This window comes from Hypanus sabinus, chromosome 25, assembly GCF_030144855.1.
Source record: "Hypanus sabinus isolate sHypSab1 chromosome 25, sHypSab1.hap1, whole genome shotgun sequence".
NCBI classification, from domain to species: domain Eukaryota; kingdom Metazoa; phylum Chordata; class Chondrichthyes; order Myliobatiformes; family Dasyatidae; genus Hypanus; species Hypanus sabinus.
In genome coordinates, this window is record NC_082730.1 from 20,167,726 (window position 1) to 20,239,814 (window position 72,089).

At 38.0% G+C, this 72,089-nt stretch overlaps 1 protein-coding gene across 1 annotated transcript; it reads right to left on the bottom strand.

Moving 5' to 3' along the window:
- Positions 1–929: 929 nt before the first annotated feature.
- Positions 930–28,964, bottom strand: LOC132381078 (lamina-associated polypeptide 2-like). The gene is made up of 7 exons (XM_059950263.1): positions 28,699–28,964; positions 16,653–16,773; positions 15,547–15,672; positions 8,070–8,105; positions 6,712–6,791; positions 5,043–5,101; positions 930–4,892 (listed from the first exon to the last, which is right to left on the bottom strand). The coding sequence occupies exons 1-7, from the start codon at positions 28,921–28,923 to the stop codon at positions 4,562–4,564; spliced, it is 978 nt and encodes a 325-aa protein (XP_059806246.1). The 5' UTR covers positions 28,924–28,964; the 3' UTR covers positions 930–4,561.
- Positions 28,965–72,089: the final 43,125 nt, after the last annotated feature.

Below are 72,089 nucleotides of genomic sequence, written 5' to 3' on the forward strand. Positions count from 1 at the left end.
AATTGTTCAGGGCCTTAGTAGGTAAGGTACTGTTGGAAAGAATGAAGCAGGATGGCAAGGAAGTCTCTTCAGCTTTCTGAGGTGGCTACACAGATGGGTGATAAAAGTAGCATGTGGCAGGCTGGCCTTTATTAGTCAAGGAATCGAGTTCAAGAGTTGGGAAGCTATGTTGAACCTTTATAAAACTCTAGTTAGACCACATATGGAATATTACATCACATATGGAATATTACATTCAGTTTTGGTTGACCCATTATAAAAAGAATAGAGAGGCTTTGGAGAGAGTGCAGAACATTTTCTGGGTTGCAGTAGATGTGCCATAAGGAAAGATTGGGCAAACTTAGGTTTTTTTTTTCTGTAGCAGCAGAAGCTGAGGGGAGATCTGATAGTTGGTTTAAGATTATGAAAGGCATAAATAACATAGACAGCCAGTATTCTCAATGCGTTTACAGTGACATGGGGCAAGTTCATGAGGAACTGTGTGGGCAATTAAAAAAAATATTAACATAGATGGCAGTGGGTGTCTAAAATGCACTGCCTGGGGTGGTTTTGGAGGAAAATGCAAAATATGTTTAAGAAGCTCTTAGATAGACACATGAATGCCCGGGTAAAGAAATGATAGAGAACTTTGTACAGACAGGATTAGTTTAGTTGGGCATTTGATTACTAATTTAGCTAGTTCAGCAAAACATTGAGGGCCAAAGAGCCTGGTCCTGTGCTGTACTGTTCTGTGTTCCAGAATAATCAAAATCAATGGAGAGCAAGAAATTGTAGCTTATTTTGGTATATTGAGGAGTTATGCATGGGAGAGTATATTCTATTGAATATGAATACTGGTGTGAAGTTAATTCTTAAATGTTGATTTACGTATCAATGCCCTAGCCCCGTCTAAGACACGAGATCATACACCCAACCACACAGAGTGAAGATGCAATTTAAATATACAAATTTTATTTAAATTTAGATAAGAAACTTTAATAAGGCACATTCAAAATAGAGCTGGTGTTACATTAAGTTTCCAATTCCACATTTTAGAAAAAAATGCCACCATTTGAAAGCAGTGCAAAACATTTGAAATGTAACCTGCTAGTCAAACAGATGAAACAAGCTGCTATTTTACAGATCCTACTTATGGGCTGAAGTTTAGTAAAACAGACCCAACCCCGAAAACAAGTGCAGCTCTCTACATGATTATCCATGGTACTGTTCACAAGCCATTCAAAGTTAATCGGAAACTAGCAACAATTCTAGAAAGTAACATGAACAGAATAATGTTGTGTTTGGTAACATTTCAAACATGGATGAATGTTGCACATATCAACATGATGAATGCAAAATATCCAAAGGCACATTATGTAACAGGAATTCCCCACCCATTGTTAAGTACTTAAATCCCCATTTTTCAAACTGCTGCTGCCCATGTCAGTGTAAATAAGTTTCCAAACCTGAAAAATCATTGAAAACTATCAGTTGTTAATCTCCAACAGGATATAGTTCATTCTTGGATGCGCATGCAAGCTTTTAAGTACAAATTCTTTGTAATCACTTAAAAATTTGGAGATTTTGCAGGTCAGTTATACCACAGCATTGTAGATGAAAGCAGAGTACAATATGTCTCTGCCTTAGATTTGAGAACAATCTGTATGCAGATTGTAAGGTTTCTGCTCCGATGGTTTAATGAATTAAAACAGACAGATGTGAGGAGTTTTTAAGACTGAATGTGTATGAACTTGGTAGATCATCCCTTTAGAAATAGAAAATAGACTACCCTTATTCTTACTGAGATCTAATACTGTTGAGGACTCTTTATATTTTTTCCTCATTTTCCCACATAAAATATTATGACAGCTCACATGAATTAAAATTGATCTGGGTAATTAAAAAAAAAAGCCAATTTCAAAGGACCTTGTTTCCAGTAGTTGACTAGCACTTTCTTTCTGAATTGGCTGCAAAATCTAAATAAGCCATAGTTAAAACTACGTTATAATTAAAAATTGAGCAGTATTAACACATACTGTAAAGAAAAACAAATTCATGCAAATCACAAAAGGATGTGAAGTAAAGAATAGAGATTTTAGGATTAACAATGAAGTTGCCAATCCTCTATCATATAAAGCTGTATCCAAAGTTCAATGTGCATTATTTATATAATGTGTCATTAACATGAGTTGTAACAGTTGTCCCATTTTGAGGGGAATTTTTTTGAAAAACAAAGAAACCCTTCAAAATTGTTGTTCTGAAAGCACTTCCTAAAAAAAGACAGGTTTTAGTTCATTTTAAAATCAATTTTTAAAATAGAACTTGGAACTAGAAATTGGAAATATGAAGTTTGACCACTTTACAAAAGATGCACATGCAGTCATGAATGTTAAATTTATTTAAGCTGGTAAATATCAGCTTAACTTGTGGATAAAAGTTGTTCATCAATATTAGCAAAAAGTTATTTGGCAGGAAGGAAACCCTGAAAAACAGGAATTTTAAAAATTGAAGCAGGAAGCCCCAATGAGTACTGTATCATCAAACACTCTTCAAAAATGAAAATGCATTGTTTTGAATTTCACATTTTGCACTTAATAGACATGCAAAGAACCAATATGTGTTAAGGAGATCATGAAAATTTATACAAGGCAAAATGTACATGAATACTTTGGAGAGAACAGTTCTGGTAAACCTTACATCCCTATGCTGCATATGACTATGCACCATGACTAGAAACCCCAAAGAAAAATACCTCTTAAACCCAGTGCCCTCAACATTCATGCTACTTGGCAATGCGCAACACTCTGGAGAACAAAAGATCAAGACATCAGGCTGACTAATGCCTTATTCATTAATATTTTTACAGCTTTAGGAGTTTAAAGATTCTCAGGTCTTACACAGTTTCACAGAAGGGGAACTACTTTTTCTGTGATAGAAGTCTCATATTGGAAACTATCTTCTCTACAAGACCGTCCAACTTGAGATCGGCTCTGTACTTCCGATATAACTTCAGATTTTAACTGAAAGCAAAGTCCTGTAATTAAACCCATAACATAGAATTTGTTTATTTTCAAAGCATATACAACTCACTCTTTATGACAAGTGGAGTTTCTTAAAAAAATATATCATCGGTCAAGGATAAAGGTGGTGAATACTTATTTTTTCCAGTGTCCTGACACACCTTAACTGGAAGTTTAATGGAAAAATTGGTGAGAACTGGTTGAATGGTCTTATATTGTGCTGTGAATTTCTACAATTCAGATACCCAAGTATCTATCACTATATAGCCTTTTTTGGAAAGGGGCACAAATAGGCGGGCAACAATTATGTTCTCACTGACCTGGTACAGTGCTTAAGTCAATAAAGTATTTAGTAACATCTCTTGCTTATTTCTTATTTTCAGTCACCTACATTAACATTAATCAATCCTGATACTACAAGGATAAAAGTAGTTTGTTATATTTATTCCAGAAAGTTACTAAAATAGAGATCAACAGCTCAAGAGATAGACAATATTCTGTTTATCAACTGATAACAGTCAAGCAAGAGAGGCAGAAAACTTGTAAAATAAAAGCACATCCTAAGTTGGGATTTCAGTATTTTTTTTAAAAAAAGGAACTGCTATAAACAAATTGCTTTTACTATGTTAAATGGTTATTAAATGAAAGACATGTAAAAATATATACACTTGACTAATAATAATTTTCAATTAAACCATGCAATAAACAAGTTGTGAAGAGTTAAATTAAAAACTGCAATGGTTTTGATATTTATAAATGTATTAGCAGTCAAGGTCTGTCTGATCAAACAGCTTTAATATCCCTGTTAAGAGATTCACATACATAAATTTAATAAATCTCTGAAAGAGCGTGAAGTTTTGATAATTTAACCCACTTATATAAAAAGTGAACTACTTGGCCTTAAGAATACATAAGCTGGTACGAAGCTACAAATAGAAGTGCCATTCCTATGTGTCATGCCTGCAATGAAACACATGCAATATTCAAAATAAAAACATTCTAACTTCAGATTTTCCTGTCCAAAAAAAAAACCCACAGAATGACCAAAACAGGAAGTCAGTGGATGCAAATAAATGGCACAGATTGGATATTATAATTTGAAAGGAATCCTTTAACAATGAACTTGATAAACATAAAACTAATATCTCTACTTCAAGGAGAGTACTGACATTGTAACTTAATCCATCACCTAGGTACTTCAATAACTTTAGTGTCACATTAATTAGATGACCTGCCAGACACTATAGAACACATTAAATTCATCTAGTCATTTCTTTCTCAAATTTAGTTCGAACAAATTAGACAAGCCTTCTGTTTCCACCCATTACAAATTCAATTGCTTCATCATTGTTTAGTAAAGGGAAATGGGCCTGTGGGGTGACTGTGTACAGGGGCCTGTATTTGAGGCTTTTTGTACAAAAGTACGGGCATTTAATGTGCTGGTTAACATGGTAGGGCCCTCAGTTACTTTTAAAGCAGCAAAACTCAAAAAGGCTTCACTACTTTAAACCGCCTAATTCAGAGACTATCGCCATTCTCCACGTACATCTCCTCCATATTCTTCATGCTTCACTGTTTGGTTTTAATTCAGCATCCCCATGACCTGGCTGAGGTTCTTGGTTGCTAGCTTGCTCCAGGAAAGATGCGAAAGGATTCTCCTGATTACTTTCCATTGCTTGATAGACGAGAAAAAGGATTAGCAACACAACGATGAACAGGAGGATCCGCAGCCACATTGGCACAAGGCGCTGCACTGGGATGTTCTCACTTGCACCGGAGAAGTTGCTTTTCTCCTTGTAGGCGCTTCTCATTGCAGCCCGCGTCACCAGATCATCAAAATTATATTGAATTGGTCGCCCTGCTGCTCCTTTGATTGGTCGGCGCCGCATTGCACTGTGCATAGAAACAAGAGGATGGCTAACTTCATTACAGGAGTTATTTCTAGTACTCTGCTCACTCACCACCCACGCCCAATCTACTCCCCAACATCCATCATTTTAAATTTAATAGGTATTGGGATAATTAGGCTGATGAGTTTCTTACCTGATTCCTGCTGGAGTGCTTATTTCATCCGGAAACACTGGAGTCAACACATCTGCTTCCTTTGCATGAAAGAATAAATTATTTTAAAATATCAATTTGATAGTCTGATTTCTTTTTTTTAAAAAACACGTAGACACAATAGCCTTGGCTGAAATTGCAAAAAAATATAAACTTCTATTCTGAAATTTACAAATTAGTAATACCACTTTACACCAAATGAATGCAAATCAAGAATTCCATTTGTAAAACTTTCTCCAAAATATACATTTATAAGCCACCACTGCAGAAACAGTTTTACTAAAAAGATACAATAATTCAGTTCAAATCAGTCATTATTTATTAATAGAATTGACAGTATCATGCATAGGACAAAAGAAAATGATTCCACATAGAAAGACGACATTCAAGAAGCTCAACTTTATCAGATACACAAGTAAAGTTTCAGAACAAGTTTATCCTGCTGTCCACTTTTTTTTAAGACAAGTTTCTCTTAAGGTGCAGCCTACTGTAGTGCCACAAACCAATGATAAACAAACTTATGCCAAATCTTCAGTACATATAACCTATTCTATTAGGGGAATACAACAGCTTTATAAACAAAGCTGACATTTATGAGTATTGGACACTGAATGGCAACTAGTATTTGGAAGTGAAGCTAAAGATTTTTAGCTCTTTATTAGCCCAAAGACAGAATCTAATTAGCATTCCAGCTGAATTCTATTTCTACATCTTCTGATCTTGCTGTTCACAAAAAGGAATGCATGTTTACCTTTGTAAATTTAACAAATTTGATGATTAACACAATTCATCTGTGTGCTAAATAAACCTATGCTTGCAAGTTTAGACCAGAGAAATAATAATTACTAAATTGCAGATCACTAGCCACTGTCAAGAGAAGGATTTGATAGCCATTTGCAACAAATGCAAGCATATTTTATGTTTGCTACTTTCAATTAATTTTCAACTACTTATATTAACCGATATAAGTAGTCGTCCAAGTTGCCCTTTAAAGATTAGTAATTAAAATATTAAGTATGCTGTTACTTTTAAGGATAGCATATTACAAAAATTGCAGTGAATTATTTCAGATTAATAATATAAAGAGAATGTGGTAAGAGCTTAACATTCATTCTGATGTTGATTAATGGGGAAGGAGCTATTTATAAATTGTCAGTTACTTGCCCTGTGGATACCGAATATAGCTAGGAACTTCCTTTGCTTGTCAACACAAGAGCCATAACATATACTAGTACATAGTAGTCATTTCCAGAGGCAACAAAGCCAAAAGGAAAGAAACTCAAATTTTCTGCCCCCTTCTTTACCCATGGTTCAACTGAGTAACTTCTACTTGCCACTTTCTATTCATCCTATAATTTGTCCCTTCACTTTGGACAATAATCATGTTGCAATTCAAATTGTTAAAAAAAGGTTTGTGAAAATGCATATAACATTTTATATTATATAGGCAAGTAATCAAAATAAGGTATTTAGCAAGAGGAAAAGAATACACACATTTCAGAAGTTTGCAAAATGTATTTTTCTCTGCTTCCATTCACATGCTTTCTTCATGTAAATGGTCAGTTTTAGAAACTTAAAGAGACAACACTGAGTAGAAAGCATTCATTGAAGAGATGATCATAAGTAACATTATTGAACCAAACATAATTACCTGAATTTGTCTTGATTTGCTTGTACTACTTGCATCAGTGACAGAGACTTTTGATGTACTGGATGTGCGATATGAAGTACCTAAAGATAGATATAATTAATCTAAAGCACACCTTCTTAAAATGTGAATAAAAGCAGAATGTAACTGGTAAATCATACTGTATCAGCTATACCATTCTGAATTTCAATCTTACTTTTTGATGAAAGAAGTGCTTACACTGTACTTATGAAGTCACTTCTAATGCACCTGTACTGAAAGTATAAACAGAAGTACACTAACGGCTGCATTTTGAAGCGTAAGATCAAAGAATACTCAAGACTATTAAATGGTTCCCTAGAAAAATATGATGGACTCTTGACTCCAACTACTTCATTATAATCTTGCACTTTATTGTTTACCTGCACTGCACCTGCTGCACTTTTTTTTGCATTGTTATTGCTTTACCATGTTCTACCTTAATGCACTATGCAATAATTTAATTTGTATAAACAACAAGCTTTTCACAATCTCAGTATGTGACAATAATACACCAATTCACAACATTAAGGGAACAATTTCAGTGTCTTCTTTTAGATAACTAGAGGAAAAAGTTACCTCACATTTTAAAAAAAGATTAAATGGCTTCAATATAACAATGAAAAGTAGACTTAAGGGAATAGCTGCATGCTAAAATACTTAACCATACATTATGATCATATTGACATTATGATCATGATGACATGAAGCAGCTGCATAAAAAGTTGGCAGCAATTAGGTGGTATTGGGTATTAAGTACAACTTGATAGTACATCACCTAAATTACTTGAAGCACTGCCAAAATGAATCTGATTGTAAAATATCAATTTTTGAAATAATATCTAGGTAAATAAAATGTTATATAATTTACTGCATTTATCAAAATTAGGGTCTAAATTTGCATTGTTCTCCAGAAAAAGCCAAAGAAATTCATTATCTCAATTTCAAAACCTAGAACAAAAAGTTTAGCCAGCTTTTTACATCAAACAGTAATAAACATCAATTATTTGCCGTTCTTGGGTTCTCCATACACAAAGCTTTTCTCATACTCTGTGCATAGCCTAGGGTACGAAAACAGCTTTTTAAATACAACAGCAGGAGTGCAATTTTATTCTCTCCCACCCCCACACAATTCTCTTTTGGGGATGTGGGTGTCGATACTTGAAATATACTGTGCAGAATACTTTCCTCGGACCTCAACTGTTGCTGCTCATCTCTATGCTTTTTTTAAATTAAGGGGTAATCTGCCAAAGTTAGCAGAATAGCTGGTCTTTAAATTGGCAATAATATTAAGGCAAGAAAATATCTGACTTGCCCAAGCATAATGTCTAGCTACAACTTACCAATTTTGCTCTGTGTGGAGCTCGCAGGAGGAAAATCTGCAATAGAAATATAATTCTATAAAATGTACAATTTTATTCAAACATGTTGCTAGGCTGAAGCATACCAATACTTACATAACTTCTGCTTTTCAATTCTGTCCCTTCAGCAATCTATGCATTCACCCTTCCCTGCTTTAATTTTATTAATGTATTTATAATTCTGATTACTTTGTTCTATTTAGACTCTCAACTACAGAGCTGCATGGAACCTCCTTATTTTTACTACAATATACAGTTTCAAGAAAATGTTTGTGAACCCTTTGTAATTATCTGGTTTTCTGCATTAATTACTCATAAAACATGGTCTGATCTTCATCCAAGTCACAATAATACACAAACCCAATCTGTCAAATCTAATAACGCAGAAACAACTGTACTTTTCATGTCCTTATTGAACACATTGTTTAATCATTCACAGTCCAGGTTGGAAAAAGCATGTAAACACTTGTATTTAATAACTAGTAAAAGTCCTTTAGCAGCAATAACCTCCACCAAACGTTTCCTGTAGCTGCTGATCAGATTTGCACAACAATAAGGAGGAATTTTAGACCATCCCTCTCTACAAAACTGTTTTAGTTTATCGATATTTCTGGGATAACTTGCATGAACAGCCCTCTTCAGGTCGTGCCATTGCATCTCAATTGGGTTAAGGTCTGGACTCTAACTTGGCCATTCCAAAACACAAGTTTACTTCTTTAAACCATTCTGTTGTTGATTTACTCTTCAGTTTCGGATCATTATCTTGTTGCATCATCCAACTTCTATTAAGTTTCAGGTGACTGCACGCTACCCTGACATTCTCCTGTAAATGTCTTAATACAATTTTGAATTGTTCCTTCAATGGTTGTAAGCTGTCCAGGCCCTGAGGCAGCAAAACAGCCCCAAACCATGATGAGGTTTTGGTGTTGGTCTGCAGTGCCCTATTACCTCCAAACATAGTAGTGTGCATTTCTGTCAAAAAGTTCAACTTTTGTCTTGTCCATCCACAGAACACTGTCCCAAAAGCACTGTGGAGCATCCAGGTGGTCTTTGCAAATTTGAGATGTACAGCAATGTTTTATTTGGAGAGCAGTATTTTCCTCTATGGAACACCATTCATGTTCAGTGTTTTTCTTATAGTGGACACATGAACAGACTTTAGCAAGTTCTAGAGATTTCTGTACGTCTTTTGCTGTTACTCTTGGTTTCTTTTTCACCTTCTTCTGAATTTCCTTCACTTGTAGACAATTTCTTTTATTGTGGACTGATGAACACTCAGGTTTTTAAAGAAGTGCTTTTGTAGCCTTTTCCAGCTTCACACATCTCTACAATTCTTCTTCTAAAGGTCCTCTGAAAGTTTTTTTTGATCGAGGCATGGTGAACATAAACAGATCTTTCTTAAGAGCAGGCTCTGTCAGTAACGATTGTATGTGTCTTTTTTTTAAAATATAGGGCAGGGCATCTCTACAACCCACAACTGAATCTCATCTCATCAATTGGAACACCTGACTCCAAATAGCTTTTGCAGAAGGCATTACCCCAGAGATTCACACACTTCTTTTAATTCTAGACTGTGATTGTTTAAATGGTGTACTCCGTATTGATGGGGAGTAGTACAATTGTTTATGTGTTATTAGTTTAGGCAGATGGTGCTCGTCTATTATTGTGACGATGAAGATCAGACCACATCTTATAAGCAATGAATACAGTAAACCAGTTTTCTTGCAACTATACCTCTTGCACTTAATTCAAATTCAATTTGCCAAGTGATCAACATTCCAATATGTATTTCTATATTTTGTAATTTATTTGTAGGTACAACACAGAACAGGCCCTTCCAGTCCATTAAGTCACACTGCCCAGCAAACCATTTACTTAACACTAGCCTGCGACTGGGAGGAAACTGGAGCACCTGGAAAAAATCCAGCGGTTATGGAGAGAATGTACAAACTCCTTACAAATGGCGCTGGAATTGTACTCTGAACTCTGACATCGTGAGCTGTAATAGTATCACTTTAAATTGCTTCACTACTGCGGCACCCCAAAACAATCTTCCCTGACAGGAAATCTAACCCAGGCTGTCCTAGCCATTTGACATTACCTTTAAAACAGTTTATTCTATTAAATAATGTCATTCAATGAGTCGAATGGCTTAATTATGCTCTTAGACCATAAGACATAGGAGTAGCATTAGGCTATTTGCCATTTCATCAGGACATATCAATTTGCCTCTCAACCCCATTCTCCTGCCTTCTCCCTGTAGCATCTCATGCCCCGACTAATCAAGAAGCTACCACACTCTTGCTTAAGTACACACAATGTCCTGGCCTCCACAGCCAATTATGGCAATGAATTCCATAAATTGATCAACATCTGGCTAAAGAAATTCCCCCTGATCTCTTTTCTGAAGTGATGTCCCACTATTCTGAGGCTGTGTCCCCTTGTCCTAGACTCCCCTACCTTAGGAAACATTCTCACCACATACACTCTATATAAGCATTTCAATATGCAATAGGTTTAAATGAGATTCCCCCCCCATTCTTCTAAATTCCAGTGAGTACAGACCCAGAGACGTCAATTGCTCCTCGTACAGTAAGCCTTTTATTCCTATAATCATTCTCATGAATCTCCTCTGAACATTCTCCAATGTAAACAAATTGTTTAAGTGGCATAAAATTGCTCACAATACTCCAAATGAGGCCTCACCAGTGTTTTATAAAGTCTCAACATTACATCCTCGCTTTCATATCCTAGTCCTCTCGAAATGAATGCTAACATTGCATTTGGTTTCATCACCAACCTGCAAATTAACTTTTAGGGAATCCTGAATGAGGACTGCCAAGTCCCTTTGCACCTTGGATTTTTGAATTTTCTTCCCATTTAGAAAATAGTCAATGCCTTTTCTCCTTCTATCAAAGTGCACGACCATGCACTTCCCAACACTGTATTCCATTTTCCACTTATTTGCCCATTCTGCAGTCTCCCTGCTTCCTCAACACTAACTGCCTCTTGATTATCTACGTATCGTTTGCAAACTTGGCCACAAAGCCATCAATTCTGACACCCAAATCATTGACACACAATGTAAAAAGTGGTGCCAACATAGATTCTGGCAGAACACCACTGGTCACAGGCAGCCAATCAGAAAAAGCTCCCTTTGTTCCCACTCTCTGCTTCCTACCAATCAGCCAATGCTCCATCCATACTCGCATCTTTCTTGTAATACCATGAGCTCTTATGCTGTTAAGCAGCCTCATGTGCAGCACCTTGTCAAAGGTTTTGTGGCTTATTATAGTGCACTGTTGTTTTACTTTAAGCTAAAACCCGAGACTTGGCAATAAATATTACTGAAATGACATTGGTATTTTAAATAGACATATTTAAGAACTAAAACTCATTTTTACAACATCAGCAATCAAAATCAACATGCATGATCTCTATGCAAATAGTTAAAAACATTTTCCAGGTTAAACAGGTAATACAAGGAAAATACTAAAAAAAGTAGTTCAAAACAACAAGAATTGCAAAAGCTCCAAAGTCTACTTTTGTGCTTTTAATTAAACTTCAGCATGCTTTACAATAGTCTACTTAAGAATAAAAACATGGTACTGCCTGAGTTGCTGAAGCTGCACCAGCATATTGTATATGTATCGTAAGGATTAAGATGTGTAGACACTGTACAGTTACCCAAACAGAACACAGCCTTGAGGACCTAGTGGCCCTTTACACAGTTTTTGTTCATGTTTTACTAATTCACAGGTATTATTGGCCATTAATGCTTAGATTTAACAGTTATTTGCATCTGAAATAGGTTTTATGATTGGTACTTATATATGCAAATGATGGGAGTCACAAGTCTTCTAAGTTTCTATTGAATAAAATTGTATAATTGTATCTGTATAAAAATTAAGTGTAAGTTATCGGAATCCAATTAATTGGCAATGAAACTGGCAAATCAAAAACTTTAGGCTGCAGAGATTACCTGGTACAGCAGATTCTTCTATTGTTCCTCATCTTTGATGATAAAAGTTCAATTTTACTCCAGACTTTGTGAAACTGAGGCATCTTTCTCCCTTAAGTTTGGGGGGGGGGGGGGAGGGGAGAAAGGACCTGTGGTATGTCAAATACCAGGTGAAGGGGTAGTCTTTGGGGTACTGCAGGCTTGTGACTTTGCTTGAGTGCTCGCTGGTGGTTACCCATGCTTTTTTTTTGCTGGTGGGGGAGGGGTGATCATAGCTTTGCTGCTGCTTATGCGTGGAGAAGGGGGTTAACTGGAGGACTTTGGGGTTTTAACATTTAACTATCATTCATTCTTTGGGGGCACTCCGTCTTTGTGGATGGTTGCAAAGAAAAAGCATTTCAGGATGTATATTGTATACATTTCTGACATTAAATGTATCTTTGAAACACCAAAGTTACTCTGCCCAAACTTTATCGTACTATACAATGAATATTTGCACAACAGGATTACCTCTAGGCAAAATACAAATAAGGAAGGTAAACCTGAATTTTAATCTACAGACTTTGGCATGAGCATAAGTTAATCATCACTTTATTTATTAAAACAACTATAAAATACATCTCTAAATAAAGCAGCGCTTCATATAACCAATATATACAAATTATGTTTATAAAGCACTTTTAACATAAATCATCCCAAGGATTTTATAGGAGCATTATCAATTAACATTTAACTGAAACCAAAGGAAATACCATAACAGACGCAGCAGCTTAGTCAGAACTAGATATTGAGGAGTATCTAATATTGTGAAATTAAAAGCAGTATTTGAGAAAAGAATGCTCAAGGTTGGCCCCAGGCACCTCAAATAATAAAAAGGTGGAGAATTAAATTCAGTAATGATCAAGAGTCCAGATACCTTGAAGGTGCTGAAGGAGATTATAAAGAGGGAGGGATACTGTTTATGAATATCTCCATGACTATATAAGATTAAGAATTTTACAATTGAGATTGTGTAACTAGCAGCCAATGCTGTTTAAAAAAAAATGGGTTGGGCAAATCAGATTTAACACAGAGATGCAAATAATAGTATCTGAAGCAACAAACAATCTAGAACCAGAGTTTCAAGTGAATCCATTGACAATTTGTTTCTCCATCACAGATGCTGCTCAATTACGTGAATTTATTATCCAAAGCGCATACTTCAATTTAATATGACAAAGTAATGCAAAGTCTGGATAGTTCAAAGAGTTTCAAGGGTCTAAAAATCACTGGATAGTACATGACAGTAACTTTAGTAGATCCAGACTTTAAGACTGTAAGCAAGTTGTTTAACAATGTAGAAACAGCGAGAAGAAAGTTCAATAAAAATTAAATATTTCTATTAAATTAACATAAACTCTATGGAAATATGGGTTTACTGAGATGCCTCATGGACACACTGATTTATTGTTTTTATTTTAAATTTGAATTAGAGGAACAAATTCCAAAATGGGCAGAGGCTACCTCTAAACTCAAATTTACAAACATCCAAAATGTTTAGTGTGAGGCCATCATGTGTGTTACAAATTCAAGCCTGTTACAAAAACTGGAGTTCAAGTTTATTGTCAATCAATTATGTAAGCAATTTAAAAAAATTACTGGAGTTGACCGTATTACACTGTATTTGCATGAATTTCTATCACTTTGTAATTGAAACAGGGCACTGCAGCTTTTCACTTATGTGTTTCATCAACCCCTATAGTAGAGGACTGAAGAATTCTGTTTGAAACAAAAACAATTCATTTTATGGAATTTAAGTTTTTCTGACAATTCCACTATTTATTGCCATTCCTAAAGATTATTAGGAAGGTTATAGTACTGCAGTTTCACAAGCCTGTATACAATCGTTAAAGCAGCTGTACATCAATTCTCCCTTATTAGGAGGGCTCTTGACCTAGTCTGAATATCATGGGTTCAAGCTACATTCAAGTATCTAAGCTGACACTTCAGAGCCTTACAGAGGAGAGTGCTGCTTGCAGCTTAGCCTCCAAGAAAACATAACTCATTCAGCATTGTAGTAACATTTACAAACTGCCTTGAAAATGCCAAGTATACACTCAGTGCCTGCTCATTAATGCATATATCTAATCAGCCAATAATGTGGCAGAAACTCAATGCAGCAAAACATGCAGATATGGTCAAGAGGCTCAGTTGTATTCAGACCAAACATCAGAATGGGGAAGAAATGTGATCCGAGTGACTTTGACTGTGGAATGATTGTTGATGCCAGATGGGGTGATTCAGATAATTCTGATCTCCTGTGACTTTTAAGCATAACAGTCTCTAGAATATACAGAGAACGGTGCAAAAAATGAAAAACATCCAGTGAGCAGCAGTACTGTGGGCAAAAATGCACTGCAAAATGACAGGTCAGAAGAGAATGGCCAAGGCGTTCAAGCTGACAGTAACTCAAATAACCATGCATTACAACAGTAGTGTGCAGAAAAGCATCTCTGTTTGCATAACACATTAAACCTTGACATGGATGGGTTATAGTAGCAGAAGACCACATTAGGCTCCTTTCCTGTACCCAATAAAGTGGCCGAGTATATATGCTTTAAAAAACTTAAAAGCAACATGAGGAACAATGTCCCTAAGAACGAGTTATTAAATTATAGACCACCTGTGTAACAAATATCAATTTTACTGATATACTTGAAAGGTGATATGAATCTTCAGCAGGAGTTAAAGGACAAAATTTGTCACCAAGTGCAGGTGTAGGAGTTATGCATTCTGTGCTGTGCACTTATTATGTGTATTGTGGTAACTAGTCACATTAGTGAGGGTGTGGTAAAAAATGAAGGGATAAGTTTTGTATTTTGTATATGTGTGGCAGACTAGCTTGGGGCCAGTGGAGGTCATATCTTTCCTGACCACTTAATTTCAATTCAAGATTGTATGTTTGCTAATTGCTAATAAGGGATCCAAATAAGGAATTCGACTTTTGCTGCAATCATTTCATTGGAGCGGAGGGCAAATCATGCATGAATAACTACATCTGGGGGTCACAGGCTGGTAGCAATTATTTTGATTTTGGATTAATTTTCACTGCTGCAGCAGGTAAGATCAAAAAAGTATTCAATGAGCAATAGCTCATTTCCACAGATTCTGCTCCTTTTAACAGTGATACAAGTGTCAAATTAGAAAAAAATGTTTACTAACCTTTCCATCTTAGATGCTGTTTGATCTGCTGTGCATTGCCAGACTTTCTACATTTTATCTGGTTTTCCAACTGAGAGCACACAGCGGTGATCAAAAATAAAATATAACCAGAAAGTGGCAGAAATACACAATCCAGCAACCTGGGAAGCATCCATGGAAAGGGAGGAACATACAGTATTTAAATTACAATGAAGAAAGGCCAACCACACCCCTCCAGTGATGCTTTAAGACCTACTGAGTACTGTAAACAGGAAATGCAAAAACTATTGATTGCCAGTAAAAATAAACATGATTTACCTTCTTCCTCTTCACTGTCTGAGTATTGGTCAATGTCACCTGTTCCATTTTGCTTAGGTGGGGACACAGCTGGACGCTGTCCCATCAACTTCATGAGCTTCTTCTCATAAACTATCCTAGTAGATGCTACACGGATATAGAAAAGGCAATGAATACAGATCAAACACGAGGAAATCTGCAGATGCAGATACTCTGTAAAATGACTGTTCAAGAAAATACCTAGTTTACTATCTGGAAGAATGGTAGTAAATAAGTGAAAATTCAAAGAAAGTGACAAACTAGTTGATTTTGATTGCCTTTTCAGGTGAAATTTCATTAACCTGGGAAGTACAGGATTAAATTTTACTTTGTCTGAATTTTGAAATAGTCATGCACAGAAAACAGTAACAATTTGCATTTACATAGATTTCCAATATAATAAAACATTCTAAAGGTGAGTACCAAGTTGTAATTAGACAAACTTTACAAATTTGAAGAAAAAAAAAAGTTGGGCAAGTGACTAATACTTAATCAAGTGGGTTTTAGGCAGGAGCTCTGAATAAGTAGTGAATGGATGGTCCAAGTGTTGGTAACGTGGTGGGGATGGGGGTAAAATACCAAAGCCTAGGATGTACACAACAAAAGGAATGACTGATAATGTTAAAAATCACAAAATTAGAAGAAATTAACAAGCATTTGAAGGACAAATCATTGCGAACGTGCAGGGTACAGGCAAGATGAAAGTATAATAAAATTCTAACAAACTGCTGCCCAATTTAATCAGAATTCTTGATGCTTTGGTGTTTGGCTCATTTTTTCCCCCCATATTGCCCTTAAATTCACTGGGTCCCGATTCCCTGCTAGCTTCAGATCATCAGGGCCTCATTCCCCACAATCCCTTTAAACTTCTGTGGTTCAGTAAAAAAAATTATAATGCTGTGCAACACTCAATGCAAACCATAGGTGTGTCAATGTGTTAATAGGAGCAATATTCAAGAGGCTGGAAAATCTGCCTGTAGTAACACCAAAATCCCCAGCTTGCTGAATTATCATAGCTTTATTATACAATGTGCACCTAAATGGAGAAGATGGATGTGTTAAGAAAATATTTTCAATTTTATGCTTACCCACAATTGGACCAGGTGTAACCCCATGTTTCACAAGTTGCTCTTTCAACTCTTCATCGCTCAGCTGCATGACATTCATATTCGTATAATTAATTGTACTCTTCGTCAATTTGGAAAGTTCCTTTGTTAAAAAGAAAACAAAGGACAAATAGAGAGTTTATTATTACTTGCAAAGGCTGATGCAATTTAAAGTCTTTAAATAACCCAGAATGAAACCTTTTTGTCATCATGATTTGAAATAAGAGCCATCTTACATACAAAAGAACTTTTTTTAAGTTATATAAATCAGTGGCACAATCATCTTGTTTATCATGAAATGACTGCTGATGCAAAAAAAAAATCAATTAAATGTAACCCCCTGGGTCACCTCAGGCTCGCTCACATCAGCTGGTGTGGATGCTGCGTGATGTCCCCGCCTCGCCCAAAAACACAGTACACCATATGCGATTAAATGAGTACAATTTATAAAGGTTACTATAACTAAGTGATTAATAATGATACAGTATACATGAAGAGAAAAAATAAAGAAAAGGCGCCAAACTTATCAAAGTCCAAACCACTTCATGCACAACCGTTGGAGCTCAATTTCTGAAGTCTTCTGGCCACCATTCAATCCCCTCCGAACTCCTTGACTCGCAGCTCAGGACCCTCCGAGTGGTCAACCAAGCACATCTAGCTTCATCCCCCCTCCTCGGAGTACCTCCCGGCCTCGGACCCCCGCTTGGGGTCCGATCCTCGCCCAGTTTACAGCATTGCGTCCTCCCTCTCGACCCCCTCGCGCCGATCTGCCCAAAAGCCCGTCAACAAAAGCTTACAGACTCAGAAGAAAGAACATTAATCTCCATTTGGTTTACAAAGGAATACCATTTTCGTTATCAGTAAATTTTAACCCAAACCAGCTTCCAGCACTCTCTCGCAACAAAGAAACATTCCTGTTTTTAACAAAACAAAGAAACCCTTTCCCAACAGTAACAAAGAAAAAAGAAACCCCCTTACATAAACAAAAACACACAGTATTCCACTTACTCGCATTCTACTCAATAATGAAGATATTATATTAAAAATATTTTCACTAGACTATTCTTGTGTGAGGAACAGATTCAGGGAGATAGAAATTAAATCATAATAGTGATGGAAATCAGATTAGGGTCACTTATAGGGATGAAAAAGATAACCAGTTTTAAGCACACCTGTGATCTGCAACCTTAAATCTAGTCTCATGATTTGGATTCTCATACTAAAATGTCCATTTTGGTTAATATCTAGGAAAAGTAGTAGATGAAAAGAACTGAAGTGCTAACCAACTGTTGCTGCAAAACCAGAACAATTACCTTGCCACTCACCTCTACTTGGAAGGTTCATTTAAATGAGGCCGTTGCCTCCAGTAGTCTGTCAGAGGATCCAAAACTTTCAAATTGAACATAGCATGAAGTTCACTATTTAGTCCTCAGAGCCTTCCTCCAGGACCAAAAAATCCTTCCCAAGCTGTAGAACTATTCAATTTTATAGCTGTGGTCTAACCAAAGCTTTCTATGGCTGGAACATGTGGTACTTAGTCCTCTAGATAAAGGCTGGCATTTCAATTGAAATGGCATCTGTCCACAAGTCCCTAAAAGGACTGCAAGGAGTACCAAGAAGATCATAGGACTTTCTCTTCCACCCATTAGAGCTATTTATCAGGAACATTGTGTACACAAGGCCCTTGGCATTGTCAATGATCCTTCCCACCTGTCCAACAAGCTTTTTGATTCCATATCATCAGGCAGGAGGTACTGTAGCCTGAGGACAAGAACTGTTAGAATGGGAAACAGCTTCTTCCCCCAGGCCACAAGACTACTGAACTCCCTGCCACCACCCAGATCTCCACGTATGAAGCGCCAGTAGTGTTATACTTTTCATATTTTAAACTTGTATTTGCCCCTTATTATGTGGTAATATTACCTTACGTGTTATGTATGTGAGTTATATGTACTGTGCTGTGCACCTTAGTACAGGGGAACATTGTCTTGTCTTATTTGGAGGTATACATGTGTACGTTTGAATGACTAACTTGAACATTTTAAAGTCCTCATTTGTTATATCAGTTTCTTCTCATGAAGTAAACACATCTTCAGTTTCTTTAGGCCTCCACTAATCTCAGCACGAAGATTTAGATAGTTCTTTTTTTTTAATCTGAGGTGAATCATTGCAGTTACTCATACCAAAAATCAATTTGTCAAATATACTCAACGTTTCTGTAAAATATGATCCTTCAAATTCTGGCGAGTAACTGGAAATGAAATGTCGCAATCCAAAGTATTTTATAAAATACAAGTTGAGATTCCGCCCCCCTCCCCCCCCAAATTCTTTGTACGACATGATACAAGTTTGACAGGTCAATTATCACCATCACCTGCTACTTTCTTGCTGATTTCCTGACCAATAACATGCTCAATTCCATAACGAGTTTCTTCAAGTGGGCTTTAACACATCAAGAATTCCATAATCAATATCGACAGACATTCCCCTAATCTGCATTTAACCACCCCTTCAAAGAAAAATCAAAACAATTGTTTCTTAGACATGATCTTTTTACAATTATTAGATTCTCTCTGATCAAGTGGAAAATTTAACTACGTTAATTACACACGAGTAACTTCCCTTTTAGTTTAACTAGTCTATGATTTCCCCAATGCTCCTCTCTCACTTCTCTTAATTAGGATAATTGCACACACTCCCTATCAAAAGGAACCATTAAATTAAGAGAAATTAGGACATGTACAATGCCCCTGCCAACAAGAGAACCAAAACCATCTGACACTGTGTGCTTGCTGCTCATTAGTGTCATTATATTACTCAATATTGTCATGCAAAGTTTGCTTCACCAAAGGAAAGTTCTACACTGATGAAAAGTAATCATTCAATATCATAGTTTTGATATCCAAAAAGTACAACATTGCTAATACAGAATGATGTAGCACAAACAGCCATTCGTGTCTACATTGACAATGTTGCCATGTACACATGATCTGTATCCCTCTATCCCTTGTCTGTATATACATATAGATGCCTCTTAATCATTGCTATTGTATCTTTTTCTACTACCCTAGCACCTCCCAGGCATTTGTCACTATAATTAGACCTCCCCTCCACCTTAAACCTACACCCTTTAGCATTTGACATAGCTATCTGAAAAAAAGCTTCTAACCTATCAATGTCTCTCAATTTTATAAACTTCTATCAGGTTGCTCTCTAGTCTCAAACATGCCTGAGAAAACATGTTTGTCCAACTTTTTCCTTATGGTTTACTCTCTAATCCAGTCAACATCTCAGTGATCTCTACTGTAGCATTTTCAAAGCCTTCACATCTTTGCAGTTGTATGGCAATTACAACTGGACACATTACTCCAAATGTGGCCCAACTAAAGCTCCCACACTGTCTGCAAGGAGTTAATATGTCTATGAGTGGAACAGATTAAATATTGTGTTCAATCACAAAACTTATGGGGTAACTTAGGAAACAGGTGTTAGGATACCACTGACATGTACAAGGGGGTAAACATTTGTTCTTAGTAGGCACCAATGGTGTATACAAGTAACACCAAGTAAAGCACATTATGGAGGTATCCTTGGAATGTGGAAGAAACTATTTTTGTCCTAATAGGTTCCTATCCAGTTTCTTTCCTGAAGAATTCAGCTGCACATGAAGATGAATTTCGAAGCACCATACAAGCACCGCATAAAACCTGCTTCATTTAATTCAAAGTAAGAATCAGGTCAGAAATAAATGTCAGAAGTTATTCTGCTGCATTGGAATGTGAAATGCATTTGGATTCAGCCTTACCAGCAAATGCTGTTCAGGAGGTAAACGCAAAGACAAGACTGTAATTGAGACCTTTTTAAAACAATGATCACAATATAGTCTAGTTTCATTCCAAGGCTACAGACAAGATACAGTGGATACCCAGAATTCTAAACCTTGCTTATTGCCCTAGTTATTAACAATAGTTGTGGTATTTGTTATGGTCTTATCCCAAACTAAGAGTAGAACAATGAAAACTGGAAAGAGCTATGCAACGAGTTGGACAGGATAAAAAGGAAGAAAGCAAAGGTGAAGCAGAACACGTCAGGAGGGGGAAATCCATTATTTACAAGGTGAGCACAATCAGAAAAAATTCATGCCCTTGCTACTGAGTTAATGCACTGAGACTATTTAGACATTCTGCTTTTCCTCACCATCATAAAAACAGAAATCTATAGCATGTTACCCTTCGGCTCACAATGTTGTGCCAACCATGTAACCTACTTTAGAAATTGTCTAGAATTTCTCCACCGCAGAGCCCTCTTTTTCTAAGCTCCATGTACCTATCTGTCTCTTCAAAGACCCCATTTTATCTGCCTCTACCACCTTCACTGGCAGTGCATTCCACGAATTCACCACTGTGTGGAAAAACTTAACTCTGACATCCACCTTGTACCTATTTCCAAGCACCTTAAAACTATGCCTCCTCATGTTAACTTTTTTAGCCCTCATCTTATACACCTCTATCAGGACACCCCTCATCCTCCGTCACTCCGAAGAGAAAAAGGCCAAGTTCACTCAACCTATATTCACAAGGCATGCTCTCCAATCCAGGCAACATCCTTGTAAGCCTCCTCTGCACTCTCTATAGTATCCACATCCTTCCTGTAATGAGGTAACCAGAATGGAATACAGTACTCCAAGTGGGGTCTATCTAAAGTCTTATATAGCTGCAACATTTCTGAACTCAATCCCACAGCTGATGAGGGCCAACACACCATATGCCTTCTTAACAACACTGTCAACCTGCACAGTATCTTTGAATGTTCTATGGACATAGACCCCTAAGATCTTGCTGATCCTCCACACACCCAAGAGTCTTACCATTAATATTATATTCTGTCTTCAAATTTGACCTACTGAAATGAATCACTTCACAGTCATCTGGGTTGAACTCCATATGCCACTTCTCAGCCCAGTTCTGCATTCTATCAATGTTGTGCTGTAATCTTTGACAACCCTAATAATTTAGTTGTATTCATTATCATTATGCACAATGTCATATGATATAGGTTTTCAAAGCACATTTACTATCAAAGACTATATGAATTATACAACCTTGAGATTTGTTTACTTCTAGGCAGTCGCTAAGCAAGAAACTCAAAAGAGCTCAATTAAAAAACACCCTAATATGCACAAAGAAGGGGAAAAAAACCAACACAAATCATGGAAACAGAAGTGAGCAGCAACAATAGCAGCATACTGAAACATATTAGCAGGGCAAACCACTGCAAAGGTGATCAGGTTTATTCATTTCCATAGATACTACCCAATTTGCTGAGCTCCTTCTGCATTTTGTTCATTGCAATGGATAGGAATTGGTTTGAAATATCCTAATGTCATAACAATACCTTAATCCAAATTAAAGAAATGGGTACTATTTTACTGGACCGGTAATCTGGAAAGATTTATTTAACTCCCAACAAGGCAGCTGGAAATTTGAATTCAAGAAATAAAATATATCTGCAAAACCAAAGTATTGTTGCATCAATAAAGCTGATTAAAAAAACTAGTAGATCATAAAAACTTCAATAATGTCAAACACAATCTCAAACACAGAAGTAAATATATAAGAGGCTTGAGAGCCAAGTACATTGCTGAGAAATTGTCTGACAAATTACTGTACATACTCTAATCAACAGCTTTTGGTGAGCTGGGAAGTTTGTAGTCTCTTGAGGGCTAGATCTATGGCATTCAAGACTAGCCACCCAGGACTATACAAGAAAACCAGTTACGACTAAGGGCTACCACAAGAGCAATTTACAATCCGTACAGATTATGGTTTTAACATCTCTACCTCACTGACAATCAATGCTGGTGCACCTCAGGGATATGTGCTTAGCCCACTGCTTTATTCTCTCTACACCCATGACTATGGCTAGGCTCACCTTAAATGCAATCTATACATTTGCTGACAACACAATATCACTGGCAGAATTTCAGATGGTGATGAGAAGGTGTACAGGAGCGAGATATACCAGCTAATTGAGTGGTTAATAAAACCAAAGGAATGATTGTGTTCTTCTGAAGGAGCAAGACAAGCGGGCACAGACACACAATCACACACCCCCCACCCCCCCACCAAAAGGTGGAAAGAATGAGCAATTTCAATAGGTGTGTCAATATCTGAGGATCTAACCTGGTCCCAACATATCAATCCAGCTATAAAAGCAGGGTTAATTCACAACGGTTATAATTCATCGGGAGTTTGAAGAGATTTGGTATGTTTTAGATGTACTGTGGAGAGCATTCTAACTGGCTGCATCATTGCTTGGTATGGGGAGGCTACTACACAGGACTGAAATAAGCTGGAGAATTGTAAATTTAGCTCCATTGTGGGCACTAGCCTCCGCAGTATCCAAGACACCCCCCCCCCCCAAATACCATCACCCAGTACATACCTTGTTCTCATTTTTACTACAGGAAGGAGGTACAGAAGCCTGAAGATACACTCAACAATTCAAGAACAGCTTCTTCCCCTCTCATCTGATTTGTGAAATGGACAGTGAACCCATGAACACTAACTCACTATATTTTGTTTACACACATACACACAGTAATTCAGTTCTTCCCCCCCATTATATATTGCATTGTAATGCTGCCGCAAAACAACAAATTTCACGACATATGCCTGTGATATTAAACCATACTCTGATTTTGATTCAGCTGTATTGTTTTCAGCACAGATCACTATAATTATTATGACTGGGAATACAGACTTCTTTGCCCAGCCTCCCAACCTATAGTCCAGAGACAAAGGGAAAATTAATATTTTAACGAATAACCTGTTCTTATACTATTGAAATAAAGTTAAAGTCTGTCCTGAGCCATATAGGCTCATCAGGCCGGTGCTTATGCTGGTTTCCGTGGTGTGAAATGACAGAGTATGAGACTACCCTACCTCCCCCCCGAAAGGATGCCAGTCTATCGTTTTCAGCTGGGTGGACTGCAGCAATGTGTGGTTAAGTGCCTTGCTCAAGGACACAACATGCTGTCTCAGCTGGGGCTCGAACTCACGACATTCAGATCACTAGCCCAACTCCTTAACCACTTGGCCACATGCCACACACTATTGGAATAATTGCTTATTTATTTCAGCAATATGTTGGGATGCCACTGAACCTTCTGTAACTAACAACTTAATATGCATTTTGTTATTCTTTTCCCTTGTATTACCTCAATGCACTGTTGTAATGAAGTGATCTACATGAACGGCAGGCAAACAGCTTTTCACTGTACTTTGGAATACGTGACATTTAAATCACCAAGTTAAATCACGTCATACTACAAAGAATGAAGAAAACAGGGAGCTATCAGGATCAGAATTACTAAGAATATTGCCATCAAGAATATTCAGCCAGATCACCCAGCTGAACCAGATAATTTCTATCAATAGAAGTTCCTATTCTTTCTTCTTCTCTACTGTTTGGTAAAATACTGTTACTTGAACTGGGTTTCTCAAGCAATCAGCATTCATCTTGGGAATTTTAGGTTTTTTTGGGGAATTAGTAAACCACAGCCAAATCAAATCCTTTTCTAACTATAAACTACATATTTGCATGTCCTTCAGCAATCATTTAGCAAATCAGGAATTATAGACAATTATGATGCTATCAACTAATTCATTGCAAAGTAAAGTTTGAAATCAAGATCTTCCTTGAATATAGATTTGGGGAAAAAAAATCATTACATCACATTTTTAACACAATTAAAACAAACACTGAAAACCGAAGTAATCAACCCTTCTATTGATTTTTGTAAATGGTGAACTGTGCATTAGATTAATGGAATTCCCCCGATAGTACAGATGGTGATCACACACTGTAGCAAACAGTAAGGAACACAAAGAGAAAACCTACAGGGCTGGAAACCCACGAAACACATACAAAATGCTGTAGGATCTCAGCAGGCCAGGCAGCATCTACGGAAAAAGAGTACAGCTGACATTTTGGGCTGAGACCCTCAAAGATCTCTACCCCAAAACATTGACTGTACTCTTTTGCACAGATGCTGCCCAGTCTGCTGAGCTCCTCCAACGTTTTGTGTGTTGTAACAATAAGGAACAATTTGAATTCCCGATTTACTGTATTCCAATTAGCCAAGTGTTTCCAGCAGAATTAAAAAAGGACGAAGAAAAGCCAAAATGTGAAGCCAGAAGTACGATAGAAATAAGAGAAAGTTTAACAAATTAAAAAAAACTTGTACATAAACTTATCTTTACTATAAGGCTAACTTGAAATATAACATTGAGCTAATCCATCCATACCCAGCCCTCAAAACAAATACAAACAAACATGAACAAGACCATTCATCAAAATTCATCAAGATATGAAAGCGCTGTATTTCAGTACTGTATTATTCCTTTAAAACGTCATGCCCAGCATACCCTCCTGGGGTTGTATCTTTCACATGCTCATTGCTCTTTTGGAAGATGTTCCTTACTCAAGCAAATAAACCTACTGAAACCTAGAAACATGTTTTGAATTCCGAAATAGAGAGAGAAAGAACAATGAATTAAAGGTTAGCATTGGGACATTGTCAAATGGGAATAGATCTACAGATTCTGAGCAGCTGTAATGCTTAAAAGGAAGTGGGCAGCTGCTGCAATTAAGGCACTTCAATAATAGTGAATATAACAAAAGGCGAGTGGAAACCAGAGGGGCTAGATTGCAAAAGTGGACCAAAACAATAAACATGAGGAGGCCATTTAGTATGAATCAGCATCAAAATCAGTATAACATCATGAATGAACTGGCCTGTCTAGTGCTACTTTGCCTAATGTACGCAAGTTGTGTGTAAAGTCCTCTCCACCAATAAGCACATCTACACAGAGCACTGACACACATCGATCTAAGACTCCTGCCACCCAGGCCATACTCTCTTCTCACTGTTGCTGTCAAGAAGGGGCAGGAGCCTCAAGAACCATACCGTCAGGTTCAAAAACAGTTATTCCCTCTCAACCTTCAGGTTCATCAACCAGTTGGGATAGCTTCACTCACTGCATCACTGAACCGTGCCCACAACCTACGTATTCACTTTCAAGGACTCATCATCTCATATTCTCAATATTTATTCTTATTTGTTAATTATTTATTTTATTTTCTTTAAATTTCCGTAGTTTGCTCTCTTTTGCATATTGGTTGTTTGTCCATCCTGTTGAGTTCCGTCTTTCATTGATTCTATTGTGTTGCTTGGATTTATTGTGTATGCTTGCAAGGAAACGAATCACAAGGTTATATATGGTGACCTTTAGGTATCTTGATAATTTACTTTGAACTTTGAAAAGAGCAAATAGTCCACTTCAACTTTAGTGCCAGGCCTGAAATCAGTGCTGAGGAAGTGAAATTGATAGCACTGGCTGAAGTCATTTTAAATGAATCTTGCACCATATAAAGTTACCACTCAAACTTCTGAGTGTTAACTTATTCTCCTGCTATCTTGATTAGATTTTAAGAAAAGCGGCTAAAATCTAATCCATTGCATTTTTAAGATTTCCTGCAATGCTACTTCTGATGTGGCTTTGAGCATTGCAGGGCATGTCTAAACAGAAGTATTTTTTCAAGTAAGTTACCAAGAAGATTGATGAAGGAAGTGGATGTTGTCTACATGGACTTCAGCAAGGCCTTGACAAAGACCCACATGGGAGGCTGGTCCAGAAGGGCAAGTTGCCTGCCATTCAGCATGAAGTAGTCAATTAGATTCAACATTAACTTAACAGAAGAAGCTAGAGTGGTCGCAGATAGTTGTGGTTCTGACTGGAGGCCTGTGACTACTGCCAGGCCGCAGGGATTGCTGCTGGGTCCATAGTAGTTTATTATCTATATTAATGATTTAGATAACGTGGTAAAAATGTATAAATGGATCATTACTGATGATACCAAGGAAGGCTATTAAAGGATGTAGAGTGATTATGACAAGCTGGGAAAATGGGTTGAAAAAAAACAGCAGATGGAATTTAATGTAGACAATTGAGAGCTATTGCACTTGTGGATAAGCCAGGGCAAGACTTGCACAGTGAATGGTAGGGCTCACAATAGAATACGAGGACCTGGGAATACAGATCCATAATTCCTTGAAAGTGGCATCACAGGTAGACATGGTTGCAAAGAGAGCTTTTGGCACATTTCCCTTCATAAATCAGAGCACTGCATACAGGAGTTGAGATGTTATATTGATGCTGTATAAAACACAGGTGAGGCTAAATTTGGAGTATGTTGTGCATTTCTGGGCACCTACTTACAGAAAGTACATCAATAAGCTTGAAAGAGTGCAGGCAAAATTTACAAGGATGTTACCAGGGCTTGAGGACCCAAATTACAGTTACTTATGGGTTAGAACTTTATTCACTGAAGCATAGGGGAAAAAGGGAGATTTTATAGAAGCATACAAAATTATAGAGGGATACAGATAGGGTGAATGCATGCAGGCTTTTCCCGCTCAGATTGGGAGAGACTAATACTGAAGGTCATCGGTTAGGGTGAAAGGTAAAATATTTAAGGGGAAACTGAGGGTGGTGAGTGTGGAATGAGCTGCCAGAGGACATGGTAGATTCAGGTTCAATTGTAACATGCAAGGGAAGTTTGTATAGGTAAATAAATCAGAGAGGTGTGAAGTCAATGATCTGGGTGCAGGTAGATGGGACTAGGCAGAAGACCAGGCTGGCATGGACCAGATAGGCCATAGGGTCTGTTTCTGTGCTGTAATGTTCTACGAGCCATTCCAAAACCCCTCCTTCTGCCCATTATCCACATCCAGACCCACCAAATCTGGATATGATATATAGCAAACCATGAGAGTTCTTTTCAAAGAAGTATGATCAGTGATTAAGGAACAGAACTTTGCAGGAATTGGGGTGTCATGTTGCAGTTATGCAAAACATTGTTTGGGGTGTTCTTGTTTGCAGTTCTGGTTCCCATGCTACAGAAGAATGTGGCGGCACTGCAAAGACTGTAGTACAGATGGCATTAAAATTTTATGATTGCAGGTCACTGACTGAAAATATTAATTCTATTTCTCTTTTCAGAGATGTAGCCTGACAGCGAGCAGTTTTTTAACTTTCAGTTCTGACTTCTTGCATCCAAAATTATTTTTCAGTTTTCAATTAAAAGTTAATTATTGGGATACCACATTGTGGGGTCGGGGGACGGGGGGGGGGGGTGGTTGCGGGATCAAAGGAGAGAGACACACACAGAGACACAGCAGATGAAAATGTATATTAAAGAAATCAGATCTTAGAAAAATGAGACAAAAGCAAAACGCTGGATACATTCCGCAAACCAGGCAGCATCTGTGGAATGAGAAACTGAGATAATATCAATTCAGTTCTTTTCACAGGTGCTGCCTAGCCTACTAAGTGTTTCCAGTATTTTTCGTTGTTTGTTGGTTAACAGCGAAATACACAAGTTTGATCAAATAAGATCACATACCTTCAAAAATAAAAGCCACAACATTGTCATCAGTGTTAGGTGTGTGTGTATATATATATAGAAAGCAATACGATTATTGCGGGAAATTGCTGATGTAATCACAACAGCAGGTTAAAAAAAATCTCTAATCCGCTTCGCTTAGTAACGGCCATTTTGTAGCTTTAATGTCAATGAAGCTTTGTCAGTTTAAAACACTCGATTAATGATTTCAAGTGTACTGCGATGTTTCCCAACATGTGTTCCCTTGCTTTATATAAAAAAATCTTACTTTGAAATAAGTATTTATGAATGTATTTGTGCGGGAATTTGAAAAGCCGGGTGACTGAATAGAAACCAAATTATGCCAGTATTGAACTACACAAAGGGCAGAAGATACACCGGGAACCAATACACAAGGCACATATTTCACCGGATCAAAAGAAATGTACACAACTAATAGCAAATGCAACCAAAATCTAGAAGAAAAAAAAGTCAGTCTCATAATCCAACTGAAAAATACTGACAACTATCGCCACATTCAAATACGGAAACATGCAGACACCGATTTCCCTAAACTCACTGTGCTTTTAACTTCTGAAGAATCCTCCTCGTCGCTGGAAAAATCCGCCCTCAATTCTGACTTATTCTTAGAAGTAATGTGTTTTAAATAGAGCTGAACGTAAACCTCTTTCTTCTGCTCCCTTCGCGGTAAAGGTACGTTATGAGCAATTAATTCACTCTTCAGTCTGCCTTTAGTTAACTGATTCGGATCCCGATTTTCCCAGGTATCCGACATATTCAGCATAGGCGCCAAATCGTTCTTTTATTATTGAATTAAGCTTAGACACTAACCAAAGAAACAGCATTAAAATATCCCTCGGCACACACGCATGTGTGAAATACAAACGATATGAAAACAAGTTCAAGACTGATTGGACGCGATTAAAACAAGAAACTCATTGGTCAGTCTCTTATTAACCGGTTCGACGCCAAGAAAGTTTCAAATCGCACAACCTTAGCACTTGTGTTTTACAAATAGCCACATTCTCTCCAAAATTTCTCACCAATATATATGCAAGGGTTCAAAGACCAAATGGTCAGGCGACGAGAAAGCATTGACATGATACTGTATTGCAGTTTGGATGATTTAATCACCGCAGCCACGATAGCAACATAGTCCTAGAGAAATACAGTACTTAAACAGGCCCTTCGGCCCAACTGGTCGAAGCCGACCAAGGCGTCGACTTCAGCTAGTTCCATTTGCGCGCATTTGACCCATGCCCCTCAAATGGCTTTTAAAAGTCATTATTGCACGTTCTCTGGCAGCTTGGTTCCATATGTGCACCACCCAATGTACAATATTTGCGCCTCTGGTTTCGGGTTACCCTTCCCTCGGAAAAAGACTGTGCATTCAGCCCATCTACAATTTTACACACGTCTAAGACGGCTAACCCCGTCTCTTCATTCCGGGTTATTAAGACCCAGCCTAACTAACGTCTCCATACAACTTGGACCAGAGTTCTGGCAACATTTTTCATAAATCTGCACTGGTTCCACCTTCATGATGCCTTTTTGGATTCAGAATGAGCTTGCCCACAGAAAGCAGAGAGTAGTAGCAAAAGAAAAGTATTCTGCTGGGAGGATGGAGACCCCAGGGATCTGTCCTGGGATTGTGCTGTTTGTGATTTTTATAAACGACTGGGACAAAGAAATAGAAGGGTGGGTTAAGTTTGTAGACGACACGGAGCTCGTATGTGTTGTGGATTGTGTAGAAGGTTGTAGTAGTTTACAGTGGGATTGACAGGATACAGAGGTGTTCTGGGAAACAACTGACGGAGTTCAGCCTGGAGTTGAGTTGAGACTTCTCCCCAGAGTGGAAGTGGCTAATACAAGGGGGCATAACGTTTAAAGTGTAATGAGGAAAGTGTATTATGGGGCGGGGGTTGGAAAAGGTTGCTAAGGTTGGAAAATTAAAAAAAAACACAGCAAAAAGTGGTAGAGCAATAGGGTGCAGGGACAAATACATTAGAGCATTTAAGAGACTCTTAGATAGTACAGCACTCAATTCTTCTTTCAGCTGTGTGCCTATGTGGAGGGAAGTGTTAGATTGATCCTGGATAGGTTAAAGGATTGGCACAACACTGAGGGCTGAAAAGTCTGTATTGTGTTGTACTATGTAACTAAAACAGGGTAATCAAAACTATAGACAATACTCCAAGGTATAGCCTCACAGGCAATGCCTTAATTGTTGAAGGCCGATGTGAGAAACACCTTCACTACCAGAGCTACTTGTGATGCTTCCTTCAGTGAACTGTACGTGCACTTCTAGGTCCCTCTGTTCACACACTCCGTCGGGTGCTACTATTCACTGTACAAGACTTGCCCTGCTTTGTCTTCCCAAAATATAACATTTAATCCATGTAAAAGTGATGTTATTTGCTTGTCCACTGACCAAACTTATCAGGATTCCCCTGAAATTTTTGATAACTTTCCTCACTGTCTCCACGAAATCATCTATTTTAGTATCATCTGCAAACCTACTAACCACACCTTATACATCTCATCCAATCTTTTGAAATATAAATAAGTAACAAAGGTCCAAGCACCAGTCAAAGGCATAGGCCTCCAGTCCAAAAAACCTTTTACTATTACCCTCTGCTATCTTTCATCAAGCCAGTTATGCTTCCAATTAGCCAACTCTGTCTAGATCACTTGGAATTCTAATCTTCTTGATTAACCTTCTATTCAGATCCTTGTCAAAGGCCTTGCTAAAGTCAAGCTTGCTCTCATTCATTTCCTTCTTGGTTACTTCTTTGAAGAAACCTATTAGATTTGTCATGATCTCCCCAGACATGTATCTGGATACGGATAAATTGGTCAGGAATATTCTATTAAGACTATAAGACATAGGAGCAGAATTAGGCCATTTGGCCCATCAAATCAGCTCTGCCATTCCATCATGGCTGATCAATTATCCCTCTCAACTCCTTTTCCTGTTTTTTCCATGTAACCCTTGACACTCTAACCTAGAGCCTATTAACCTCCAATTTAAATATGCCGACCAACTTGGCCTCCACCACCATCTGGAGAAATGAATTCCAGAGATTCACTATCTTCTGGCAAAAGAAATTACTCATCTCTGTTCCAAAGGCACAGAGCCATCAATTACTCCTCATACATTAACCCTTTCATCCTCAGAATCAATAAATTACCATTCTTTTACCTGTGATAAGGACTTGCACATCCAGAGAACAGCCCAAAATGTGAAGGTGTTGATTCTCTTTTCAGATCACTTGCAATCTAGGTGACCAAGGAGGCCAAAATGGTAACTGCTGACCCTTCTGCAAATGAAGCACTAAGTGCTTATCATGATGGACAGAGGGGCAATTTGGAAAGAGGTGATTTTGCGTTCAACATGTTTTCTCATTGATTCAAGCTTCTCTCAAAAAGTACAGGAGATTGATGAGGTTTATGCTGGGATTGGAGTTTTCATCTTCAAACATTTATCTTCAGATGGTCAAAGTGGGAAATAGTGAATTTCATTACCAAAATGTTCCTTCTCAGGAACCTACTCAGTGCTGTGGAAGTGGCTCAGTTTCCAGGGATACATCATGATCCCTATAATCAGAAAACAATGTTCTATGCCAGGGAAAACATGAGGTCCACAAGGCCAGATCAGAACTAAAAACAATGACCTCAGGCATAAACAGTATTGCAGCTGATGTTATAAAGTCTACCACTGAGAAATTTCAGTTTCAACTTTACAACCTCATCTCCAGTGTCAGAGAGGAAGGCAAGCCACTGGATCTCAACAACATTATAATCATCATCACCTTTAACAAAGGAAACAAATCCAAATGTGGTAATTACAAAGGGAATCTCTTTGCAGTCTGCCATGGGGGTACATAATTCATGAAATCCTCAACTATCTTCTCCAGGTGACCAAAAAGTTGTTACTAAAATTACAAAGTGGATTCCTTTCATCTGTCTAGAGGAATATTGAATGTAACCTTCCCCGGACATACTCAAATAGAAAAAGCAACACAAACCACTCTGGATAGTCTTTTCCAATCACATTTTGATACCGCTACAGTAGAGAAACTGCGGAACATTCTCACAGAACTACATCACCATCTTAAACTAGTTTCATGATAGAATATAGTTCAGAGTTTAAAGTAAATTTATTATCAAAGTACATACCGCACCATATACAACCCTGAGATACATTTTCGTATTGATGTGCTCATCACATCAAGAAGCAGGTTTGATATTGTCATTTAAAGTAAAATTGGATAGGTATATGGACAGGAAAGGAATGGAGGGTTATGGACTGAGTGCAGGCCAGTGGGACTAGGTGAAAGTAAGCGTTCAGCACGGACTAGAAAGGCCAAGATGGCTGTAATTGTTATATGGTTATATGGTGTGAAGGACTTTACCTATGATGGACTAGGCCGTATCTTCAATTTTATTTAATAGGATTTTCCATTCTCAGGCAATGGCATACTCAATAAATCCATAACAGAACAATAAAAGAATCAATGAAAGACTGCATCAATTTGGCCATTCAAGCAGTATGCAAAAAGCAAACTGTGCAAATGTAAAAAGAAAGAAATAAGTATTAAAAACATGAGATAAAGAGTTCCTGCAAGAGTCCATAGGTTGCGGAAACACTTCAGTGATGGGGCAATTGAAATTTTGGGAAGGTATCCCCACTGGTTCAAGAGCCTGATGGTTGAGGTGTAGTAACTGTTCCTGAACCAGGTAGTTTGAGTCCTGAGGCTCCTGCACTTTCTTCCCAAGGGCAGTAGCAAGAAGAGAGTATGACCTGGCCACAGGGGGTTCCTGATGATGGATATTGCTTTCCTGTGACAACGCTTTGTGTTGATGTGCTCAATACTGGGGAGGGCTTTACCTATGATGGACTGGGCTGTAGCCACTACATTTTATAGGACCTTCCATTGAAGGGCATTGGTGTTTCCGTTCCGGGCTGTGACACAGCCAATCACACATTCACAGAAGTTTGTCAAAGTCTTAGACGTCATGCCAAATCTTCGTAAACTCCTAAGTATAAGTGATGTCATGCTTTCTTTGTAATTGTACTTATGTGTTGGGCCCAGGAAAGATGGAAATGATAAAACTGAAAAATTTAAAGTTGATCCTAACAAAAGGATCCATAACAGCCCAGACTGGCACCAAGCAAAGATACATCTTTGACTCTATACTCTTCCCAACTTTTCTAACTGCGCCTTATTTCCAATGAGCTTCCTGCTGGATTGGAGCTAATCTAATTGGGAATTTATTGAATTAATGTTCAAGTTTATTTTCATTCAACTGTACACATGCATACCACTAAACAAAAATGTTCCTCTGGATCAAGTTGCACATATATTCAGAATCAAGTTTAATATCACGAGCATATATCATGCAACATAAAGTAATATTACCACAAATAAATTAACACATACTAAGGTGTGTTTCCAACACAAGTGAACAGTATAACACCACTGGCATTTCATGTGTTATGAGACCTGGTTGGTGGCAGGGAGTTCAGTAGTCTTATGGCCTTGGGGAAACAGCTGTTTTCCATCCTCAAACCAAGGTCAATCCAACTCAGGAATCAGGCTGCAAAATGATCTTGTATGATGATCGCATGTGCACATTTAAGAGGTTGAGCCCAAATTTATTGTTGAATCATTCACCAAAGCAAAACAAGAGAACTGGTTTTGTATTTGCCACTCACCTCAGTTATAATATACAGTACTATTTACAATAAAGATCCTTGGGGAAATAATTTATACTTACTGAAAACACTAAAACTAAAATCTATTTAAGAAAGCAGCATGTGGTGTTTTACATCACATTTAAAACAATAAAATCTGCAAAAAAATCAAATCTAGTTAAATATTGTGTAATGATTAATATCAAAATGGGCAAGGAATCTTTCAGTTAATTAAGTTTCTTATCGACTCCAGCTCTGATGAAACCCCTAATAAACAGGTTTATTGTCCTCCTTTGCAACATTCCAAAACATTAAAAAACATTCAAAAACATTAAATTCTGAAAAGACTCACCAGGTCAGACAATATCTTTAGAAACAGAAACAATGGCAATTTTTTAGGTTTTTGTGCTCTACCAAAACAGTACCCTTCTTCATCATCAGGATTCTGCCAACCAAAAGATTTTCAGTTCTGATGAAGGATTCTTAAACAGGTACGGTCTGACTTCAGAATTTCTGGCATTTGTGTTTTTATTTCAGACTTTGACTATTTACCGCTTTATTTCCAAAAATACAAGCCAATGTAAATCCACTAAATTCTAGTCTTATCCCAAATACAGTACCATACAAAGCAGCATAATAGTTGTTAAAGCACAATGTTGTAAATCTATGTGAAAAACTCAACCAGGCAGGAGTAAATAATCATTAATGTCAACATTAGAAAGTAAATTCCATGGTGCTTATGTTCCTGAAATGGCCCATTAACAGGACAAGGAAAGGGCTACGTTACAACCAAGCCAGATCACAGTTTGAATGGGTAGTTGAGTGTTTTGAAAGGTCTTTTGAACACGTGCCAATCCTACTGCACACTCCATTGAACATACCTTTCATGGCCACTTTTTAGGTGCACCTTCTCATTAATGCAAATATTCAGTAATCAGCCAATCATCAGGAGGAACTTAATACATAAACACATGCAGAGATGGTCAAGAGGTCTAGATTCAGGCCAAAGATTAAAATTGGGAAGAAAAGTGATCTAAGTGACAATGGAATGAATGTTGGTGCCAGGAGGGTAGGTTTCAGTATTTATGAAACTGCTGCTCACCTGGGATTTTCCAATGCACCAGTCTCTAGAGTTTACAGAGAATGGTGTGAAAAACAAAAAAAAAATCCAGTGAGCATCATTTCTGTGGGTGAAAAACCCCTCTTACTGAGATAAGTCAGCGGAGAATGGCCAGACTGGGTTAGGCTGACAGGAAGGTGACAGTAACTCAAATAACCACACATTACAACAGTGATGTGTAGAAGAAAACCTCTGAAAACATAGCAAACTATGAAGTGGATGAGCTACAGCAGCAGAAAACCACACCAGCTACCACTCCTGCAGCCAATGAAGATGCAAAATAGATGCTCTAAAATCGGAGTTGAAAAATACCACTAAAGTGATTCAGGCAAACTAAATTTTGCACATTAGAACCAGTGATTTTTTTTTTCCTTTCATTGATCTTTATTTGGCATGTGCCAAGGAAGTGCATTTATCTAGAAAGCCTATAAAAATTCCAACTACTTCAAAAACAGAAATTCAGAAATATATTGCGTCAAGAAACCTGGTAGTATTTTAAAAGAAAGCTAGAGAAGGCTAAAATTCACAACAATGTTAAAAACAAGAGAAAATCTGTAGATGCTGAAAATCCAAGCCAGGCAGCATCTAGGAAAAAAGTACAGTTGATGTTTTGTGCTGAAACCCTTCGGCAATGCTGTCTTGTTTATAATCCTTAAACACAAGAGATTCTGCATATGCTGGAAATCAGAGCAACACGCAAAATAAACTCAGCATGTCAGGCAGCATCTATGAAAATAAACAAACAATCAACACTTTGGGCTGAGACCCTTCATCAGAGCTGGAAAGGAAACTTCTTACTCCATTAGTGTCAATGAATTGCTTAGAAAGTACCAATCACATTGTGTATAATGTCATATATGAGTATAATAAATTCCAGAACACAACTACCTAAAATTATTAAATTTTAAACTTGTGTGATAAGGGCAGATGAAAATTGCTCTGAATCACAAGCTTTGCAGGCCAGCAAAAGTAAACTAAAATTACTGAAAGGGAAAACTACACTGGGGGAAAATTCTAGTAATAGGCAATGCAACCAAATGGAAGACTTTCAAGCCAAAGCTGTTTACTGTATACCTGTGATGGACACTACATACTCTCTGAATTATATTTTATTAACAACACATATGCTGCCTGGCCTGCTGCGTTCCACCAGCATTTTGTGTGTGTTGCTTGAATTTCCAGCATCTGCAGATTTCCTCGTGTTTGCTCTTTATATTTTATTAATTTATATTATTATTTTGTTTTCTGTGCTATGTGAGATATAGTTCTTGTGAGCACACAGTGGTCCTGAGCAATGTTGTTTTGTCTGGTTGTATATAGCCTATAGTCAATTGGCAATAAACTTAAACTTGAACAAATTACTGCTAGTCTAAAAACTGTGGCAAAAATGCAGCAGCTCTGACAATTTCTTTTGATAGCATTAACATTTCAGGTTGGCAATATTTCACCAGAACAACCAAAATTCAAATATTTAGATTTTAAAAAAACAGAATTCCAACAACATCCTTTTCAAAATTAATATGCATATTGTGGTTTGTAAATGAGCAGAATATTGCACAAATGCTTAGAACAACACACATAAAATGTTGGAGGAACTCAGCAAATCAAACCACATTTATAGAAGGAAATAAACAGGAGACGCCGATTTAAAGTGATGGTCAGATGAAAGAAATCTTTTTCTAGATGTAGAAACTTGTAAAGACCCAAAACTTACCTAAAAGGTAATGTTAATTAGAGTTTTCAAAGATGCAATTTGATAAGTAGGCAAGGATAAGTAACTTATGGGGAATTGGGTAAGAAGGAGATGAATGTGAATGATTCAATTGTTTTACAATAATCCACTGTACACCCAACAGCTAACCGGACATTAACACTTTACCTCATCAAATAGAGTAATCACCTGTATTAGATGAAATGATAATTTATTTTAAGGACAATTTACTTCAGGTAAAAAAAAATAGGGTGGCTGTTAATTATTATCCAATGTAAGGCGAAATTTAAAAAAATATAACCCTACTTTTTTTTCCATTTTCTAGCAATAATTTACGCTGGCTGCGTTTCCTGAACCTACGTGTCTGTGATGCTGTTGTAAATTTTTCATTAGACCCATACCTCGCTCGCCGTACATGACAATAAAACTCGATTTGACCGTTGTGTATTTTTTTTAAAGTGCTAAACCGAAATGACGAGACTGTGTAGTTGGTGGAACATGGAGCAACTAACCGTTGGAGAAACTCAGCGGGTCGAGCAGCATCTGAGGGGAGGAAAAGAACTGTAGGCGTTCGAAACCCTGCAGGACTAGTTAACAATCCCTTCCCCCGCCCTGATATCGCTCGACCCTTCCAATTTTTCCAGCAGATCGTCGGCTAAATCGAAGGAAATGTTAAATCTTTCTTAAAGCGCCAAATAACTTTGAAGACATAACATAGGCCTTCCGATTTAAAAAAAAATCTACACTTAAAAATATTTAAAATAACGACTAACCTTAATACTGAAAGACTCGTCTTTCCCTCAGCACTTCGAAACTTTATAAACTTCCCCTAGGCTTTAATCATCTGCCATTTAAAACCGACAGAAGGCGACAACCGGCAATACCACTCCGAACGGAGGGGAGCTTCCATCGTATAAACTAATTGTGGCACCGCTATGTTTTGACTTATTTCCTATTGTAGACCTTTATTTTCTTATTAAAGCTTTGTATCATTCTATAGAGCGCCAGTTCAAACGGTTTAAAAAACTAGCGAGAGATTTATTTCGTGGACACCCTCATAATTTAATGGCCTCGCTCAGTTTGAGCGCGATTTAACGTCGGCTCGGCGTTTGGATTTGTAGGTGGGGTTTCACTTCGCTTAATGGCTTGTTTTTGCTTCGTCTGTGTCATAGAAAACTTAACTATTGTACTCGAGAAGTGTGTTGAACCGTCGCTCGTCGCGAGTTGTATTGGATGTTGAATTTTTGCTGAAAGCCAGGTTTCTTTTAAGAAATATATAATCTGCGCTTTCTGTGAGAGAAGGGCGAGTTAGGAGATGAAATATTATTTGCCCGCTGTTACTAAAATGGTGTGTTTACCATTCTTGTAATTGTAAATTTGTACACTTTCATCACCTTAGGATGAGTCATTCTGGCCGTGGAGCCTCTTCTTATTTGGTGTTCTATACAAATAACCAATTAGCTACTTAGGAATTGTACTTTTTATTATTAAAAAAAAACTACTTAATTAAAAATATGTAAAATATAACAAAAGTGTTCAAGTCAAAATCACAGTAATGTTACTCTATTACTTAATAAATTATCAATTAGCGTTCATTTACAACGTTAAAATAAATAATTTATGGGTTTAAACACACATTTTAACCGCTGTATAGGTAGGAGAGCTTTATTTACTTGGCGTTAAAAGGGAAACGTAGAATAACTTCCAGCCCAGATGAAGGCTCATCACCTGAAATGCCAACAGTCCATTTCCCTGTATGGATTCTGCCTGACCTATTGGGTTCCTCCATTAGTTTTTTGTTCTAGCATCTCTTGGGTCTCAACTTTATTTACCTATTTGCAATGCTTACAACAATTTTAGATTATAATGTCATCTTTGTCTAGGGTGCACTCCAGTCACTATGATGCCCACAGGAAGGCTTTCAATTACTGTATACTGCGTTTACTGCAGACTCCAATAATATATGTATCTTGGAAGAGGGATAGGCAGCTAGCCTGAATGGTTGACTTGGATGGCCTGCTTCGACTTGTGAATGGCAACATTTGGCTTGAGCAAGGCGCTGAGACCTACCCACTCTAATCTGCCATTCCTTCTGCATCAAATGCCCAAAAATCAGGATTGTGCCACTGAAGTGCAACCAGAACTTAGAAGAGCAGCGTCTTCATATACACAAACATGGGCTGTGGTCTCTTATGTTCCATGTAAGCATTGAAGATAGATTCTTTTGGACTGTAGAATTGGTAAGTGGCCCAGCAGTCCATAAATCAGCTCAAAATCTGTTGCATGGACTGCTCTGTCACTTTATATACACAAATGGTAGTGAATTTGTACAGGGAAATGTCTTGTTGACATCAACCAGCTGAATGAACAATGCTTTTATTTTGTGACTAAAAGCAGAAAATACGTTTCTGTAAAATTCAGCCACTTGGAGAACATGTGCAGAGAGATGTATTTGTGGAGAATCCCATGATGTGTTGTCAAAAAACTGGTTTGTATCTGGATTTATAGAATTAAACAGTACAGAAACAAGCCATTTGGCTAAACTCATCCATGACATCAAAGATGCCTAATCAAATTAATCCCATTTGTCTGTGTTTGGCCTACATCCCTGAAATACATAGATATATTGTTAGTTTTTTGTAAATACAATTTTATTTAAATACCATAACACAACAACTTCCCACTTGCCATAAAGTGCCATATACTATTGTTACACACTTGTCCATTTCCCTCCATAAATGTTGCCGGACTCTCCGAGTCCCTCCAGTATCCTATGTGTTGATCCAGATTACAGCCATCCGTGGTCTCCTGCGTCTTCATATACTACAACTACAGAACTTGAGGATGGCCGCTGTACCTCATTAACTTCCCTTTGGTCCATGTGCAACAATTTACGGCCATGGGAATTTACTCTTCCTATTCTGCTTGTTTGGCATATGCAATACGAATGAGAGCCTTAAATTTATTTTACTGGTTGGATCATTTGTTTTCCCATGCTTCAAATCTGCTTGGATTTTCCAAGTGGTCTCCCATCTAAGTACTGACTACTTGCACTATTTCACATCTTCAGGCCAAATCTGCAATTCCACTGTAGAGCCATAGAGTACAGAAACATGCCGCTTTACTATGAATTGCTCATCTGCATTAATCCTATTACCAGTACTTGGCCCATAGCCTTTTATGGTTTGGTAATTCAAGTGCTTGTTTAGATACTTTTTCAATGTTGTGAGAGTAACCACTTTCACCACCCACTCAGGCAGTGTGTTATATCATGTTTTTCTATTTTATTTGATGTAATTGGAAAAGTTAATTCAAGCTAATAAGAATACTTTATTAAAATAAAAAGCTTATTGTTAGGACAACCAATCTTACTGTGGTCTTCACAGATTTGGATAGCTTCCATAATAAGCATTATTGCAACAAAAGACCAATAGACAATAGGTGCAGAAGTAGACCATTCGGCCCTTCGAGCCTGCACCGCCATTTTGAGATCATGGCTGATCAATTACTATCAATACCCTGTTCCTGCCTTGTCCCCATATCCCTTGATTCCCCTATCCATAAGATACCTATCTAGCTCCTTCTGGAAAGCATCCAGAGAATTGGCCTGCACTACCTTCCGAGGCAGTGCATTCCAGACCCCCACAACTCTCTGGGAGAAGAAGTTTTTTCCTTAACTCTGTCCTAAATGACCTCCCCCCTTATTCTCAAACCATGCCTTCTGGTACTGGACTCTCCCAGCATCTGGAACATATTTCCTGCCTCTATCTTGTCCAATCCCTTAATAATCTTATATGTTTCAATCATATCCCCTCTCAATCTCCTTAATTCCAGCGTGTACAAGCCCAGTCTCTCTAACCTCTCTGCGTAAGACAGTCCAGACATCCCAGGAATTAACCTCGTGAATCTACGCTGCACTTCCTCTATAGCCAGGATGTCCTTCCTTAACCCTGGAGACCAAAACTGTACACAATACTCCAGGTGTGGTCTCACCAGGGCTCTGTACAAATGCAAGAGGATTTCCTTGCTCTTGTACTCAATTCCCTTTGTAATAAAAGCCAACATTCCATTAGCCTTCTTCACTGCCTGCTGCACTTGCTCATTCACCTTCAGTGACTGATGAACAAGGACTCCGAGATCTCTTTGTATTTCTCCCTTACCCAACTCTACACCATTCAGATAGTAATCTGCCTTCCTGTTCTTACTCCCAAAATGGATAACCTCACACTTATTCACATTAAACACCATCTGCCAAGTATCTGCCCACTCACCCAACCTATCCAAGTCCCCCTGAATTCTTCTAACATCCTCATCACATGTCACACTGCCGCCCAGCTTACCTCATCCAAATTGTTAACATAAATGGTAAACAGCTGTGGTCCCAATACTGAGCCCTGTGGCACCCCACTAGTCACCACCTGCCATTCCGAGAAACACCCATTCACCGCTACCCTTTGCTTTCTATCTGCCAACCAGTTTTCTATCCATGTCAATGCCTCCCCCCCCCCCCGATGCCCTGAGCTTTGATCTTACCCACCAATCTTCTATGTGGGACCTTATCAAATGCCTTCTGAAAATCGAGGTGCACTACATCCACTGGATCTCCCCCGCCTAACTTTCTGGTTACATCCTCGAAAAACTCCAACAGATTAGTCAAGCATGAGTTACCCTTGGTAAATCCATGCTGGCTCGGCCCAATCCTATCACTGCTATCTAGATATGCCACTATTTCATCCTTAATAATGGACTCTAGCATCTTTCCCACCACCGATGTCAGGCTGACAGGTTGATAGTTCTCTATTTTCTCCCTCCCTCCTTTCTTAAAAAGTGGGATAATTTTGCACCAGTTGCTAACTGGTGCATAAAATGTAAGCAAGACCAGGGAGTTGATTGTGGATTTCAGGAAGGGGAAGTTGGGAGAGCACCAGTCTTCATTGAAGGACCAGTGGTGGAAAGGATGAACAGCTTTAAGTTCTTGAGTGTCAACATCTCCAAGGATCCATCCTGGGCTCCTGTCGTTCATTCATGGTCTAATTATATCTTCCACTTTTTACTTTCCCCAAAAACCAACTTGTCACATTTGTCTGTGACCTGGCAATATAGAATACAATCTTTTCTGAAATTCCTCTTGTTCTGTTTGGATTCCAAAAGACATGGGTATACGGAGGTTAGAGTCCCCACAGGAGCAGCCTTCTTGGCTTTAGTCAGTCTCTCTAGCTTAAAGATTATTTTAAGAAGATTGTATGCTTGAGTGTGCTTCCTCTCAACTAGGATTTGATGTTATTTACTTTCTAGTTACAAGGATAAATAACTACATAATTATTTGCCAATTTGGCAGCTGAAAATATTACTTATGTTAGTCTTCATAATCCTCTCATTGTATATGTATATCTGACTTGTCTGTCAAATTGTATTGTTTCCAAGTATTGAACTGCATGTTTCAGTAGATTTTGTACCTTACTCTGCAGTGTTATTGTTGTATCTTATTCTATCTCACTGCACTGTGTAGTGATTTGATCTATATAAACAATGCAAAACAAGCTTTTGACTGTATCTTTGTACATGTGACAATAACAAACCAATACCAGTATGACCTGTTTTGATCTAATGCAGTGAAGGACACGTCATATCTCTTGTTTCTTGGTGTTCATAACCTTCATTAAAGTCTAGCAGGCTTCAGTATGGTTAAGATGCACATCAAAGGCATATAACTCATCAATTTCAGTTGCAGTGCCTCAAGTTTCATAGCATGGTTTGGGGCTACAGTACATATTTGCTAAATTTGTCTTTGCACCATGGCTACATTAAATGGGTATTCATTTGTAAACTTGCCTTGTTTGGCATTATGAGCTGTTACTGGCTTATGAACACTTGACTTATGGCTGCCTGCATGCGAACAAGCTCCCATAATATGATTAAATTCAAAAGTCTGCCATAATTATATAAATTTGTTCCTACAAGTCTCAGAACTAGTTTTATTCTCTTTTTTTTTTCATTTTTAATAGTTGTTCTTTCTTATCAGTCTTATAGTTTGTGATGCCATTCATTACAATACTGAGGAAGTATGGTTACCATCTAGAGTGATTAGTGTATTTTCTGACTAATGGTCAAAAGGAACTTTTATAGACATTTGTGAAAATGGAACCCATTTATTATTTGGGGATTGCCTGTAGTTACATTGGTTTCAAACAATTGCCCCAAATCTGTGCTTGCATCTCATCTGCCATAATTTTTTTAATGGCCTTCTCTGCACCGTTTTTAGAAATGATTTTCCAATCCATATTGCATATTATATGTAGCACATTTTTCCCTCTGCTATTGATGTTTACTGTCCACAATAGAATATCTAAGCACCCTGGGTTGTACTTTCTCCTTACTCTCTTTTGTTTTGTTGTTCACTAAATGTACTTCATTCTGTTGGCATCGAACACATCCTACCTGGACTATGATGTCTGCCCCTTGCCATTTCTGTATGTTATTTTTTTTGTAATCTGGAGTTTCTGCCTCATGTGAGAGTTAACCGCCTCCAGTTAAACACCTGGATTTCACAACATTTCAATTTCCAACACATCTTCAGATCTGTAAATTATCTTTGATCTCCTTATTTCTTTAAAGATGCTACGATTCTATCAAGGAATTGTCCCAGGTCTTAACTGTATGTAAGGAAATTATAGGATTCAATTGTTTCATTTTAAGTGGGTTGCTATTTATTTATAATGCCTCTAATGCGTTCTTCAGGGTCTCATTGGCCTTATGGTTTGGTATAATCCTCTCATCTTCTATTCAATCAGGTGCAGTATTTTTTGTCTGCCCTAGTTAATTCAGTCTATATCTGCAAACTCTTCCTTCTGTTACTCCCTTCATGAGGGTAGATTCAACTTATAACATTAACATTTTTCTTTTCACTAATGTTGGCTGACCTGCTGAGTGTTTACAATATTTTGTCATCAGGTTCACAGCATCTGCAGTTTTTGACTGTTAACAGAGAAAATATCCAAAGAATTTCATGGGTGGGTTATTCAAACAAATCAAAGATTGAGACAGAATAAAATCTTTATATTTATTCATTTTCAGGATTTTGTCATCAATGGCGAGGCCAGAATTTATTGCCTATCCCTAATTGTCATTGAGAAGGTGGTGATAAATTGCCTTCTTCAACCTCTTCGGTCTTGCTCATAAAGATGCTCCCACATCTTGAATAGGGATTCCAGAATTTAACTCTGACAACTATAAAGAAACAGCAATATATTTCCAAGTCAGGAAGGTTAATGACTTGGAGGGACCTCTTAAAGAAGAAGAGGAATGAGGCCAGATTTGGGCAGATGATTCCAAAATCCAAAGCCTTAGCTGTTGAAGATGCCCGTTACTAATAGGACAGTTTTTCTTGCTAAAGGTTATTCATTAAAATGGATTTCTCCCCATTGATCCTTTTCAAGGTTTCCATAATTTTCTCTTTCATTTCAGATTGAAAGATGTTTGAGGCCAGATTGAAGATACCTTTAAGCTTACAGAACTGGAGGTGGTTAAGGCAATAAGGATAGGAAGGTTGAGACTGTAGAAGGATTTGAAAGATGGGACTTGGAAACTGAGGCATCACTTAGCTGGAAGAAGAAGTAGGATGTGGTGGATGAACGGAACCTGGATTTAATATATCGGTAGCACGAGAGCTTTAAATCAAGTTTGCAGAAGTAAAGTTGAGAATAATGGAAAGGTCAGCTTGGAGCACTAGTTCAGGCAAATATGAGTTCAGGTGAAGTTTCCAAGTGGGAATGTAACATAGCAACAGACACAAAATGTTGGAGGAACATTTATGGAAATTAATAGATTGAGGATGTTTCAGACTGAGACCCTTCTTCAAGATTAAGAAGGAAGGGGGGAGATGCCAGAATAAGAAGGTAGGAAGAGGGGAATTAGGCTAGCTAGAAGGTGATAGATGAAGCCAGGTCACCAGGAAAGGTCAAAAACTGGAGAAGAAGAAACCTGATTAGAAAGGAGACTGGAGAAGGCACCTAGGAGAAGTAATAGGCAGGTGAGAAAAAGTAAAGTCAGAGTGGGGAATAGAGGAGGTGGGGAGGGGGAAATTTGTTTACTGGAAGGAGAATTTGATATTCATGCCACAGGTTGGAGGTTACGCAAAGGGAGTATGAGGGTGGACTCAACTCAGTACAAGAGGAGGCCAGGTACCGACATGCCAGAACTGGAATGAGAATGCTTAGCCACTGGGAAGCCCTGCCTGTGACAAATTGTACAGAGGTGCTTGACAAAACAGTCACCCAATTTATGGTGGATCTCACCAATGTAGAGGAGGATGAGACGACCCCAGCAAATTTACAGTTGAAGTGTTGCCTCAGCTGGAAGGACTGTTTGGAGTTCTAAATGGAGGAAGTATATGAGCGGGTATAGCACTTAGGCCATTTGCAGGTTGTGTCAGGAGGGAGATTAGTGGGCAGAAATCCCTGTGGAAAGCCGGGCAGAGTGTGGAGGTAAAGATATGTTCAGTGGTAGGATCCCTTTGGAGATGGTGGAAGTTGCAGAGGATACTGTGTTGGTTGCAGATGCTGATGGGGTGGTACGTAAGGAGAAGAGGAGCTCAATTAGTATTACGGGGGATGATGTGGTGAGAAAGCATGTACAAGAAATGGAGGAGACATTGGTGAGGGCAGCATCAATAGTGGATGGAGGGAAACCCTGTGCTATGATGTCCTGGAATGGAAAGATGTGTCCTGGGAACAGATGCAAGGGAACTGAGAAAAGGAAATATCAGTTTTGCAGAAGATAGGGTGGGAAGGGGTATACTGTGGGAATCAGCCATTTGACGGTTTGTCTCCCAGAGATGGAGAAGGAGAGATTGAGAAAGGAGAGAGAGGTGTCAGATATGGACAAAGTGAATTTAAGGGAAGGGTGGAAGTTAGAGGCAGTGTTGATAAAATTGATGAGCTCAACATGGTATTTGAAGCAGCACCAATGCAGTCATCAATGTAGTGGAGAGAGAGTTGGGGAGTATAACCAGGGAAGGGAAGGCTTCGAAGAGATGGACTGTTTGATGTAGCCAGTGAAGAGGCAGACATAGTCGAGGCCCATGTGGGTGCCCATGGCTACCCCTTGAGTTTGGAGAAAGTGGGAGGAGTCAAAGGAAAAATTATTCAGCATGAGGACCAGTTCTGTCAAGCGAAGGAGGGTGGTGGTAGAGGGGGATTGTTGGTTCTTTTATCAAGAAAAAGTGGACAGCCTTGGGCCATCTTGATGGGGGATTGAAGTGTGTAAGGACTGCACATCCATGGTGAAGATGAGGTGGTCAGGGCCAGGGAGTTGAAAGATACTGTGGAATATGAGGGCATGAGAAGTGTCGCAGGTGTAGGTGGGAGGGACTGAACCAAGGGGAATAGGATTGAGTTGAGATATGAGGACACGAGTCCATGGGGCTGGACCAGGCAGAGACAGTAGGCCTACCCAAAGAGTCTGGTTTGTGGATCTTGGGTATGAGAAAGAGGTGGGTAAGGAAGTTATGAGTTTGATGGGAGTTGTCCAGTGTGGATGATGATGGTGTCAGAGACAATTTTCTGATGGTCTGGAGTGGTCCTCTTCAAGGGGTTGGTATGAGGAGGTGTTTGAGAGTTTGCTGCCAGGTTTCAGCAATGTTGAGGTCAGTGCACCACATTACAATGATGCTCCCTTTGCGGATTTGATGGTGAGGTTTGGAATGGTGCGGAGATGGAGAGAGTGGAGGGCAGTGTGTACAGAGGGTAAGGTCGGAGGAGGAGAGGAGTGCTGAAGTTTAGCTGGTTAATGCCTCATTGACAATTCAAGATGAAAAGATCCAGAGTGGGCAGAGAACCGGGGACCAGGGGGGAGGGGGGTTGCCCAAGAAGAAGAGGAGGGTTGCTGACTGGAGAAGGGGTCATCAGCGCAGGGTGTGGAATCCTTTCCAAAGAAGTAAGCTCAGAGGTGACTGAAGAAGAGCTTGATGTAACGGGTGTGGAACCCACTAAGGTGTGGGAGAAGGGGGACAAAGGTGAGGCCCTTACTGAGGACAGAACATTCTGCCTCAGAGAGAGAAAGGTTGGAGGGAATTGTGAAGACACGACAAGGATTAGAACTGGAATCAGGGGGGAAGAGTATTGGTGGTGCAGAGGAGAGAGGAACATTGGGGTGTTCAGGGAATATGGGGGTGGGAGGCTCTGAGGAACTTAGAATGTAAGGTAGATAGTGGTATGGATAAATAAACTAGCCTTGGGATCAAATATGTCCAAGATTGACAGCTGTCTTTTTGTTTAAGATGGCTGTTGCAGAGTGAATTGGGGACTGAATTTTCTTCGTGGCAATTTGAAGTCAGGGGTTTATTCTTATACTGTAGGCTATTTCATTGAAGACGTGACAATTCCGAGATGGGGCGAGAGGGGTTGATCAATATGTTGAATTACATAGAACTAGGTGTTGTCAGTGCTCATTTGGAAACTGATGACAGTTATTTGAATGATCTATGTATGGTCAGCATCATGATGAACAATAGAAGGGGGTCATGGGGTGTAAGAAGAAGTCATTGCAGAAAATCATTTGGCCTTAAGAGGATAAACATGAATGGAACCAGACAGGTGAGGTGAAACCCAGCTGAGCCATGTAATGTGTTGGCAGGGAATATGCTGCTTAATCATGAATGTTTAACAAAATCTTTTTTAAAATTTAAATATTATCCTTTTGAAATGATGTTTGGGAAAAAAACGCCACAATGATAAGTAAGCCCTATTGCTTCTACATATTTTAATATTTTTTCCCTTGTTTATGTGGTATAATACAGTAAACCTGCAGTTTACAGTATGCAGAAGTTGAGCTGAAATGAATAAAAAAGACTTGCCACTGGGGGGTGATAGCATCTAGTGAACAGCTGGTGTTTTTGAAGTTGTTGTGAAAATGAACTATATATTGTGAAAAGCGCTTTAAGATCAGAACTAATTCAATGTTCTGCTGGAGGACTGTATGCATTTAGTCTTAATTAAAGACCTGTGTAGGAACTTGGTCCATAACATACAATGACTAACCCGAGATACAAGAAACTGTATATATGGAACCTGGAACTCAAAGCAACTTGATGGAGGAACTCAGTGGGACAAGATGCATATGTGGAAGCAAAGGAAGAGTCAACATTTTGGGTTAAGTTGGAGTCTAAAAGATCTTGTTTTGCGGCTGTAGATTGGGAATGAATATTTTTGTGGGAACCAGAACTTTAATGATATGGATATTGCCATACTTACATGGTACCAGATGTTTCTAAGAAATGTGAAAATCATAAAGTGATCAGCAAAATTCACATGACAGCCATTTTGTGTACAGGAGAGGTATGCGAAGGAAAGTTATTGGTGCAAAACTGAAAGAGAACTCCTGTTGGTCTAGCGTTCCATGAGATATTTAATTTGCATATGAGTCCCTCCCTAAACTCTCCTTCCATGTCTAAATAAACCCAATCTGAATTCTATGAAGCACGAACGGATGTCCCTCAAGAAGGGTGCCAAATAAAAGAAAAAGGAATCTCAAAAGGAAATACCAGCAACTGTTACTTATCCAAGTGTGTCATTAAAAATTCCACTTTTTCATGACAGATTTTATTTAACTATGTATTTCTTTATCCCAATAAATGTTGGTTATTTTCATAATTGGTAATATGGTCATGGGAAGACATTTGGCTGACTGCCCATAGCATAAATTGGCCATAAGGTGACTTTTTCTAAAATCTTGTCTTTGATTTAGTGACATTTCATATGATTAACAGAAAGGAATTTTTGCCTAATTTGCATAATTTTAGAAGACTTTTGAGAATGGTGACAATGAACTATAGTAATTTACATTTGAAATAGTGGGTTATTATCTAGCAGTTACAAGTGAGTAAGTTGAAGTGACAGGTACTGGTATTTAGAAATGGTGATCAGTTTTTAAGTTTAATTTTTAACTTGGAATGCCATTATGTTCTTTTATCATTTATTGTATCCTGCCAAACAAGGTGTTTAATTTCTTGGCAGTGACTCCCTCAATATTTGAGCGTAAAATTAATCTGTATGTAGGATGAACTAGACTGAATATGCTGAATTATTTTTGGGGGCACCTGATGGTGCTATTTCCTAGTTTTCTGATGGAAAACATATTCCCAAGAGACCTCTCTGCAGCCGTAACCTATGCATATTCCTATTGAACCCTACAGCTGGAGAACAAAGGTCTTGCAACTTCTCAACGGTTACTCAGTATAGAAAACAGTACTCTGAATTTACCGCAGGTTAATCTGGGTAGTTTACATTTCTTAATTGAATTAATAAATGTGTTTGAATGCATTTAATTGATTTTCTTGTGTATTTTTAGTGTTATAGTTTTAAATTTTAAGAAAAACTAATATTTAGCAGTGTGATAAATATAGTATTGAACAAGTTTATAGCTCTTTTGGTCTATGGGAAAGTTAATACTTTCCCTATGCTAGCATAGTTTGGGTTGAAATAATGGAAACAAATTTTGCCGCATTGGTCTTTATTAGCATCAGTGTACGGCTATTGCCATTGTTTTAAATAAAGTACAAACAGATACCTGGAACTGGCAAGATATTGTGACTTCCAACAGAGAGCAAGCATGAGCAATTACTTTACTGATTTGTTTATAGCATAATGGAATCAGAGATATTTAATTCATCAGTACATTTAAACATGCTACAATATGTATTAAATGTTCATTCAGCACTGCATTGATTTATCATTCAACTACAAGACATAAATAACAAATGCATTCAATCGAAGACAGCAATTTGTCTCTCTTATCTTTTAGTTTTGAGGACAAAATACAAAAAGCATTTTGTATGCCAAACCACAAATGTAAAACAAATGGCTTGTCATCTTCAGATGGTTACAATGGTGTTACCTTTTTATTTCAAATTCTTTTCACCAATGACAATTCTGGTAAAATATAATTTGATTTCTTTTTTAAGCCAATTGCTTTGTTATAGGTTTTGAAACTGTATATCAATGAGTGGGCCAGATTTTTCTCACAACATAATGGTGAGATTAATGGTACCACTGTCACTTGTCAGCATTACTTACACTTTTGTTCTTTGACTAATTGCCAATAGCCAAAAGTTATACAAAAGTATTTTACTTTTTAATTCAGCATTGAAATGCTTTGAATGTTGTAGGTGTACTTTATGCATTAGATCTGAATTAAATAAGGCCTCAGAATTTTTTTATAATTAATTTAAGTATATTTAAAAGGTTGTTAATTAAGTATGCTATGTACTGAAGATCAGTCCATCTAGAATTAAAAATATAAGCAGAAAAGACTAGCTACTGTATGTAAAAAGTGCGTTTTTATTGTGTATTAAAATATTTTAAAAAATTAGTTCCTATTTCCTGAATTTGATTTTTAGCCATGTTTAAAATACTGTATTAAAATACTGATTTCAGTTCAATCCCTGACAGAAACAATGTAGTGGTAAAGTTAAAGTCAAGGTAGTGCAGAGGCTCTGAAAGTGTATCTTAATGAATTCCATTATAATTTTTCTCTTCATAGTCCAGAAGTTCTTTTTTAATGTTACTTTTAAATCTTTCATTAGCTTTTACAGGTGGGGCATTTCAATTCACGGTAGTCAGATGCATAAAAGAAATTGCTCATTGCAACAAGTATTTTTCAGATGATTGATTTGTGGGATAACTTGAAATACTAGTGTGGTGAACTACATATACCTGTCTGGACACGCCCCCTGCTGACAGCTCCTGTGGCTCCTCCCACAGACTCCTGTATAAAGGGTATCAAGGCCTGAGCCTGGCCTCTTTGTCTCCAGGATGTAGTATGGTGGTCATTCACTGCTTGTTCCTTCTTCCAGTCAATAAAAGCTGATATCTTGCCTTTATGTCTCAGAGTGAGTTACTGCATCAACTAGTGTGTGCAGTTTTTTTGTATTAGAAATTAATATGATTGGATGTTGAAAATTTGATATGTCTGAATTTTAAAATATTAGTCAGAAGATTAGTTTGCACAAGTCTTGCAAATATTTAGATATTAGATTTGGTTTAAATTATTTAAAGCTTTTGATCAACCTATCTTTCATTGTATGTACTGGTGATAACATTCTTTAAGCACACATTGGATAACCTCACTCTGCTGACTACATGGGTTAATGTATGAGGAGTGTTTTAGGGCTCTGGGCCTGTACTTGCTGGAGTTTAGAAGAAGGAAGGGTTATCTCATTGAAACTTACAGAATATTTAAAGACCTAGATGTGGGGAGGATGTTTCTTATAGTCTGGGAGTCTAGGACCAGAGAACACAGCCTCAGAATAGAGGGATTTCCCTTAAGAGCAAAGATGAGGGGGAATTTCTTTACCTAGAGAGTAGTGAATCTGTGGAATTTATTACCACAGATGGCTGTGGAGGCCAAGTCAATGTGTATATTCAAAGTAGAGTTTGATGGCTTTTTGATTAGTCAGGATTTCAAAGGTTATGGGAAGAAGGCAGGAGAATGTTGAGAGGGATAATAAATCAAAGAATGTCAGAGCTAACTCGCTTGGCCGAATGGTCTAATTCTTCCCCTATGTCTTAAGTCTTATAATCTTATGGTCTAAATGTTGCACTGAGTTAAAGGTCACCTCAAATCCAACAGAATTAAGCAGCTTCTCTTCTTTCTTAAAAATGAATGAAAATCATCAGCTCTTTGAATTAAAAGCATGCTTTATTTATTAATTGAAGACTGACGTCAGCGAGTCTGGAAATCGAGGCCCAGTGTCTGAAGTACTGGGTCTGAGTTTGCGAGTCCACTGGGGAAATTGGAGGCCTGATGTCCATGAGTTCGTTGGAGACTGCCAAGAGGTGGCCTGTCCTGGGGGGGTGGTGGTGGTGGTGTGTGTGTGTATGTGTGTGGGGTGGTAGGGAGAAAAAGGAATTATTTTGCTGTTGTTTTGTTTTTGTTGCTATTGTTGTTACTTGTGTTGGCCTGAATGTTGCAGGTATGCTATGTTGGCACCAGAATGTGTGGCTACACTTGCGGCCTGGCCCTGGCATATCCTTAGTTGTGTTGGTTGTTAATGGAAATGACACATTTCCTGTATGCTTCTATGTATATGTGAAAAATAAATGAATCTGATTCTGAATTATTCCATCTATGTAAATCAAGACTCTTTACTCAGAAACACAGGGGATTCTGCAGATGTTGGAAATCCAAAGCTACATAAAAAATACTGGAGGAACTCAACAGGTCAGGCAACATCAGTGGAAAGGAATAAACGGTTGATGTTTTGGGAAGAAGTCCCCATTCTTATTAAGAATTAATAAGAAATCTTATTCCTATTAAGAAAGGGGGCTTCTTTTCCCTTCCTTTCCAGTCCTGGTGAAGGGGCTAGGTCTGAAATGTTGACAGTTTATTCCTTTCCAGAGATGCTACCTGACCTGCTGAGCTCCTCCAGTATTCTTATGTGTGACTCTAGTCAGAATCTATTTCAAATGCAAAGCCATGCAGAATGAAACTCGATGAAAGCACATGGATGGTAGAAAAATTAAGAGCTATGTGAGATGGAGGGGTTAGATTGCTCTTGGAGTAGGTTGGCACAACGTTGAATCAAAGGGCCTGTACTGTGATGCATTGTTCTATGTAAGTTTTGGATGGTGAATTATTTCGGTGTAATAATATATTTTATAGGACTTAAATGCTGCAGCCATCCTCAGATCTTTTATCATATAGCCATGGTACAGAATGAAGCCTTTTATGCCTGTGTTGTTTTGGTTGGAATATGCAAGATGACCTGATTTCTAGGTCTTTCTCTTTTTAAGTCCTCTTCAGGTTTTGTCTAATCATTTGAATGTTGCTATTGTATCTATTTGTAGCATCCTTTTAAACATCACATTCCAATGTGATTGCTGACATTTTTCCAATGTGATCTCAGGCTATTTTGCCAAATACCTGTATCCTCCAGTGTCAACTCAAATATGTGACAATGGTGAGAGATATCAATGAATATATTGGCAGAATATATTTGCTTAAAATGTTACAAAAACCTGAGTTGTTTCCATTGAATATAACTACCCATTATCACTGTTGTAAATAGAATGAAAATTGGATATTGTCTAAATGAGGATGAAATGCAAGAAATGTTTTTAGTCTTTCTGCATAAACATATTTGATTTTATTGAAGTCTTTCTCCACTTTTACATTTCAAACAATCCTGTAAATCTCATTGCAATCAAAATCTTTCACACACAGTTCTTCAGATTCGCTCTTCTGGTATGTTGAATTAGTTGGCATTACATTCCTTTGGGCAGTACTTTCTTAAATCAGCCATGATAATTCCTGGCACTAGATCTTTCTGTATAGGCCAGTTTTTAATCCAGGAAGCTAGGAAAGTAGATCACTTGTTTAGACAAAAGAGAGAATATATGAAGTAAACAACTGATTTCAAATTATTAAGACAGTAGAGAGAACTTTAGGAAAAGCAGTGAAGTCCTGCTCTTGGCCAGTAAGTTTATCGGGTTATTTAACTAACTGTTACTCTTGGCAGTTCTCTGTTCATAACTTGGCAGGTTATTGCATTGATAATAGTCATTAACTGGCTCTGGAAGTACTTTGCGAATATGTAAAATGAATTGTAAGCTCATTATGATAAACCTAAAGGTTTTATACCCCCGGTTCAGTCCCTTCTTACCTAATCCTTGACACTTCACATGCTCTTGATCTTTTCAGTGATTTCACATTCCTTGGCCCTGAGCATATTATTTTCACTATGGATGTCCAGTCCCTATACACCTCCATCACCCACCAGGAAGGCCTCAAAGTTGTCCATTACTTTCTGGACAGAATACCCTCCGCCACCACTCTGGCAGAACTTGTCATCACTCTCGATAATTTCTCCCTTGGCTCCTCCCACTTACTTCAAACAAAAGGTGTGGCCATGGGTACTAGCATGGCTCCCAGCTTTGCCTACTGTTTTGTCGGCTAAGTGGGACAGTCTATGTTCCAAGCCTATACTGGTGTCACTCTCCAACTTTTCCTACACCACAACAAATACTGTATTGGTGCTGCTTCCTGCACCCATGTGGAGCTTGTCGACTTAATCAACTTTGCCTCCAACTTCCGCTCTGCCCTCAAATTTACCCGGTCCATTTCTGACACTTCCCTCCCCTTTCTCGATCTCCCTGTCTCTGTCTTATCTACTGATATCTATTATAAACCCACTGACTCTCACGGCTATACGGACTATACCTCTTCCCACCCTGTTACTTGTAAAAAAAAAGGCTTTCTCTTAATTCCTCCGTCCCCACCGCATCTGCTCTCAGGATGAGGCTTTTCATTCCAGAACAAAGAAGATGTCCTTCTTCTTCTTCTTCTTCAAAGAAAGGGGCTTCCCTTGCTCCATCATTAACATCACCCTTAACTGCATCTCTTCCATTCTGCACACATCTGCCCTCATCTATGCTCCCACCACCCCACTAGGGTTAGGGTTACTTTTGTTTTCACCTACCATCCCACCAGCCTCCATGTCCAGCACATAATTCTCTGTAATTTTCGCCCTCTCCAACGGGATCCCACAACCATGTACATCTTTCCCTCCCCCCAACCCCCACTTGCTGCTTTCTGCAGAGATCACTCCCTAAGCAGCTCCCTTGTTCATTCATCCCTCCCCACTGATCTTCCTCCTGGCATTTATCCTTGCAAGTGGAGTAAGTACCACACCTGTCCCTACACCTTCTCCCTCGTTACCATTCAGGGCCCCAAACAGTCCTTCCAGGTGAGGTGACACTTCACCTGTGAGTCTGCTGGGGTCATCTACTATATCTGGTCCTTGCGGTGTGGCTGTTTGTCTATCAGTGAGACCTGGTGTAGATGCTTCACCAATTACCTACGCTCTATCCAGCAGAAAAGACACCACCCATTTTAATTCCACTTCCCATTCCCATTCTCACATGTCAGTCCATGTCTTCCTCTGCTGTTGTGATGAGGCCACACTCAGGTTGGAGGAGCAACACCTTAAATTCCATCTGGGAAGCCTCCAACCTGATGGCATGAACACTGATTTCTCGAACTTCTGGTAATGCTCCCCCACTTCCCCATCCCTTTATCCCTCTCTCACCTTATCTCCTTACCTGCTCATCACCTCCCTCTGGTGCTCCTCCTCTTTTTCTTTCTTCCATGGCCTTCTGTCCTCTCCTATCAGATTCCCCCTTCTCCAACCCTGTATCACTTTCACCAATCAACTGCCCAGCTCTTTACTTCACCTCTCCCCCTTCCTTCTCATTTTCACCTATCACCTTGTGCTTCTTCCTCCCCTAGTCACACCTTCTAATTCTGACTCCTCATCTTTTGTTCTTCAGTCCTGATGAAGGGTCTCGGCCCATAACATCGACTGTACTCTTTTCCATAGGTGCCGCTTGACCTGCTGAATTCCTCCAGCATTTTGTGTGAGCTGCTTGGATTTCCAGCATCCGCAGAGTTTCTCTTGTTTGTCATTATAATTGTTTTATTAGTCTTTTATATCCTCTTAACTATTAAATTCAGGAGGCCAGTTACATAAAATATTCAAAATATATCTTCTCCATGTACCCTGTCCATTCTTATTTACTGTGATAATGCATATTATGTTAAGGCTTCAAATTCTACTGCTTTTTCTCCAATATGCCCTTTCCCTGTGTTTATTTCATAAAATAACTTTACAATTTGTGTTTGTAAATCAATTGTTAGAGCAAAAGCTGGTTGCCCTCCATGTTCATTGCATGCAGGAAAATTGGAAGTTTTATTCTTTTGAAGTAGACTGAATTTATAATTCTCTGTCTTGGAAAAGACCAAAAATACAGGAGGAAATTCTCTTAGCCTGAGGAGGGCACTGTCACCACAGTATGCAAGCTGGCTAGGATCTATAGTGGAGAGATTTATCAAAGGAAATTAACAAAACACTATATATTTTAATTATAATGATGCAACTGCTGCAAGCAATTGCAACAATTAACTTTGAAACTTTGCCATTTGGTATTGTATTGTATTGTATTGTTGGTATTTTTAAACTGAGATCCAATAACCTTCCTCCAATACAATTCCTTGATACAAACATAACATTCTTTGCATATTTTTGGTGACAATATAACTCTAAGTTTTATTATTTTTTGCTGTAGGAGCAAAACAATAAGTTTAATGAAGTAGTAGTTAATGTTGTGTACAGCAAATAGGATTGGTATACCTGTACTTTGCTGAACTGATAAATGCATTTGGGAGCAAGTTGGACCTTATGGTTGCAATAACTGAATTATCTCCTTGTATAGTACTGGAGTACTTTGTATTGTGTATATATACAGTATTGCAAAAAATAAGTTAATTCAGATTAACAACATTGATATTTATTACTCTACATGGTGATTTTTAAATGGTACTTTTCCTCACTAGAGTGCAATTTATGAACCAAGATATTATAAAACTTGGTTTCCTCTAAATAACAGTAGTAGATAGCATCTCTATCAGCATCTGGAAATGAATGTACCTGGAAAATTAAACATCTTTTTCATCATCAATATTTCCAAAATATTTGTGGTTTTAATTTTTTATTGATTGTCTTTTAAATTTTTCTTTGTTTTTGAATCACCTTCTATTTCTAGATTCCCTATTTGTCACTTAGTGTTTGAAATTATATATTTTTTTGGAATTGCTATGTAATTCTATGAAGATCTCACCTGTTTTTGGCCAAATAATACCCAACATGTCCTACCATATCCATCATAGATTGAATGAGGATCAGATATTTAGACCAGTTGGAACTATTAATGTGCCTTTGGAAAATAATTAGTTTTAAAACCAGTACATATCCATATTAGTAACTTTACACACGAGATGTTCACATGTATGTCAAAGGAGGTCATGTTTACAAGTTGAATGTTCAAGGTTATTGGGATAAATTTCAACACAAGACATTGAATGGCATAAAATACTGGAATTGTTTAAGAACTGGGAATAGTAACCGACTTGAAGATTATATTAATATGTTGTTTGAGTAATCTTAAGAACAAACCTGTGATATTGTAAAGTCAGTCTTCTTCCTATTTCCCCTGGTTTGATGAAACGGGCTGTAATTTTGGCCATTCTGCTGAACTGCCCCAATGTAAGTACAAATGTACATCCTGTCTCATCCAATTCTGTCCTCTGAGAGATACATGTTCGACTACATAATAGCAAGCTATTAGTTATTGGGACATGTTTTGACAGTTTAAATATTTTCAGTATATATTTTGTAATTGTATCTCCTTCCATCAATTACTGTAAACTAGAAATATAATGCTAGGTAAGATAAGCACATATTGTATAGGTAAAACAATTGTATGGAATAAGAATATCTATATATTAAAATGTATATTTATATACACTATGCAAACTTTCTCTCTTGTATGATTGGACAAGTTCCCATCAGAATTGTACATTTGAATAACCAGTTCTTCATTATAATAAAAATTTCTATTTCTTTTGCAGCAAGTTAAGGATTTATTAAAGATCTCAACACGAGGCATTTGGATGGGTATCTGAGAAGTTATGCAATCCTCTCAATTCAGGGAAATTGAAGTCCTTGACTGAAGCTGCTTGTAGTATTCCAGTGTTATTAGGCCAATTGATTATAAAGCCACACCAGTAATAATGTTACATTTGGTGATAGTTGAAACTTTTCTTTTAATTGGAGAAGGCATACATGCAGCTGAAGCTGTAAATTTGTTATTCTTCAGTATGCTGTTGCTATGGAATGACATCCATACTCTATGATTAACAACTGTGATATTATCACCATTGTATATTTTTGAGGAAAAACACACTTGTAGTTAATAACCGGGAAATCTACATTCTTGTCATACTACATATGTATGTGTTACACATGTATTGTTTATTTGTGTCAGGGAGGGAGGTGTTACTGTGCCAGTGACGCCTCCCTCCCTGATGCTCTAAATAACTTAGTGGCATGCAACACATTGCTGCTTCGAGGCATGCAACACACTGCCAGCCATGAAAGATACCTCCCTCCCTGATGAGCAGTCACTGTCTGTAACAGCAATAGCTGTGACAAGAGCTCCGCAGAGAGTGAACCCCCGAAAGGCAGCCGGGCCAGACAACATCCCGAGTATCCACACCAGCCCGCAGATGTCTTCACGAACATTTTAATACTTCACTCATCCAGCCTGCTGTCCTCACATGCTGCAAATCAGCCACCATCACTCTGTACCAAAGAACTCTACACTTTCAGAACTAAACAACTACCACCCCGTGGCTCTGATGCCAACCAGCTTTGAATGGCTGGTTATGGCACTTATCAATGACTCCATTCCTGCCACATTAAACACTCACCAATATGCTTAGTAACCAATATATGTGAGCAGATTCAAGCTCCTGGGAGTGCACATCTTGCACAACTTCTATTGGTTCCAGAACCCATTCTACACAATCAGAAAAGTTCACTAACATCTCTGCTTTCTGAGGAGGCTGAAGAGAGCTGGACTACGCACATCTATACTCACGTCTTTCTACAGATGCACAGTAGAGAGCATCCTAACAAGCTGCATCATTTCATGATATGGAAACTGCACTGCAGCAGACAGAAAGGTTAAACAACTGGAAGTGAAAACTGCCCAATGCGTCACTGGCACTAGCCTACCTGCCATCAAGGAGATGCATACAGAAAGGTACTAGAAAAGGGCCAGTAACATCATGAAGGTTTCTACTTACTCCACTCATGGGCTGTTTGTCTCACTCCCATCATGGAGAAGGCTATGTAGCATCTATGCCAGGACTACCTGTGGTGAACTACATATACCTGTCTGGACACGCCCCCTGCTGACTGCTCTTGTGGCTCCTCCCACAGACCTCTGTATAAAGGCGATTGAGGCCTGAGTCCGGCCTCTCAGTCTCCAGGATGTAGTATGGTGGTCAACCACTGCTTGTTCCTTCTTCCAGTCAATAAAAGCCGAAATGTCGCCTTTACGTCTCAGAGTGAGTTATTGATGGCATCACTACCAGAATTAAAAACAGTTAACTTTCCCCAAGCAGTATAGCTGATCAACACACTACCCAGGAACCTATCCCTCCACATCCCCAACCACCACTATTTTATTATTTCCTGTCAGTTACCTTATGTACAGACAATCCTGTGCCTAGTATCATTTTATGGACAGACAACCAATCTATGTATATAAGCAATCTTATGTATTTATTGTGTTTTCTTTATTATTGTGTTCTTTATCTTATGTTTTTTAGTTAAAACTATGATTTGATTGGGGAGTGGAGTCAAGTTGAGTGTAATAATGCATTGAAACATACTTGTTTATAAAGATATTCAAAAAGACTGGATATAGGAAACATGCATTGTTGGAAAGCTTTATAGCACTGTATTACTATTATATCCAGGACAAAACAAGCAGTACAACTCTTTAATTTATCTTAATCTCAGCATTACCAAATGGTGCACCATTGTTAGCCTTGGTACTCTTGGGCAAAACCCAAGATTCAAACAGAATTGCCAATTTTGTGTAACAGCTGAGAAATTAAACAAATAATCTGATGCAAAATAGTCATCATTACATATTAAGTTACCATTTTTTGTAAATAAATCCCTTTAAACACTAGAACAAACTTTTCCTTGCATATTCCATCTTGCATAAGATGACAATAGTATCAGATTTGGCTCTATTCCACTTGTCAAGGAGTGGGAGTGGAGAGGAATAGTGTCAAAATAGAAGAGGTAAAGGTTTTACATACCACAAAAGTAATAATCCCAGAAATATGAAATGGGTGGAACAATTTGCTTCCTGTTAGATGTTTTTTTTATTTCTTAAATTAATTTTTTTCTCTTAAAAACCTCAAATTACAGATTTTACAACCGAGAAATGTGCCAACTGATCTTTGCTAATGTTTGCGCTTCACATAAGACTTTCCAATCAACCTCTAAGAAAAAAGTATTATATTAGAATTCCTCACTTAAGAGAATCAATTTACTTATAATAATTTATGATTCTGTTGAACTAGATTTTCAGCTCCTCAGGTAACAAAGATACTTATGGACTGTCAAGCTCGTAAGAAATGAGAAGTATATGTACAGCCAGCACTACAGTCTATTCCAATATAGCAAATGATATTTGCCGAATTTGATGAATACTGATTAGGGAATCTGTTTGCCAGCTTATAAAAACATTGCATAAGCAAAAAAAATAAACAAACGAAAAAGATTTTATGTTAGTTTCAAAAATCAGATGTTAACAGGATGAGGAAACTGGGGGAAGAACTAAAGCTCACTGGTATAACTTGCTTAGTTCATTTGGAGATAAGAGTGTTGCTGAATTAAAAGCTAATATAATCAAGGGTACAGATGGGAGGCATGTGGTGGTAGTGTCAGTTTTAATGATATTTTAATTCCTTCTAGATATGATGCTTGAACAATAATAATCAATTTGAACTTCAAGATTGTGTCAAAGCCTCAATACATCATTACAATAATTGACTACACTAAAACATTTAATGGTGCAGTCTGACAACGTCTGCATTAAATGTCCAGAAAACTTGGCAAAGCTCCTGGGATTAAAGGTTTGTCTTCTGGACAATTCTACAAGTAGCAGAAAAGATGAGATGTTAACAAAAACTTGACTCAATTTAATTTAAGCATTTTCAGTTGCTGCAGGGAGGGAACCTCTTTGCTGATTTGCCAATTGATCATGATTATGTACTGTACTCTATCACAGCTCTTCATTTCAGAGGGAACAAGCATATATATAGCTCATTCCTTGATGACAATTGAATATTGCTGGTACAGGTATATTGGATTTCTTCAGGATGTTGACTAGCACTCACAGTAACTTAATGTTCTCTGGATGTTTGCTGGCAAAGTACAGCATTTTTTTACCACCACAGTACAAATTTGGTACAATCAATTGTCTTATTAGGCTATTTCAAGAGCAGTTAAGAGTCAAGCACTTGTTTTGTCAGTTATATAAGTCACAGGTTTATTTTATCTTGAGACATTAATGAATTGGGTGGATTTTTACAACAGTCTGCTATGTTCATGATTGTCATTGTGGATGCCATTTATTCCAGATTTTATTTAATTATCGAAGCGTATATATTTTCCAGGTTATGATGTGTGCAGGTTGTTAATCCAAGCCTTTGGATTGTTAGAGCAGCAACATAAACTCTCTATTCCATGCCCTCTACCATCTCCTCACTCAAATATTCTAAAAGGATTTTTAAGATGCCAGCGAAAGTTTAGCATCGCCTGTATTCTGTGCAAAACATTTTGGATATCTTGCAGTGTCAATTATAAAGACATAGATCAATAGAATGAGAGAGAATGGTAAACCCATTTTGAATAAAATTTGTGGTGATTCTTTTGTCTATGTAAATCATGTAATCATGATATAACTTGTAGCTTGACCCATTCCTAGAGGTTGCTAATGCATCCTCCAATTGGTCTGCAGGACAAAGGCTTTACTCTCTAGATGGACTAGACTGCATTTGACAATCTTGTACCACTGATGGTTTGTTTGTTCATTTGGGGTTACAGCATCACGTTGGATTCCAAGCAATGCAATTGCCCCATTGGGGACAGGCTGAGTATACCATAATCCTTAGTCCATTTTTACACAGATGTTTCCCGTTCCGAGCCATGTTTTTCTTTTTTTTCTTTAGAATTGCAGAGGCCATGGAGTCCACAGAAGCAGGCAAATGTGAACTGGGGCATTGCCTATGCGAATCGGTGCATGGTATCAACAAGACGTAGATCTGAAAAATAAATAAATTGTGCCTTCAGGAATTGAGACATTTAGATAGTACTCTGGGAAATAGTGAGGTAAGATTACGAATGAAATCCTGTAAATTACAGGTGGATTGTCCTAAACTTTTCTCTTTTTAAAATTTAACATCACGTTCTACAACATTGAGAAGTAGAATCATTTCTATACACATCATCTCTGTAATTTATGTAAAAGAATATTTCTGCCTCTGGTGATTTTAATAAATTTCTATCCTACTTCAAAGAAGAAAGCATTCTATGAGTTTAATTGATTTAATTTCACTCATGCTTTTATAAGGATGAGCTTCCACAGGCCAATATCCACAGTTGTAATCAAAGCACACAACTAAACATGTATGGAAGTGCCATATTCCTGTGTTGCATTAGCAACCCAAGGTCAGAATCTCATCTCTGATCCATGTCCTGGAACTTGAGTTTCCTGCTGCAAATATTCAGATTTGCCTCAGTAATCTAGATTCTGAAATTTCTTATTGCACATCTACTGAGTAACAGTGGATGTGTAACAATGGATGTAAGTACAAATTTCACCAAGGCAAATTATGGAAATGAACTTAAAATGTTTGGCAAATGTATAAGATAGCCCCAAGTTGATCACAAATCTATTGTATAGTTTTCTATACAATATCTATTATATTAAGCATAGGCACCTATACCCTTTTACTACTTTCACTAGGTGGTAAAAGGTCATAAATACCCTTCTAAAACACATCAAAAAGAATATGGAAATTGAAATCATCTTGTCCTGCCATTCCATTATGTAATTGTTCATCACAACAAACGCAGTGTTAGTGATGGAACTGAGAAATATTAATGTAACATAAACGCTTGAGTTCAAGATGCATCGCTAACATGAACTTCTAAAGACCCAACCATTTATATCATGTTTAGGAATTATTTCCTGTCTAGCTTCCCCCAAGATCCCGTTGTCCTTTCATCCCTATGCACTTATCCTTTCAGAGCATCCTACTTGAAACCCACTTAAACTGAATTTGCCTGCTTTGGAGATAATTTCATCAAGAGGTTGGTAATTGTCTACAATCACAATTACATAGTAAATTCTGAGAAAAAAAAATCAAATTTTCTATATAAAAATAAACTTATAATTAAGCGGAATCTAAGGGGGAACTTCTGCACTCAGAGGGTGGTAAGACTGTGGAATGAACTGCCACTGGATGTGGTGGGTGCATGTTTGATTGTAACATTTGAAAGAAGTTTGGATAAGTACATAGATGGGAGCGGTGTAGAGGACTATGGTCCAGGTGCGGATCAATGGGACTATGCTGAATAACAACTCCACACAGACTAGACGAATAGAAGGGCCTGTTTTTGAGCTGTAGTGCTCTATGACTTTAAATCTGTTTGTTTTAAACCCACAAACATCTGACTCAAAGGTGACCAAGTTAACAGTAAGCCACAGCAGACACCAGTACGGAAGTTTCTATGGAGTTTCTGAGTTCAAAAATAAAATGTGGAGTTTTACAATAAAGAGAAGATGGATAAATCAGCACTGAGAGTAGCTTTCCTTGTCTAACATGCAAATGAGGTAAATGCATTATAAAAAAAAGACATAATTGCTCTCAAAAACTCTAGTAACACACTCCAGGGCCCCTGTCTAATGATCTTCCTGGTAGTTCCAGCAATGGTCTATGTCTTTTCTATAAGGATAAGCCATATATATGACTGATAGAGTCTGAAATCTGTCTTTCACAAAATGTGTTTTTAGCTTTGTTAGCATCTATAAATATTACCCCCATATTCAGGACTTACTGCAGCTTTTTCTGAATCCTTGAATAATATTTTTTATCGCATTATAAATTAAAAATAACATACTAATAGAAGGCTGGAAAAGATACTGAAACATCAATCATTTGTGGCGACTGAACAACATGCACTAATGAACGTGATCAGAAATAGATTTGGGTCTGAAACATGCAGCTTGACTGATGCAAGAGAAGTTCATTTGATGCATAATCAGTCTCTGGAGTGTAATTTTCACAACAGGAAGATTTTTCTAAAAGCTTTGTCCCTGGTAGCCTTAACTTCACTCCCTTCCCTATATTTTCCCAGTATTTCTCTCTCCTGGTCTTCATGAAATCTCGCATTCAGCTTGGGCTGAAGCACTAAGTGATAATAGAAAAAAGAGGTTAAATAATATTTAATGAATTTCATTGTGTGCAGTAGTTCCATTAAATAAAGTGTAATCCATATAGATACTTGCATTACAGAGGCAATTGACGAGGCGTACAGGAGTGAGATAGATAGCACGTTGAGTGGTCTCACAGTACTGACTTTGTAATTTGTGTCAGCAAGACCAAGGAATTAATTGTGGACTTCTGGAAAGAGAGTCAGGACTACACATACCAGTTTTCATGGGGAGGGGGTCAGTGGTGGAAAGCACAAGCAGCTTCAAGTTCTTGGGCATCAATATCTCAGAGCACCCATCCAGGGTCTAACACATTTATGTAATTATGAAGAAGGTATGTCAATGGCTCTACTTCATTAGGTGGTTGAGGAGAATGGTAGTCTCCAAAGACTTAAAAATTTCTGCAGATGTACAGCATTTTTGAGAGCATTCTGACTGGGTACATCACAACCTAGAATGGAGCCTTCCATGCACAGAATTGCAAGATCCTACATAGGGTTGTTGACTCAGCCAGTTCTGTCATAGGCTCATCCCTTGTCACACTGAGGACATCATAAGAGGGCAGTATCCATCATTAAAGACCCTCATCATCTAGGTATGCCCACTTCACACTATTACAATCATGGAGGTGGTACAGGACTCTGAAGATCCACAGTGAATATTTTTAAAACAGCTTCCTCTCCGCCCTCCATTTTCTGAATGGGTCATGAACCATAACTCTATCTTGTTATTTATCTTTTCAAGAATTTATTTAGCTTAGTAGCTTATAGTAATTGTTATGACTTGCTCTGCATTGCTCCATTTTGGTTGATTATTCCAGCTTTACAGAATTGGAGAGGCCAGGGTATTTGAATTTCTTCACAAGAGAAAGATCGTGCAGTTTTGTGTTTGTAATGTGGTGACCTTTGGGATGTTGTGATGTTGATTCTGTCTAAGCTTTCAAGAGCAAACTTTATTTCTAACAGAGGCTGTGATTGCCTTCTATATGTTCATAGATAATACTTGCTTCAAATGATCTGTTAAGCAGGTGTTCTCCAGCCAGATTGTTCATCGGTTGTGCCTTTATTTAAACTGAGTGTTCTAGGGAAAAGGGCTGTTTTACTTGAGGCACACCTACAGATGGAGATATTCTCATGCACCTGCTACCTTATCATTTGTGGTAAAGCTAATGAGTTTGGGAAGTATTGTTGGAGTAGCCTACATGGAAAATGGCAATATATTTTGTACCTGCAGTCACGATGTGTTAATGGTGGAGGCTATGAATAGTTATGGTAGTTAAGGAATGATAATCAAATGGGAAGTTTTATCTTGGATGATGTCAAGTTTCTTGAGAATTGTGAGAGTTGTGTTCATTCAGGCATGAGCAACATTTTTCTTTGATGTTCTGACATATCTTGCAAATGGTGAAAAAGGTTTGGGGGGGCCGTGTGCCTAGATGAGTTTTTCGTCCCTTGGGATGTTGATGTCTCAATTACAGTAAAGTCATTGAATGTTAAAATTAGGCACTTATAGTGAAGCTGGTTATTACTTCCCACTTTTATAGTGTGCATGTTCTTGTTGCATAGTAGCCTGTGTCCAAATCCCATCTGCATGCGGGGATATTTTTCTTAATTTATTTAGGAATTATGAATGGCATTGAAAACTGTGTAATCATTAGTGAACCTTATTATTTCTGACCTTCATGATGGAAGGAGTGTCATTGATGAAGCAGCTGGAGATGATTGTGGCCTAGGACATTGCTATAAGGAACTCCTGCAACTCCTGCACAAGTTGCTCTGAATGATTTTCATTGGAGGTAGAATGGTGTATTCAGTTGCAATTTCTTTGCTGATTGCAATGCTGCATTAAATTGTTTTTTATTGTTGCCAAAAATGTAATAGTTGAGATAGCTGACTTCCAGGCTACATGAATTTCTCCACATTCACCAAGCTTGAAAGAAAAACTAAACAACTCAATGACTTTTGATGATGTAGGAAGCTTTGAATAAATTATAATATTAAAAATAACATTCCACTTTGCTGATAATAGTGACTTGCAGAGTTTTTATATAACGTTTTTGTTTGATCTTACAATCGGTTTCTTATAAAACAGTGTTGGTGGAGACAGCATAAATAAGGTTTGGTTTCTTCACACTAACAAGAAGCTTTGGAAATGTTGGCATTCCAAGGTGTGGTGCATAGATTGTAAATTGCTACAATATTTAAATGTGTATTACTAGTGATAAATTTCATGAGGTTTATGAACCATTATGTTCCCTCGAATGTGGAAAGTGAAGATATGATTCACTGTGAGGTATTTCTCTGGCAAATGATTCCCTAACAGGAGTCACAGCCTTAAATTTAGAGCTAGGTTGTTCACAGGACTGCTTCTTTAGAATATACAATTTAGCAGTTCTAAAATTTTGGCTTGTACTAGTTTGTGTTTGGCTAATAAAACATAATAATTCAAGAAAGGCAAATGGATAGAGTTATGGGCAGGACTGATAATCATCTATTTGGTTTGTTGATGGGTTTGGGTGACTGAATAGTTTACTTCTATTCCTTTTGTTCAATTTTATTCTATTAGAATTTCTTTGCTTGCATTGAAATTAGTTCAGTTCCCTGCATAACTATAAAACAGTAAATGCTTTGCATATTTCTACATATCAGACCCATATTGTACAATTGCTATTAGAAGAAACACAGCTGCTGCAATATCTTTTTTGAAATGCATTTTCCAACAAATGTGCTGTTTAATGATTAAAGTAGAATATATAGTGGCACTACAAACTAAATCATTCTCCATCCAAACCCGTTGATGCAAATAGCTTTTAGCTATTGACAAGGAGCCTCCTGCCAGGATGGCAGAGAACTTGATGATAACACATGGCAATAACACTACTGTGACAAACACTGCTATTTTTATAATACCAGTGGCATTGCTTGCTATTACACTACATAGATTGGATACTCATCAAGCCATGGTCTCCCGTTACAGATGATGTAAGATTTAAGGTTTAAAAGAAATGTTTACATCGCCTAATTGTTTACCTTCTGAGATTGTTTCCATGAATATTTTTAAATGATGGGTTGCTTAAAATATGCTGTGAAATGAAAAGAATCAGCTGTTCCATCAGAACATCAAGGAAAACTCGCTTACTGTATTTGAAAATAAAGACTGCAGATGCTGAAAATCCAAAATTAAAACAATTGGTGTTGGAGACAGTCAGCAGATCGACAGCATCTGTGGAAAGAGAAATTGTTAATGTTTCAGGCCTGGGACCCTTTGTCAAACCTGGGAAGATGCTGGATCATCTTTTATTCCTGTTAAATCTCATAGGATACCACAACCAAATTAATTTTCCTTCTCTCCCATTTTGAAGGAATTGATCCCCTCACAACCCCTTGATCCGCTGTTCCGCTCGAAGTACTTTCCATCTGCTGGAAGTGCACTACCTGTTCTTTCATGTCTTCCCTTCTCATCATCCAGAGACCCAAAACAGTCATTCCAGGGTGTAGTGCACTTGCGTATCTTTCATTCTAGTGTACTGCAACTGGTACTCATAATGTGACATTTACTACAGTAAGGAAACCAAATGTAGATTGGGTGATCACTTCACAGCAGACCTTCATTCAGTCCACAGGAGTGACCTGAGCTTCCATTTGTCTTCCACTCTAATCTTTCTATCTGCAGTATCCTGTGCTGATTGAGCAACACCTTGTCTGGGCATAGCCTCTGCATTTTATAATGAATTCTCTATCTTTAGGTAACTTTCTTTTTCTGCCTGTGACAAAACTAGCCATTTCAACCTGATTTTTGGCTCTGCTTTTCGTAATCGGATGGGAATGTCTCGTAGCCTTGCTAATAACAATGTGTATCATAGATAAAGAAGTTTACGTGTTTGTAACTGCCTATCTGAACTCACTCCCCCTTTGTTTGACCCAATCCCCCATCTTCTTTTCTACTGAGAATGAACTTATTTTTCTTATTTACCCCAATTCTTATGAATGGTCCAAGTCCTGAAATTGCTGATCCTGAGTTTTCCTTTCTATAGATGCTGCCTGACAAAATGAATGTTTACAGCATCCTCTGTTTTAAACCTTATCAGTCTTTTGCACAGGAAGACTCAGTAGGTTTGGCCAGAATAATTTGGACAGGCAGGCAGAATGGTGTTTTATTTTTGGAGAAGATATTTGAGACAAAGCTTGAGAACATTCTCACCAAGTGAAAAAATAGGATAATCACAGCCAGTGCTCTGGATGATGTAGAAGCAAAAACATGAAGCAGAAAAAGGAGTGTATGATAGATACCAGTTTGAAAGCATGTGTAATTGGTTAAAATATATATAAAAAGAGATGTACAAAATAAAAGAAAGGCATAGATATTGGAAAACATCCAATTCACTTCCCTTTAATATAAAAAAATGACTCTGCCGAAGAGATTCCAACTGTGAAGGGATTTGGGGGAAGTGATAAAGCAATTGGATATCTGCCTTTGCAATGTCTGAAATCCAGGATATTTTAATTTGTAGGGATCATTTACGTTCTCTGATACTGACCCCTTCTGGAAAGCTTCTGGATATTCTAAAATAAAATTTTAAAAAATGGCTGGAATCTATATAGAAATAGAAAATAGTTGAGATGTTTAGCAGGACAGGCAGTATCTTTGGAAAGGAACAGAGTTAACATTGCATTTTGAAGACCCCTCATCAGAACTGGAAATAGGGTATATTCTGAAATGCAATCAGTGATATGAATTTGAGGGTTGGGACCTATTGGTAAGAGGCAGATACGCGGCAGATGGATGAATCCATCACTCTGCATTTCTCTGCAATGCAAGTGGAAAAATTAGAAAAATCAAAACAGAATAGTACAGATCAAATGTAGCTACAATAATAAAGATACCTTCCCCCTTCCCTCTCTGTCCTGAAGGAGGGTCTCAGCCCAAACTGTCAACTGTTTATTCATTTCCATAGATGCTGCCTGACATGCTGAGTTCCCCCAGCATTTTGTGTGTGTTGCTTTGGATTTCCAGCATCTGCAGACTTTCCTGTGTTTACGATGAAGATATCTGTGTATATCTGCAAATATCTTTGTAAGTCATCTTGAAAAAGTACTGTAAAGACACCTGGAATCTTGGAGTTTATTAAAAGTGTACAAAAGAAGTGGAGATGTGTTGAAGCATTAATCTAGCTGCAGCCAGAGCATTGTAGTCAGTTCTGACTATTGTGCTATAGGAAGGATGTAAAGGCTTAAAGCTATGTAGATAAACTGGAGAAGCTGGTACTGTTCTCCTTAGAGCAGAACAAAAGTGAAGTGATTTGATGGGCCTACTCAGAATCATGAAAGATCTAGATTAAATAAATAAAGAAAAACTATTCCAATTGAATATGATGGGCTAAAACTTCAGTTCGTTACAGTTCAATATTCAAAGTGCAGTTGGAAGCAAGTTAAGATATTAAGGTTATTTGATCTTGTTGTCCATGACTGTATAGTCTTTGATCCCTGATCAGATCTGACTTCTTCCCCTTTCCTTTCCAGTCCTAATGAAGGGCCTTGGCTTGAAATGTTGGCTTTTTATTTCTTTCCATAGATGCTGATCTATGGTTCCTCCAGCATTTTGTGTGTGTTTCTTTGGATTTCCAGCATCTGTAGAATCTCTTGTGTTTTTGTAGTCTTTAATATTTTCTTTGATACGTTAGAATAGAGGAGCAGTGGGTATTTTGGCTTCTGTACTCACCAATAGGGCTGGCGGAGTAGAGATACGTCTCTACCAAAGAAGGTGTACGGTGCTCCTTCCCTCTGCTAGCCTGCAGGTCACCCTTGGGCAGCACCGGCTTAGACCCCCGATCAGGGTCACGTGAAGCCATGAGAACAGGTGAAGGATGGTCGTATGAGCAGCTGGTGCATATCACAAGTCTTGGTTATGCGATCACTGATTCCAGGCAGATAATCTCTGAAGTGTATTGATAATGGCTGGGGTCACCTGTCTTGTAAAGACTCTGCCCTGAAGAAGCCAATGGCAAACCACTTCTGTAGAAGAACTTGTCAAGAACAACCATGGTCATGGAAAGACCATGATCATCTACATCATAAGATACAGCACATTATGAATGAATTCACCAATAATGTGGGGTGGTCTACTAATTAAGGCAGGAAAGGAAATATTTCTAAGTTTTCAACTACATGATATTCACTCCCCACTCTCCTCCACAGACCTGCTTCGATCAATAACCCACCACGACTCACTTTTACGGGGCTATCTATAGACAGTGGCTCAATATAGATCCATTCTATGCATAAACCTTTCTGTATAAAATCTATTACACTTGTAAAATACAGAAAAAGGTCCACTGTAGTCAAACTATAGATATAATGCCTCAGCTATAAAGTCCTTACGAATGATAGAATTGGAGAGGAACAAATTTCAGTCTAATACACCTCAGATGTATTGTGTAGAGATCATTCACTTCAGTATATTCTCTTCACTGAGTAAATGGAAAATGCCTTTCATTGAAACAGTTGTCGAATCACTTGGAAACAGGCACTGTGTCCAAACTTGTCAGTGTCATCCAAGATGCCTATCTACACTAATCCCATTTTCCCACATTTAGTCTATAACCATAATTCCATCTGCTGAGCCTTGCTCTCAGTTCATTCATCTTAACAGAAGACACCTTGCATTAAAGTAAATACACTTAAGGCTGCCAGCCTTCTTATGCTCTCCCATACATCTCTGATTGCTCTGCCACCTCCATTTATTACACATGCTTCTCATTTTCTTCTTGCTACATCGTCATTTTGGGTCCTACCCTTCCTTAGTCACTAGTTTGAACCATTCCTAGTAGCACTGGCCAGCCTCTGTCGGGATCTTGATACTCATCTGGTTTAGGTGCAACCCATCCTTTTTGTACACTTCGTTCCTGGCCCAGAAGAGAATTTAGTTACCCACCATATACAAAGTCCTGTTACATTAGGAGAGTTTTAGTAGATGCCTAGTGATTTCAGCAATAAGATCATTGTCAATTAAATTTATTTATTTAGAGATACAGCATAGCAACAGGCTCATCTGGCCCGTTGAGTTTGCATGGCCCAAGTGCACCCAAGTCACTAATTAACCTACTCACCTGTATGTCTTTGGGATGTGAGAGGAAATTGGGGCACCCAAAGGAAACACGTGGCTTCAGGAAGAACATACAAAGTCCTTACAGGCAGCGGCGAAATTGAACCTGGGTCGCTGGCGCTATAAAGTGTTACTCTAACTGCTATGCTGCCGTGCCGTAAAGAAATCACTTTTTATTCTTTGAGCTGAAAAACATCTTTGTTTAAGATGAGTGCAAGCTGCACAAGTTCCAGTTAACTTGATCTGTGGAAATCTGACTTTACACAAATTCTCCCATATGCTTATCAACAATGGGTTAATCTGACCTTGGTTAGGGTTAGTGTCAGGCAATTTTCCAAGTCAAAAGCTCATCTTTTCAGGACCTGATGTTTTAATACCCAACATCCAAAGATAATGATTCACTGTTAAGGCATTCACTTCATGTCCAATGGTCTCATCCACTAGACTGACTTATTTAATAAAGCTTTGATACTCAAAGATCTTTGTAATTAGGAAAGTCTAGCAGGAGAGGCATTTGATGTTGTAATAGAGGTTTAATGATCATTAAAGCATTTTTTAAGATAGTAATAACAATAAAGTGTTTTACGGTATTCATTAGTGATTGGATGTAATACTTAGTTCAATTATAAGTGGTCTTAAGATGAATATTTGATGAACTGAAATGTACATGGAGTGAAATGATAAGCAAATGGATGTTTCTGACTTACGGAGAACTTGGCTTGTGTGCAGTTCTCAGGAATGGAACCCTTGCGTGACCAGGGAATTGCTTGAGTACTGAAATACAAATTAAAATCACAGCTGTGCAAAAAAATAATCTGGCTTGCATAGTATCTGTGATATAGTTCTGATCTCTCATTACTTCACATTAGAAACAAAACAGCAGAGTTGTTCATGTAAAAGAAAGAGCCAAGTTTTTTACTATCAAAACATAGTAACAAAGATAAAGGTATCTGGACAAATTTCCTGAAGTGTTTCGCAAGGGATTCATTCAACAGATGCTAGTAATCCTGCAGTTCCTTGCCCTGTGGTCACTTTGGTCAACTCTCTGATTTTCACTGCTGCTGTTGTACTGACTATGTGCGGCTATCCATGTGCGTCTATAAATTCTAATGTCAACCCAGGCTCCATTGGGAAGAGTGGAGGAAGCAGATTTTTCTGCATGGTAAACATGTCTCCTGTGTCAACTCATCATTAATTCATCTCTTATTCACATTCTATGCTTTTTGATTATGCACTACCACTCCCTTGAAGGACTCTGCTCTCAGCTTGTTCTTCTCCTACAGGCCATCCTTGGAGACAATTTTTCCAGCTCAAATCCCCTTTTCCAGCTGAATCACAACCACAGCAACAACAACAGTGACAGAACAGCAACAGAAAGAGTAGGAGATGGAAGAGAGTAGTGTGG

Coding starts and splice junctions, on each gene's coding strand:
- LOC132381078 (XM_059950263.1), bottom strand. CDS start 28,923: ATGCTGAATATGTCGGATACCTGGGAAAATCGGGATCCGAATCAGTTA. Junction 8,106..15,546: donor AGACAGTGAAGAGGAAGAAG/GTAAATCATGTT, acceptor TTTCTATTGCAG/ATTTTCCTCCTGCGAGCTCC. Junction 5,102..6,711: donor GCAAATCAAGACAAATTCAG/GTAATTATGTTT, acceptor TTTCATGCAAAG/GAAGCAGATGTGTTGACTCC.